A 72,089-nucleotide genomic window follows, 5' to 3' on the forward strand; every position below is an offset into this window, starting at 1 on the left:
TGGTATTTTATGTGTGCAGGTGTTTGAAGTTTAAAAATTAACTATTACAGACACGTTTGATAATTTTTTTTCTATTCTGGTTCCATACTATTATTTTACACAATACGAGAAAGGTAAGTTTTAAAATTTGTTATCGTAAATTAAATATTTTGGTTTACACTGCGTCAACAATAAATTAATTATTCAAATAATTTAGCCTTTTCCCAACCTACTGGCCATACCGACATACTCGATTTTTCCATAACATCGCTACCAAACCATTTACATAATAATATTAAAAACCTTGACGAACTATCAAGCGACCACTCACCAATTCTGCTTCTTCTAGGTGGTAAATCAGAGAATATTAACAACACTCTAGACTCTGAACAGGTTAACTTCAATTTATTTCAAAAAAAAATAGACGAACAAATTTCACTAAAAGTCCGATTAAAATCTCGCGAAGCCATAGACAGCGCTTCGCAGTTCCTTATTACAACTATCCAAGAAACAATAACGGACTCAACCACTACACCAATACCAAATACAAATATACCAATAATACCGCACCAATATACATATCTACCTCAGAATTTAAAAGAATTAATTAATAAAAACGTCAAGTTAGAAAAATTTGGCAACAAACCCATTACCCAGACCACAAACACAAATTTAACAAACTAACAATTAAATTGAAAAAAGAACTAAAAACCTTTAAAGCCAATCAACCTAGCCAAATAACCTAACCTATCATCACTTTCACCAGTCGATAGTGAAACTCTTCTAGTTAATTGGATCAGACTTTTATGATTTCAAGTGTTAATTTTCTTTAACAAATTCTTCTTTCTTTGTGTTTTTCTTTAAGTCCTTAAGTATGTTTTGGATATGATTATGAGTTAAGTGTTGTTCGATATTTCGGTTAGAATGATTAGTCAGTTCCGATAAATGATTTAACATATTATATAATTGACATTTTGTAAAAAATGCATATAAACACTATAAATGCTTACAATAAAAATAATATTCAAATAATAAACTTTATAGACATAATACAAAATTTCTTCAATTTTGTCAGAACACAAAGTACATATTTTAATCAATGTAAGTACTTATAATTCTTGAATGTAAATGTTTTTATAACAATTTATATAAACAATTAATTGAATAGATATGTTTGTATTTTTTTTTTTTTACTGTATGTTATATATTATAAAAAAAAAATGTAACCTACCAAAACAACATCTTTATTTTTCATTTATTACAGATCCTCTAAAGTCTCCAGAAAAATTTTGTTTTGATAAATGTTAGTAAAAAAAATGTATAAATTCAAATTTTAAGAACGTGAAATTTTCTAGTTTGATATTTTATGACGTATGCCTTATGTATGGCACACGTATACCTTGACTAATTTTTATGACACAAATCCAAATTCTACGCCAATTTATAATTTAACTCGTGGAAAAGTTTTAAAAACAATATCAGTTTTAATATGCGTATTTTAAACTATTTTATTTAAATAAAAAAAAAAACAAAATTCATCGTCTTATTTACGGGCGGCTGTGTGTGTGTGTATTGCATAACACGCGGCATGTACGACGTACCACGCGTCGTCCGTTTTCTATTCGCTCCGTGCGCATTGTCGCAATGTCACGTATGCTGTATGACTTAGTCACTCACGGGGTCTCGTTGACCTGCGTAGTGGAAGTTATCACCACCGTCGAGCAGATCGTTGAAAACCACCGCCAATCAACACCGTGGTAACGACATTATCGCGTTTCCAATCCATTTCACGGTCGTAACATTGTTGACTTTTGTCATAATATTATATTTTGTGTTTTTTTTTTTTTTTTATTTATTAACAGAACAGTCCGCCACTGCTAAGGCCATTGAACACAGACATACATTACATTACATAATATAGATATTAATATATAAAGATTAAATGACCGAGCAGTTAATAATGGTTTGGTCGTATAATACAAAATAAAATAAGGGAGTAGCTATATATAAATACACACATCGTTTGTTATAGTATGGTGGTATGTAATGCTCGTTATACTGAGTTGATCAGATGTGTTGCCGAAAAAAATTGGAAAAGCTTGATGATGTTAGACGGTTGAGGACCTTGTGATTCCGCGAGGTGGTCAGATATTTGCAACCTTCTTCTATCCGCGCTGTAAACACCGAATTCTGTGAATATGTGTTTTACGATGGGAGTTCTTCTTTCTTCATAAGATACGAGTGAGTAAAGCGAGTGTGTCCGACTCTAAAGCGGCTTATAGCAGACTCATATTTGCGTGGGGTATTGATGGGGAAAGTCCAAGGGCGTATTGTTCTTTTTATTTCATTAAGTTTGCTGTTCATTTTTTGCCATTTGTTCTCTCATAGGCGAAGTGTATCCATTTTGATGACATTCTTTTTATGTCAAAGTAGGAGAAGAGAGATGAGATACGTGCATCAGAAAAGGAAGTAGGCCATTTTGGTGGCCTTGTCAGCGCGCCCGTTGCCCTCAATGTTACAGTGACCAAGGGTCCACGGATATGATATGGTTTTTACCGGAAGACAGTGCTGTAAAGTGGGCATTCTGGATTTTCCTGGCAATGTCGGTGGGGTTGTAACGATTTTGTAGGCTAGTGAGTATAGATAGAGGATCGCTGTATATTGTGATGTTGATGAGGTTGGTTTCTGATATTGTACATCCAACGGCTTTAACAATAACTAAAGCTTCAATTGTATTTTAAAAAAATGCTACCCCTATCAACGGTGCTCGGATATTCGATATCTGATATCAAATGTAATAAATGTTTGATCTAACAAAATAAACTCAATATTTTTGTCAAATTAAAATTTTGAACACTTATAAATACAATTATGAATTTAATTTAGATACTTTTAAAGCGCAATAAAAATATATTTGAGTGAAAACTTGTTATTTCTTTTAAAATATTATAATTCGTCACATATCATAACATTATATTTAAACTTTCAGATTCAAAGATTGATAGTTGCTTAAAGAATTTACTGACAGGTGTTAATAAATATTTTAAATTATAATCTATTTTTAATATCAACTAGACATTTTCAGGAATTTTATTAATTTATTTTGTGTCAACAAATAATTTATAACAATTATTGATACACACATTCTTCGTAATTATCGGCCTCTATGATTATACTAACAATCGAAGTTCGCATCATCTCTAATCATAACTGTTCAAGCCTCACATCTAATTTTAGCCATCTCGTTATCACCATACTACTAAAATGTTGTTTTTTTCCATTTCCCATTTCAGCCTTATTGTCATTTTCTCATCATTTTAATTATAAAATATTGTATACTCTGTCGCAAATAAAATTTATCTCCGGTTTGGTCAAACCACATCGATTAAATCAATTTTAGTCCTTATACGTAACAACAAAAATCCGACAAAACCGTGACATGCAAAACAACTAGCGATAATCGCATTAACACATTCAAAAACTTATTCAATTGGTGTGGTTTTTAACTAACAAAAACCGATCCATCAATTCCTATTATAAAAAACATAAAGTCGATTTCCAATTTTACAAAATTGTGTTCTTTTTCTTTTTAACTATGTCGAGGCTCCTTTACTTGTGTCCTGAACGTTTATTTTTACAGCATTGAGTTGTTAGTCTATTGAAAAACCCCCAACAACTTTTTAAGGCTATTAGTGGGCTATTGAATTGCATGGTTTAATTGTGTAAAATAGGACATTTTTTTTATGGCGTGTATGCGGCCTCTAGGACCATCCCATCATATATCCAGCCTTCCATCCCTCTCGGTCTGCTGCTCACGCCTTCTAATCACTTCCTCCTCCTAGTTCTTCCACGTCCTTCTTCACTACATCATTCTCGGTCATCCAATGGGTCGTTTCCAATACTGTACGGTGTAATGTGTTTTGGTTTTTCCAGACGTATCCTGCCCATTATGACCTCTTATTTCTTATTGCTTCAACGATGTTTGGTTTTTAGTACAGTTATTTTAATTCCTCGTTTCTCCTTAACCTCCATTCATTAGTGACACTGTCCTGACACGGTCCGAACATTCTTCTCAGAATTTTCTTTTCAAAGGAAAGGAGTCTATTCTCGTCAGTTTTCCGAATTGCTCAAGTCTCTGCTCCATATATAACAACTGATCTTATCAAGGTAGTGTATAATTGTTTCTTTAAGTCTCTTGAAAGTGATCGAGCTCTTAACAGTTTCGCCAACCTGAAAAAGCATTTGTTTTCAGCCTGTATTCTCGCTTCTATTTCTTTTGCTGTATTATTATTTTCTGTTAGTATCGCCCCCAGGTACTTGAACTGCTCTACTCCACCAAAATTATACTGATCTACACTTAGGGAGGTGCTTAATCTTGCATTGTTCTGCCTCCTTACAACCATATATTTTGTCTTATCCTCATTGATACGTAAACCTATTTTTGCTGACAACTTTTCTAGCCGTCTGAATAGCGACTTAAGTTCATTTTGCGATTCTGTTACCAGAACCCGATCATCTGCGTATGCCAAAAGCCCTATTGTGTGACCCTGTAAGTTTACATCTTCATGTTGTCCCATATTCATTGCTCTTATCACTTTTTCCAGTGCAATATTAAATAATATAGGCGATAAAGAGTCTCCTTGCCTTGGACCTGTAATAAGACATTTACATTGCATTTAACCTTAATTAAAAATGTAGATTTATATAGTTATCTAAAATATTTTAACACATTTTCTAAATTTATTTTCAAAAATATACATATTGCCTATTATACATCACTATTAACTTTTAATTGTCATACATTATATAAACACAATTTACTTAAATAAATTAAATAATCATAATACTTTTGTGATTAACATTAACTAAAATAGAACATTTATAAATTTGTAATCAATAATTTAAAATAATTAAATATTTTATCACATTTATATAGATAACTATTTTAAGAGTAAGGCCACATATTTGCTTATTAATTATTATTATCGTCATTAGTAAACCTGTTATTTAATAACTAATACTTAACGATGATAGATGTATAAACAATTATTATTTAATTTAATTAATTAAATAAAAATAATAATAGTTATTATTATTTTATTTTATTAATCAGTTTAACTTTAAAAATATACATTTATTAAAATGTTGGTAATTTTTAAGACAAAGTGGTCTATGACGAATGTTAAATTATAGTCAATGACGAATTTGACTGCTAACATAGCCGCATTCGTGTAATACAAAAAGATCAAAGACATTTTGTTATTATTTTGAATAGTGTGATTTAATTTAAATGATTGCATAAATATGGTGTATACTGTAGAGCTTTACAACTTCATCATACATAAATCAAATAATATTAATATTTTTTACGGATATCATTAAAACGTTAAATTATTTTAAAAATTGTACCATGTCCCGAGAATACTAATAGGTAAAAATATTTTGTAAAAATTCAAGTTTCCAATAATGTTTTTTGAACTTCATAATACGAGTATATCAACCATATCCATTTTACTACCAAAAATCACTATCAAAGTATTTATTCTATTTTTAAAATGTAATTGTTAGTGTATTCATAGACAAAAAAAAATAATACATGGTTGCAAATATGTTAATTGCTCTGCATACAATCTACAAAAAAAATAACACAAACAAACGTGCTACAGATATTTTTTATTTGTTATATAATTTGAATAACTATTAAATATATTATTTTAAATAATTGGATTCATCAAATATTTATGTTTATAATTTACAGGATGGAATAGTAAGTTCAATGATTGTATTACATGTAAAACTGTCGATTATATATTTACCTACTATTAAAAGTAATATCTTTTTATTACAAAAAATGTACTCTTATCGTTATACATTATAATTAAATTTCAAAAATAATATGAGTATTATTGTAGAATGAAATAATACATTATAGTTTATACATTGACAGATTCTTTTACCATTGAAAATAGCATATTATTTATTGTATTGTATTTATAGTGTTGTTTGTATTCACTTGTATTACTTATACACACTTTACAACAACAACCCTTTCCATTCCAAGTGTTCCCACGCAATACTAAAAATCTCAGCATTACTAATATTCCTCAGAAACAGATAGATCTTTCATTATCTCCTTCCTATAGGCTCCAGGTTCCCCTATATATTTTAGTCTCTTTACACAGTACATTTATTCAAAAGCTATGGAAGCTAGAATGGGACAACTTATTATTTAAAAATATCCCTACTCAATCATGTTTTTAATTCCTAAAGATCAGCAGTCGTAATCAAATACACCAGATTACAGCCTACTACCACATCACTCGTTTAAACTTGGACTCAACAGTAGCTCCTATTGTCCCCTAACCAGCTGCGGTGAGGATAACTGTGACTTATAACACCTGATCCTACACTGTCTATATTTCTTCTTCCCACGCCCATAAAAAAAGCTCAGTTAAATGCGATTTTTATCCACTCTCGGCATCAATTTCTCCCTCGTCAACATTCTTTCAGCTAATAATTTAGGTAAGTTTAATTATAAATACATTGAATTGTATACTCCAATCAGGCCTCCAAATTTAGTACTGTAAGCTTTATAATATATATGTTTGTCTTCAAGTGTTATGTCCCCAATAATTTTAGAAATATTATAATTAACATTTTAAAATCTCATTAAATAAAAAAAAAAATACACTACAAATATATTTTTATTCAACCTTTTATAAAATAAATACAGTTATGTATATTATATAATTTAACATACATCAAATGTATATTATTAGCTTAGTATTTTAATAATTAATTACGTTTATACAGATGTGCAAAGTAAGCTCAAAATAGTATCTTCATTATGTTATTTTACATGTAATTAATAAAATATATGTATTTCAAAATAAAAATACATTATTATGTAATTCTGAAATATTAGTTTGATTTATAATTATATAATTTTTTTAGAATGTAAAGGTAAAATATACAATTTGTTTGATTTATTTAGTATTAAATATTTTTTAACTTTATTAACAATGATGGGAAAGTAGTTTTTAGTAATATTTTAAAATTATATTGATAACAATGTTCTTGCTGTCGGTCCAGGTTATTAAGTAATAAATAATACACGATATATCATGAAATATCTTAAATTTAGAATTCACTATTATAATGTCAACGATAGATAAGTAGATACTTTTTGCTCCTATTTTTTCATAAATATTATATAGTAATATATATGTTAATTACTAATTTTGTTAATAAATAATTATAATTTATTATACAGTTCACACAAAATAAAAGCATTCTTTTCCATCATTGCTTACCAATGATGACAATAAGGTATCATAGAGAATTTTAGAATTTAAACATAACTAAACAAATTTTTTAATAGAATCAATAACTCTTGTATATAAGAGTAAGTATAATAAGTAATTTATTGTTTTATATGATACAAATTTCAAGTTAATACAAATAAAATATTTTATACTATTGTATAACATAGCTATAATAACCATATATGGTATCAGACGTTTTATTATTTTTATAATTTTTAATAAAATAAAATTTGTTTTTTTTTTCAAAAATTATATACCGTAGATTTTTGAAACTAAATGTTTATTATATTATCATTTTTTGAACACGATAACATTTTTGAGCTACCTATTTATAAGCGTGATAAATTTTCAATTTTTTTCAGTTTTGTAAAAACAATATCTTTGTATAAACTTTTAAATTAAAATGTTGACAAAATTCATACAAATCAAAAAAAAAGTATTTTAAACATTGATATTTTTAGTTAATTTTAAGATATCGTCGATTTACATTATGAATCTATTATAACTCTTTTACGATAATTTCATTATATTTGAGTTATTTAAATAGATGTCAATAAACAGTATAAATATATATTATAATATAATAATTAAATACTAACAATATAATATATACAACATTTTCTGGAAAGATTATTCTATCCTACCATAATATCAAAATTAAAATAAATGATTTTAATAGCAATGTTACAAAAAAAAATAATATATTATCATGGAAATATTTTTCATCATATAGCCTGATTGATCGTCTCACAATAATTTATAGTATACGATCGTATATCATTGAATTCAAATTGAACACATCCGTGAGTTTATTATGGACCATAATAGAGATTCATTCAAACTCTAATGTACAATTGTACAGCAGAACGGTACTCACTTGCCAACCTATTTTTAAACTGCAGTATATACTGTATCATAGTATAGTATCTACCTACAGTGACGTCTTATAAAGAACTGCAGTAGTAATTGAAAAAATATGAACTATTTCAACCGAAAAAGTAAAAATATTTTAGTTATTATCATGTTATAACTTTTTACTTGGTTAAGTATCCATGCATAATCGATGGTATGAAAAATGTATTGCCTATGTTAAATCATATGTTTAAACAGGAAGGATTTTGTATAAAATGCAGAAATGTTGGGTACCTAAGTATAGCTATACAATAATAATCAGAATAATATTAATGTTTAACATAATATCAAGGGTTAACAAAATGTATGTAGCTGAAACCGAATCTTTTGACTTATATTCAATGAGTTCAAAATCGCCAATTAAAAATTTTTTTAAAAAATCATTGGTAGGTAAAATTCTATTTTCAGCACTAAGAATTGAGAGTGCATTAAGTGTTTTGCAGCTGTTTTAAAAGTTAAGTTTAATAAGCGTGACTTTATTGACTGTTTTTGCTTTAAAACTTCTCGTGGGTGTCACCGGTTTCCGCCAAATTAGAAAAAATATCATTCCTTTTTCCGCCTAAAATCCTATTACAGGATTTCAAAGTTTAGGAATCATTTTTTAGTAAATATTTAATAATATTATTTTTTATAGTAAAGATAATATTATTTTGCTTATTAAAAAATGACCAATACAAAACTTACTATATTATTTTGAACTTATAAAAGAATATTCCAAAATGAGTCTTTTGTAAAAAAAATTGTATTACTCAATAATAATTACTAATTATAATAAATAATAAATATAAAACACGTATTTTACAGTATTTGCATTGTTCAAAAAAAAAAAAAACAGTTGAAAAAAAATTATATTATTTGAGTCATTGTATTTCCTTAAGTGTCACATAATAATTGTACAACTATACTCTGTCCAGCGAGAGAGCTCACCGCTAATCGACCAAAATTATTCCGTGCATTTCGCGCATTCCCCAATGATACCCAGCCATAAGGGAACTTAAAACGAGTTTTAATAGCATGGTGACGAAGGGGGTTGTGCAGGCAGAATCTGCGTGTTCTCTTGCTGGACAGATGACAATATAATTAAATTAAAAGAAAATTGAAAAATTTACTAAACACTATTAAAATTAATTATTTTTATTAAAGTACCTAATCATTAATTTGAATCAAATTTATGGAATCTTTAAAAATGTTCGTTCTTACAATAAAATTGTATCGTCACACTATTAGTTTTCTAACTGATAATAAAATTTTATATTTTATATAACACAATTTTTTTTTTTTTACAAAAGACTCATTTTGGGATATTATTTCATAAATTCATAATTATATAATATAAAAATATCTAAACTATAAAAAAAATATTAAACTTTAAAATCCTATAATTTATAATTGGCAGAAAACGGTAAGGTCATTTTTTGCGGAAACCGGTGACACCACATCTCATTTAAATACCTTATACAACAGCTAAGAATGTTGGAGCCAGCAAAAATATAGGCAACTATTTTCATTTATTAAATCGATTTTAATATTTTAAGGTAAAAAAACATTTTGAGGATGATTAGAACAATAGCGAAAAACATACTATTTTTGGAGACAATTTATCTCGCACTTTATACAAAGTACGGACTGATTTAGCTCACCTAACTAAAAAAAATGTTTGACCATGTCACTTTATTGGTAATTAAATTACACTTGTACGAATTAAAAATGATAGATATATTGTTATAATCTAATATTAAATTTAAACTATAATAGATTGTATTTAACTATTAATTATTATACGATTATTATTAATTATTATGTATTTATTAGACAATTCGTTCGCCAATATCGTGATAAAATTTAATTACCGTAAGAAAATTATTATAGTTTTTTCTAGTATTTACTTAAGTTTATATGACTGTACTTTGAATTTTAAGAATCAAGTATTTAGACAGAACAAAAAAGTTAATAGATTTTATTTTTGTTTAATTTATTAGAGATTCAAAATGATAGAAAAAAAGGTATAATAGCAAAGTAAAATTTTAAGTATAATTTCTGTAAAATTGTATTCTTTACTCGTAATAGAATATCTTGCCTTATCTTTACTACTTTTAGAACTATGATGAATAGATAACTTATATTATGAAAATAATATAGATCTAAGCAGCGCATTTAATAATGTATATTTTCGTTATTTCAGCTAATTTTCAAAAGAAAAAGGATAATTTTAAATGTAATTTTTATTTTAATATAATTTTTTGCGAGATTAAAATTAAAAATAATAATATAATGAATGTATAACTCGGTGAAATATTTATCATTTTTTGATTGAGGTTTATTGATCATATCAGACGTGTTCCATGGTACAAATAATCGGTGTATTACACAAAAATATAAAATGTAAGGTCTTAGTTCGATTCACCCAAAATTAACTAATTAAAACAATATAAAAAAATTCAAAACATACACACAGATATACAAATGCATAAATACTCGTCTATATATACTATGTAGTGTACTTAAGCAATATATAAACGTATATTTTATTGCAGGTATTTACATAATGTTTTATAAAAATAAATAATAATAATATAACTGAATGATAATAATAATATGTTATTTCATTATTCAATAAAGTACCTATCGGAGTGTTGTAGGTAAAATAATTCTTTGTTTTAGTTTATCAAAATGCATACTATGATTATCTCAAACGTTATATGAGTAAAATGAAGGATTGTACGTATTCTTATAAAAAATAATTAAAAATAATATTTATTTGTTTACTGTTAAATAATAGAATAATGGTTCAAAATCTCTTTACCTATTAATATTTTAACTTTAACATTACATTAATATAAACTATAATAAATCTCCGTGAAAATTAATAGTATATAAGTACAAAGTAAAATAGATTAAATTTTATATATCCACGAGATAATAACTATAAGCTAAATAAGCACTGGAAAAATGTTTAAAAATAATGTTTTTCATAATTTAATAGAAAGCTAAAAAATATACTTTATGCTTTTATAAATGGATTTGAATATTATGCCCGACTATAATGAACAAGTAATAATTTATCCATAAATTTTGAAAAATGCAAAGTAATTACATTTTTTATGGTCTGGATTCCACTTTTTTATTCTTACTATATAAATAAGTCTTCATTATCACTTGTCCGTGGTAACAATGATCTTATGTGTAATATTTGATTCCACTCTTTTTTTCAATAAACAATTATAACCAGTAAATCTTTTATGATATTACGGTTCATTATGAGAAAATATAAAGACTTCACGGATCCCATTACTTTAAAAACTTTATTTATCTTCTTAGCTAGACAACCAGTACAATTATGTGGTTTGGTTTTCTTACAAAAAGTAACAAATTCATTGATTAGACAATGTTCAAAATCGTTTCCTTCGTTTTTTAGTCTTCACGTGTAAAATTATCCATGAACCACAACCTCTGTACCAGCCATTAATAAATTTGTTTCACATTGTTGGTTTATCAGACAGAAGAAAAATAAAGGACTTCAAATATTTATTTAAACTTATAAATGGTTATACTGATTGTCCAGAGTCATTCAATGTTCTTAATTTTAATGTCCCTCTGTGTAGAACTAGGTCAACTTATATATTTTTTCACAAAAAACAAACTATAATTTTACTTTACCTATCAATAGAATTCTGTCTTTAAAACTCGCGATAAAAACTGAGTTATTTAACTTTACTTCCTTGGAACCCTTTAATAATTATGTGAATAGATAATTGTATGTTATATAGATAGTGAATGATTTGTGTTATTATCTTTTATTGATTAACTGTGATTATTATTATTACTGTTATTCTTATCGTTTGTATTGTTAATATCATTGACAATATTATACTATTATTATATTATATACTGTACTTGGATATTATGATCCGTAAAATTTAAATAAATAAGATCTAACATTAAGCTAAATAATAAAAACATAAATACTTTAGAAATAAATATATTAGAAACCACAAAATGTAATCTTTTTTTGTATTATGATTTGCAGCCGTACCACATTTGGGTATAGACATATGGTGTGAAGGCAATTCTAACTAGCCTCGAGGTTCTAAAATCATATTATGACGCATGAAAAAAAAATAGTCTCGACAAATAGTTGTATTTTAATTTAATGTAATCAATTACCTTTCATTGTATTTTAAAATATATAACATTAAGAAAAAACGGTGAATTCGCTCCTGATATGTATTAAGTATGCTTCAAGTGTACTAAATGGTTGCCGATAAATTATATATTTATTATGAGTATTTAAATATATATAATATATTTGGAACAGGAATTAATTTGAAATGTATTAATTTATTAGGCAAAAGAGTTCTATTAATTTAAAAAATATATGTACACAGGTATTATAAAATAACTCGTTTTTATAAACTTATAAATAAACGTATAAAAATTAAATCGTTATTATTTATATACCTAATCGTGATTATAAAATGCAGTGCATATATAGAAAATCCTTTACTCAAAAATAAGAATCTCGAAGCCAAATTTCGAGAAACGGATTTGTATTTTGTTATTTTATTTGTACAAGGTTGACATTGATGATTGATTACAGAAAACAAAATAGTTATTACATTTAACGGAATTTAAGACAGAGTAAATCCACTGACATTATTTAATTTATCGTGGGCGACGCAGTGCAATGAGCTATAGTTAACAAATAATATATATAAAATGTTGCTTGATAAAATTGTCCATTTTATAGACTGGATAAGTTTTCATTAAATTGAAACCGTTTTTCCGCTTAGTGAAATTATTAAAAATTTCATATCGTGTAATTTTTTTCACCAAATGAGACCATCCGATTAAAAATTTAAAAGTGATATTTTAAAACGAAAAAATAAGAAAATTTATGTATACTATTACTACTTCAAAACGTCATGACAGATACAAAAATAGAAAAATAAAAAAAAACACATTATTGTAAAATCAATACATTCATGATTCATCACTCCGTTCTGAATCTAAAATATAAACCATAACCTATGTGACTTTGTTTATACGTGAATCAATTATTTTTGTAGTGGTTATGTATACTTAGTTGAATTGTTAATAAAATATATAAACACCATATTTAACATCGTACCTTTTCGGGAAATAATATTCTTTATTTGAAACGCAGTATGTGTGCTTGTTTTTCGTAGTTCTCTCATCAATAACTATGATATCTTATAAAGTTTTAATAATATTATTAGTGACAGTGACCTGTATTATAAACTATAGTGATGCTGGCGATTCAAGTAACAACTAACACTGATTTTATATTTTATATGATTTATTTATTACATTTTATACGTTTAATTCCCCTTATGGCTTATAATCTTCTTATAAAATACAAAGCAATTTATTATATTAACATAAAATCTGTAAAAGATTGTTTAGATACATTATAGATTATGTTCACAAAAGCCATTACAATTACGATTAATTATTGATTATTTTGTTGCAAAATATCTTTGTATTTTATAATAAAAGTATAAGGTCATTTAAAATTTTAAAATATAATAAATAAATAATATGAATATTACTTAATATTTACTTTCAAATATTTATTTAAGTATAAAATTATAAAATCATTGTTATTTTTTACCTGCATCGCCAGCATTACTATTGCTTATAATATTTATCACTGTGAATGACAACGTTATTAAAAATATATAAGAGCTCATGATTAGTTATGAGATAACTACAAAATCCAAGCAAACACGTTTCGTGGCGTAGATAGAATATTATTATTTTTTGAAAAGATACAATGTTAAATTTGGTTTTTATTTATTTTATTAACAACTAAGTTCACATTACAAAAATAATTTAATGAATTATTGTTTATTTTTAAAACCCATATATGTACAAACACGGCACACATTTATGGTTTACATATATTTTTTCGTTTTTCTGTACAATGAGCAATTGAAAAATACTTCAAATTTGAACTTTGATTATAGTTTCTGATAACAAATTAGATCTAGTTGCTACATCTGTGAAGTCAAAAATAATTTTCGAACTATTTCCAAGATTCTTCACATTAATATTGGTACAGCATAATTATTTCTGTATTAAAAAATGTATTATAAATTATAATTATAGAGTGACGTGATTAAAGTATAATATAATTCGTTTTTAAATTGAATATAATATCAGATAATATGGAAAATAACAATTTATACCCCCCTCCCCTCCCCCAAACCATCAAATAGTAATCCATTGTATTTTTATACTAGTTAATCCTACAAAGTATTGCCAAGGATTTATTCCGTCTTAAATTTTGCGAAAATTAAACTGTAATGTTTTTTAATATATTTATTCGTCCCGTTTGAAGCAAATATAAAACACAGTTCTTAAACTATATGCAACCGTGATAAATATTTTATTTTCTGTAACTGATGGTAATTTGATGAAAATAGGTAAAAATGTAGACTTCCATAGAGGTCATCCGTCTTAGTGCTTTGATTTCAAATATATAAACAAAAAGTCGTCGGTCTTTATTATGTTCAATATTTTGCTTAATTATTTCATTTTTGATTTATCCAATTATTAGATTACAAAAATGTCTTATTGGTACTGTTTTTACACTCGTTTGCCTTTTTCTCCAATCAAGCCCCAGAACGTGTCCTAAAAATATTAAATACGTATTAGCACAATCCGTGTGTAGCCTAGCAATGTAAATATCACCTAGTTGCTAAGTTTTAACTACATTTAATTAGAATACTTACCTTTTTTTCATCCAGACTGTAAAATCGGTAAATAACCTAAACCAGTGGTTCCTAGCCTTTTGTTTATTACCTATATTAAGTATGATAACTTACGATTTACAATCTTTATCAAACGGAACATTTTTTTCAAATTTTTTTGTATCATGCTTTTCTCAAACTGTATGATTTTTTGATTTTTTTCACCCTTTTTTTTAATCGTGACACTACTATAAACTTTTTATTTTCAAATGGTAAATTGGTAACCTATATTTAAAATATCATAAAATATTAGGGCTATTTTTTTATGAATTTTAACGTTTAAATTATTATATTTCATTTAACCGTTAACAACCATGCTCAAAAATTTGGGTGGTTTGAGGTTTTTAGTTATTCGTCCTACAAGTTATTACGGCTGTGAGGCGTTTAACTACATGTATAAAGTTCATCACTGCGACGATAGTCGATAACGAGTTTGTTGCATATGAAAATATGTACCTCTTATTATCTATTACCCGTGTGACTACTGGTCTTCAGAAACAAGAAGTATTATAAAAACTGAAAACCACCCAACTTTGAAAAGCTATAATATCTTGCTAAAGAATCAACGAAAAATAATAATTTTAACGTTAAAATCTTTAAAAGAAACAGCCCTATTAGTTTAGTATATTTTAAATGTAGGTTGTTCAACAATAGGGACTACACGGAGTGTTGACGTGTGATACCCGAACAACAAATTACTTATACTTGGCCAATGCCTACACTATCGCCATTTGTCTAGAGGTAGACTATTAATAATGTTTTCCCCTTATATCTGTTGGATAGGCAACTATACGTAACGACGACACCAAGGAACAGGATACGGGACAGGGCTATTTTGGGAATTATGACGGTACAAGTTAATTATGGGGTGAGTGTCTCTGTGGTCGATCCGGGCTTGTGCTATGACCACGGAGCTCGCAAAATAGGGACAATACTTAAATCAACTTAGCAACAATTGATGTCTGGTTATGGCGATGGTCTGCTGAAGAGGTGTACGGACTACTGAAATACTACACGACCTGGGCGGCTTCTCACACAACGGATTAGTTGCTGGCGGACTTACGCGTTAGCACTCTCTCGGTGGTTATGTGGACTCGAGGACAGTGACACGGGTAAATCTAACTATTTCAAAAGTTTCTACACATTCATAGGAATAACATAATTATTTCTGTTAATATAATTAATACATATAATAATATAATTAAATAACAACGTCCATCCTCCCACGACTAGATATCAGAAGGATATTAGTAAAAATGTATTATAATTAGGGTGACATGATTAAAGTATAATTTGTTTTTCAATTGAATACAATCGCAGATAATATGGAAAATTGGTACCTAATATTGGATGTTTGCGATGTTTGAATTGAATTCAAATTTAGACATACTCGTATATTTTTCTCAAACATCAACCGTAATAAAATACAATTTTTTAAATTGAATTATGTATACGTCATATTTTCATCAAAATATAATAATATGAATGTTAATATCACTTTCATATTTTAATTTAAATATAAAATTATAAAATCATAGTTATTTGTTACCTTCGTTACCAGCATCACTATAGTTTATAACATATACCTATCACGGTCACTAACAACGTTATATTTAATCTTTATTGAAATATACAATTACTATCAGTGTGCAAACGTGGTAATTTGTAAGCACACACGGGTGCAAGTGTCATTATTATATAATATCATAGTTGAGCTTTCTATTGTAATGTGATGCATTATACTTATTAATGTCACATACATGCCTAGGTATGACTATACGACGTGTATATTAGGACTCTCGTCTTGTACGAGACTTACTCTCGGACACGGTACGTCATACGACGTGTGTCTAGATCAGTTATTGTATATTAAATTTATATTAGGTATACTGTTATTACAAATTTGTGTTAAATACCTCAATCCTCAAATTCACTCGAGCTTCATTTTCAACAATATTTATAAGAAATTTAGAAATTATAGTTATTGTTGAGAAATGTACAAAAACAAACAGACATACATATAGCGTTACGGAGGTAGAATATTATTATTATTTGAAAAGGTACGAATTGTGGTACGATGTTAAACTTGGTGTTTATTTATTTTATTAACCCGTCGTTGGTGTCGCTAATGTTTTGACACCATTAGTATCGTGTTAACGTTTCGCTCACCTATTAAAATACACGTGTGAACACACAAATATACCATGGTACTGAAAAATGTCAATATTAGACTGCTATAGTATAATAATATAATAAGACAATAATAAAATAACAAGAAAATAAACCGAAAATAAAAATAGTATAATTATAAAATATACGGTAAGACGATCAGTGACGGGCGAGTACAACGCTGACTACACGGTTTTATTACGTATACGGCAACATTGGGCCTCGATAACTGTCAGTTTATTTATAACTTTTAATATTTTTCCATAATCATTTCCGTGAATAACTCAAGGAAGCATATATATAATATTGTCAAAATCTAATAATATTTAAACCAGTTGTTCTTAAATGGCAATTGTGTGAGCGAAGAAATGCTCATAGCGACACCAACGACGGGTTAATAACTTAAAAAAATTGAATTAAATATATAACTTGAAGTAATAATATATAAGATAGAAGACAACTAACAAATTGGAGGAACTGAAGTTTTATTTTTATTTTGATTGTAATAAAAAAAATTTTTTTAAAAATTTGGCTCCAAGGCTACAAATAGATAGAATCCGGGCCTTGCGGTTACTAACAAAACATCTTGAATTCTCACTTCAAGATGTAATAATAAATTAAAAATTATTCCACGCCGTTAAATCAAGAATGCATATTAGGTTTAACGAATCCCACAGACAATAATAAAAAATGCTGTTACTTTTAATATAAGCTACAAGACATTTAATTGGAATGTATAATATAAAATTCATAGAAAATTAAATTATTCTTTAAAAATGGTTAATTTATTAATAAATTATAAAAATTATTAATACTATATGGGTAAAACATTTTATCCAAGGGCCGATTATTATTATTAAAATTAAGTTAATTATAATCAAGATGACAATCCAAAAAGTGCATATTATAATAATACATGGATTATTTATAGTTGTTAAAATTGTGTTCTTAGTAATGGAGGCCTAGGTCCTAACTTATCTGTATTATCGTCATCGTTGTCAAGGGAAGAAGAATCGTCGGTGTTCTCTTCGGACTCTTCCACATCATTGGACTCATAGGATTCTTGAGGATCGCCGGATTCATTGAACTCTTGTGGACCGGTGGATTCGTTGGACTCTTGTGGACCGGTGGATTCGTTGGACTCTTGTGGACCGGTGGATTCGTTGGACTCTTGTGGACCGGTGGATTCGTTGGACTCTTGTGGACCGGTAGATTCGTTGGACTCTTGTGGACCGGTGGATTCGTTGGACTCTTGTGGACCGGTAGATTCGTTGGACTCTTGTGGACCGGTAGATTCGTTGGACTTTTGTGGACCAGTGGATTCGTTGGATTCTTGTGGACCGCTGGATTCGTTAGACTCTTGTGGACCACTGGATTCGTTGGACTCTTGTGGATTATCTTCCTCGGAAGAACCCCGTGGCTCTGGAAGCTCATAGATATGTTCGTCCTCCTGCTCTTGAGAGTTCTTAAGATCGTTCGAGTTTGGCGGGTTTACAGGAACAGCGTCATTCGATTCAAAAGGAACAGAAAGAGTAGTGTCGTCGTTCTCGATCTCTTTCCTTAGGCGCTCTTCTAATTCAGGGTCGAAAGTTCTACGCTGTCGGTGAGACACCATCGGTTCATTTACCGTTATCGTCAGTTTCCGCAACTCTTCTTTTGCGATTAACTTGAAATCGTAAGGTTTGAGATCCACAGCATTCAGCCTGTAAAACACAAACTTCATAAACATCAAAGGTAAACATTAGCTACTTAGTTAAAAACCTAGTTGACAAATATTTTTAGGTAATCCACGTGCACGTACTAATTGAAAAAGTACATTCACTTATTTTTATTGAGTTAAGTTAATATTTATTCCATGTGTACTTAAACTCATCACATTAAATGTATTATATGTCTAAATGTTAACTATTAATTCCTAACTAACGGCCTTACCTTCTTATAACTCAACTTAACCTGAGTTAATTGTCTTCATTATCTCACAGCCCAGATATGATAAATATTACATGCAATAGTGCAAGTATATTATTACAATTTATTTTTTATAAAATATATTTTAAATTAATTATTTTTTATTTTTAAATATTTATTTTATTTATTTATTTATTTTTATATTTTCGTATATTACTGTAGGACTATATTTCAATAAATTCAAAGTGAATTATTTTTTGGATATTCCAAGGTATTGTATTCTAAGTACATAATTTATTTTATATACCTAATATAACGAATACCTCAAAAGTGACCCTTTTATTTTGCATTTTTCCTCCATTTTTAGACTATTTTTAGTTTTTAGCATTTTCAGGTCATTTTATTAATCTTTAGTACACATTATTATACATTGTAAAAGCTTTTGGTGTAAGTTAGGAAATTAAAAATATCAATCAAAAAATATTGTTTTTATAATAGGTATTTGTTTAAATAGATTTTAGAATTTTTCATCCGTATCGAATATAAGTTATTCTATATATAAATGTAATAACGTCTGTATATATGTATTATAATAGCGATTATCGGACGTGGTGTCTACATAGTCTTACTTAAATAAAGAACAACTACCTAATTGGCTAAGGCTAATAGAAATTGCATCGTTTATTTCAAGCATAACCAATGTTTATTTATTGTGAATGCCAAAATTAATTTTGTATTATTGTTAGTTTTTTTAGAAAAAAGAAGTATTAAACACGCCGAAAATTAAACCATCGTTTTCCTCTTACATGCGTGCCTATTAAAAAGAAATAATAAGGGTCATTTTTATTATTACGTCGAAAAGCATTTTAGTTTAATATTTTATAGAGTATGTTTGTCTATTTTTTAAAGCATTTCCTAATAATAAGTAGGGCTAGAATTTATATGCATCAGTATGTTTTTTTACGACTACTGATTATTATTTTTGTGTCCAAGAATCACCTCATAATGAGTTAAATGGTGCTATTTTTATTTTGCATATTTTAGAAAAAATGCATATTATTGCATATTTTGAATAAAATTAATATTATTATATATTCGACTATAAAAATGTGACAAATGCAAGTTTAATGGTATATTTCGGCCAAAACAAAGAATAATTGCTGAATAGGTCAACAAAAAATTTTTAAAAAATGGAGGACTGAAATCATAGGTACATAGATTTCATCGTGCTCGTGTATTAAAGATTTAGTATGTATTTAAATATTTTGTGATTTTGTTTAACAACTTGTTATCACAGTTTTAAAAATTAATAATTGCAATTCCTGTAATCATACACGCATGCAAATATCTTCGTGATTGTATTACAACAACCGTTATTAATGTAATTATTTTAATATTTATATTGATAATTGTTTACTTATTTAAATCAACTAATTATTTTGTTAAACGTATACAACACAATATCATTTTGATACTAACAATATATATATATTAATAATTATTATTCTGGTTAGGTTGCGTTAAATGACAATTATTATTTAAGTTATAATAATTATTATAAACAGTAAGATCAGAATAAAATGTGATAAATCGTATGAGGCAATTTTTAACATATATTGCGCTGTACCTACATTTTAACCTTATAACTTAGTCGTGCATGTGAATGCAAAAGAGTCAATTCTTTATTTGTGAATACTAAAATTGAAAGACTTAAATTTATATTTATAACTAAGTTAATAAAAGTTTCTCTGTGTATAATTTTTTTTTTATTAATATTTTTATGTTTAGTATTAAAGTTATACTAAAAAATAAAATACCTGAAACTAATAATTACCAGTTACCATTACATACCTATAGCTGATATATGTTTATTTTAAATTATTTTGTTATTATACAAGTTATTTTAGTTATATTAAGTAATATATTTGCTTATTAATAATATATTATATTATATTATGGTAATACAATTTATTTGTATTAACAAATTTTATATATATATTATACAAAAGAACTAAGATGTATATAAGAAACAAGACTATGTTATCTATACATGTATTGGTAAAATAAAAAAAATCTGAAGAGTTTTATAATTGTTTAATGAGCACAGCTACAAAATATATAACAGTGTTATACAACAATTATACATTTATACTCGCCAATTTCTTGTCGCTAATAACCCCGTAATTCGTTAATATATAGAATTCATCATCATTTATGTATTATAGTGGCTATCAAAAAACTGATTATTTTTGAACAAGCATATAGTACCCGGTTATTTTTAAGTTATAACAATTGCATGTTTGCATATTTTACTAACCGATCACATTTACATACCATGTGAAGAAATAAATTACCACTTGCCCCACCCTCCTCGCGAACCCCGAAAATATGTAGACAGTAAGGGATATATTCCGGCAAGTTCTATTTTTTTTAACATAAGTTATATATATTTATTCATGTAAATAATATATCTATTAATAAATAATTGCTTATTTTTAGTGGCGTTAATTCGGCTATCCATATATTTATATATATATATATATATATGTGTATAGTCTTTATATTACTTTTCAGAAAATAATTATTGATTGGGTCACGACAAAATTAATTTAAAAATATTTACGTGTTTAAAATGAATGTTGAAATGTTAGTGGGTAGGTAGGTGGTTTCAGTTTTACTCTACATATCGTAAAATATTTGGATCCCACTATAGCAATTAGTATTATTATTGAGCTTTTCATATACATATTATACACATCGCAAGTTTTAGACCAGGTTCGCGATTGACGAAAAAAAAAATCACTTTACTCACCCAACGAGGTTTTCATGTTGTTCGTGTTGTTTATCCGAGTGTTTCTCTATGATCGGACTCTCGTCGATCGTAACCGCAATCGATTCCAGAACCTGTGGAGTAACCCTCGAAGATACTGATGACGTGAGGCATACTACCACAATGCACGACGCAAAGACCTATTATATAACAAAAACTTATAATATAGTTTATAAAACAAATATCGAAGGAACCAAAAAATATCCTAACGTAAGTACATATATCAGATCATCGGAATACAACTCACTTTGAACATAGTCGTTTTCATTTTGGAATCTGTAAATTCAATGACCACTCAAATATTTTCATAAATTAAACACGCATTCGTCGATTAAAATATTTTATTATAATGTTATAATGGTATACTTAATAGTACAGTTCGGAAGAACATCGTTGCACTACAAGTCGTGATGAATCGCCGTAACTGTCTGATGCCTACGGAATTCGAATTGTATGTCCGATTATACGGTTGTGTGCAATGCACACTGATCGCCTTAAATTAATAACTATTACAATTATAATAGCGTAATTTACAATTATTCTTACTCTTATAATATGTATATAAACGCTCGGTAATTAGGTGATTATTATAATTGCAATAAATTATACTGTAGATTCTGAGAAAACTTGGGACACGTACTATACAACTATAGTCATGACTTGTGACATTTACAATATTATTGTTTTAATTACAAAAAATTGTTAATTGATCGATTAACCTATTCCAAAGTTCCCGAGTAAGCCCATAGCTCATATTGAACAACACACTGTCAATAAAACAGTGATGATAGTATTATACACTATAGAGTACATCGTATTATTTCAATTCTTTGTTTTCAAATAAGCGATTATCGGTTATATTACATTTTTTCATCGTTTCTTAGTATACATCTGTCTTACGTTTTAATGATGCTGCAACATGGAAAATTTGTGTTTAAATAGAACCAGTTTTGGAGAAAAAAATATGCTCTTAAAGCTGGATATTTGAACACGGATACAAATATAGGTACAATAGGTACATGGCACATTCATTCAAAAAATATTTAAGAACATGTTATATAAAATTACTTAGCATGTCACTATTATTACCTGTATGTCTGTAGAATTATTTAATTAAATTTACACAATAACTTACATATACCCTCACTTGAAAAACTAGCCCACCAATAAATTTAACAACAAATTTACTCATATCACAAAAATCGTCTTATTTGCCAAATTATTCCATATAATATCAAATATTTATTACTTGTTATATCATATGAGTGATAAATATGTTGCTATCATATAATAGAAATAAAAAAAAATAATGTTATTATCACATTATATTATTCTATATTCATTTTTATAAACGTTGCCACGATAAAATATTATATGGTATAATATCAATCATCAAAACTGAAATATTTTTTAAAACTTGTTATAGTTCTTAAACATATTATTTATTTTTAGATACGAGTGCCCTGTAGAATTAAAAACATCTGGTTATCAAATTAAAACTTCGTTTTCTACTATAAATTATTTAACAGACAATTTTTTTGAAAACGTTGACGTATCGTATTAAAAAATTGAGCGAGAAGTTTTTGAGCTGTTTAATTTTGTATACTAAGGATAATAGATCCTTAATAAAATGGGTTTGGATTATATGAGCATTATAAGGGATATGGTGATTTGAAAATTATGGCATTTATGATTTATAAAAGAATAAATTTAAATAACAATTTTCAAAAAAAAAAAATTTACAGTAAAAATGAGCGATTCTCATTTAGAAAATAAAATTTTGTATCACTAGCTACAAGACACTTTTCAAGAAGTACAAACAATCTAAAAAATAATATAAAACTATGGTCTTTTAGTATATTTAAAAATTCAAAATCGAAATTTGAATTATGAGGATTAGCATGCTTAGTGAATCATCAAGTATATAATTAATAACTACAAAGACTTAAAACGATGTCAAAATTAATTTTTTTTATATATATTTACTAATAGAATAACATCAAATATTTTATGTGTAGGTACTTATAATAATGTTAAATTTATTCATTTATAAGAACAATAATTTTAAAAGTGTACACAAAAAGTTATACATTTGATATTAATCAATAATTATTGTTAATTATTATAGTATAATTTAATTTAAATAGCGTTTAATTTGTTAAACGTATTTATAGATTGTTACGAAGTTGTGTATGTCGAGTGTAATAAAAATGCAGATAAAAAAATATTACATACTATTCATTATGATCTTTAAAACAGAAAACGATAATAATGTTTACTAATTACAAAACTATTTTATTATAACATTCATATGTACGATTTCCCTGTCCATTAAATATAAAATGAAGTACTTATTGTTAAATATCAAGGATAGACAAAAAATGTTTTAATTAAAACGGAAACTGAGACGTCGGTGTAAAAATCAAAACGATTTTTAAATAATTTTTAATAGTTATACAGCTTACTCTGGGTTGTCAATATTGAAAAAAAAAACAAAATTTAATGTCTAGTGCCAGACATTGTTGACGTAGACGAAGTCGTCAACGCAATTGTGGTTGTTGAAGACATCGTCGTCGGCGTCGATGTAGACGTGACGGTAGTCGAATTTGTTGTACTCGTCGTTGTCCTTGTATTCATTGTCGTGGTCATAGTCGAGGATTTTGTCGCCTGGTCATCGTTCGTTGGTACGGAAGGAGTTTCGGTGGTGCTCCTCATCATATTATGCTCTTCCGGCATAGTCCTCACCAAAGCGTCGTTCACAAACGGCTCATCCTTTGGCATATCTATTAAACTAGATAATAAAAATTAATATATCGTACATGATTGTCGCCGGGGCGCCATTTGGGGTATCGCAGGGTATACATTGGTGGCCCTATTTTTTCCTATAACATATTGGCCTGCCTTAATTGTATACTGCGCCGGTACAGCTAAAATGTAATAAATAAACTATTATAATAATTTTCGAAAAATATTTTATAAATGATATATTGTTTTAATCTTTATTTTCTTGACAGTTGTAGGATTATAATCAATGGATCAAAATTAAAAAATATATTTATTTGTCTTATTAGCTTCTTAAGATTGTGATATAAATATAAATTATTAAAAATTTGTAAAAATCAATCTTACGTGATTCATTTTGCTAATTATTTATAAACTCTAAATTTCAAACTTCAAATAATTTAACCATACAAATAACTGTATGCTAATAGCTTACATTGATTTTTTTTATAATATATTGCTTTACAGATTTATTTGAATAGTCAAAAATTGTATTTGAATGATAATAGTCATAATAATTATTCATTATAAATTGAGGTGCTTAAGTAATTTGGCAGCCCTTTTTTAAAACTGAATTGGCGCCCTGTATTGTCGTTTTTTAAATATTTCTTTCGTAATTTGTATGTCTTCGTCACAATTAATGTTCTGGTATTTTTAAAAAAACTTTATATTTTTTTACAATATTGATCTTTATAATTTTTAAGTTTTTAATTTTTTTTATCGAAAAAAATCATGCTTTTAATTTCATATTTTGGAGCTGAATAATATTTGTAATATTATTTTGATATATTATGAAAATAAATTTTCTGATGATTAACTAATCAATTATAGGCAGGGATACCATTTGCGGTATCGCAGGGAATAATACATTAGTGGCTCTGTTCTTTCCTATACCTACCATATTGGCCTGCCTCGATTTTATGCTGCGCCGGTACAGCTAAAATGTACTAAATGTTAGCAATAATGTGAGTTTTGAATATTGAAAATTCACATACACCATTAAGTGTGTAGCCGAAACGATAAAGGCATATAAAAACGTAAAATAAGTCAATTTATTTTATTCTTATAGTGACCACCTGCTGTTGACGGTTTTAAAAAATGTACTAATTATACATCTTTTTAAGAGTGAAAGGTGTTTATTAAACTTCTACGAATATTCTAAAATGTTCATGGAATATTTTTGTCATGTTTTAAACAATAATAGTTTCGAAAATCTAAAAATTAACTACAAAAGGACTCGAAAAACCGTTTTTTTAACTATATTCTATGCATTATCTAACGGAAGAATAAGTTTTGAACTTCGAAACTTCACAATTAGGTGTGTGGCCTTAACAAAATAGTCATATAAAACGTAAAATATGATAATTTATTTTATTCTTGTTTTAGTTATGGTTTAAAAAAAAACTAATTTTAGGTATTTTTAAGAGTGAATGGTGCTTGTTAGACTTTTACGAATATGCCCAACTATATAAAGAAACGTTACCCTATCTATTAAAACAATAATACATTTCACTGTTGTTACTTTAATCTGATAGTAAAAAACTTAGGCCTGCTTAAAAATTCGGCAGCCTTAATTTTAAAACATATATGGTGCTTTTGGTTACAACCAATAGGTAAATTATAAAGTGCAAAAATGTGAATAAGTGGATCAACCCAATGAATAAATTGTGATCCTGTGCCACCCTACTCGCTTTTTAAACTTTATATGTCTATATCTCATACTACTCGTCCAAGATTCAAATTTTATGCCCGAAAAATAAATTCTTCTTTAAAACAAAAAAATTTAAAATAAATTTTATCATAAAAAAAAGAAAAAACTCTAAAATGTACTGTTATAAAAATAGTAAAATTATTTTATAACTTTATAAGTGATGTAAAAAAATATACTCAAAAACTATTTAAAAGTTTTTATATTTGTTCGTCGATAAAATAATCGCACAATATATTTTTTTTTTTTTTAACTTTTATTTATAATACATACAATCTATAAATACATTTTACAATAAGCATGTTTGAGGAAATCGCACAATATGGGCTAAAAATTCAATGTTTGTAAACATATTTAAATCATTATTTTTAGATAGTTTATAAATTGTCAATAATGATTTAATATTAAAGTGATTATATTGTGGTTAAAATACTTTGTTTGTTCTAAATAATATCATATAATTGATTTGGCTTTCTTGGGAATTAATAATTATCTCCCACCGTTATAATTGTGTTTTTATCAAGTATAAATACTAGAGTAAATATTTTTTTATTTTGCATAAATATATTTTTTTTAATTATTATTTAATAATAATAATTAACATGTATATTATTATATATATTTCTATTAAGCTTAACCTGTGTATTAAGTTACAAACATATGTAGGGCATAAATGTATGGATATTGCATAATTTTTAATTTTCCTAAAGGCATAAAAAGTCCAAGAGATAAATATATTATTATTTTTTAATTTATTAGATTTTGTTTATAATTATTTGCTTTTTGTAAATCATAGTAATATGAATAAATAACGATGTAATTCTTATTCATATGGTTTAGAAAATATTTTTATAGAGTTAAATCGACTAATAGGTATTCAAACAGTTAATTTCGATTTAAAATTTGTTGTAAAACGATGAAAACTACTTCTTTCAAAATGAAAAATACATTAATATTATAATTCATAATAATATAATATTATAATAAATTAATAACACGAAAAATTATGCAATACGGCGTAAAGTGTAGATAATATAGGTACATCGCTGTGTTGAAGATCATTTTATTATTTCATAAAATTACGTTTACATAATATTATAATATATATTATTTTTACATAAATATGTAAACAGTTCAAAATCACCATTTCGGAACTATTGTCGATTTACGTGCTTATCTTACACGACCATATATAATAATATTATTATTATTTTGGTTGAAATTTATGTAAACTATCATCATATACATTTCGATATAGTGTAAAGCCACCAAGCCACGCACAATAAATATTACCTATATAGTTTCAAATTTAATGTTCATATGATATCTATTATTTGATTGAGTAATTTATTATATTGAATAATGCAAAATCTGTTCGAACCTTTAAAATGTTTTCGTTTGGGTTAAAAAAGTTCAATTTGGAAGTATAAAAAAATAGCACATTTTCAATTATAACTATAAATGTTCGATAGTATTTGATTTTCAAATATTTTACCAATCGACACTTACAAAAAAAAAAAAAAAAACTAAAAAAAAAATGAAAATGTCAATTGTCTATAAATAGCTTAAATAAAGTCAAAATATTTAAATATTATAAAAATTTTATCAAACATAGGTATAAAATAATAATATAAATATTGGGTTAAAATTTCAAAATTATACAATTATTCATTTTTAAATTATTATAAAATAAAAAAATCAATTTTGTTGAAACTGGTATAACGTACAATTTTTCGTTTTTCCTGATAATTACAAGAAAGTACTTTGAACTGTGAAGTTTTTACTTTTGACTTACAAAGAACCAAATTGTTACAATTTTATATCAAATTCCCCTCTTTCCCAAGTGGAAAATTGGAGCATTTTTATTATCCCAAAAGATGATGACAGACAGAAAAAATATATCATTATAAAACCATAATGCATTCATCGCTCCGCTCAAAATCTAAAATTGTGATTGCAATATCGACAATATCATTACATTGTTTTAATTACTCACTCGTCATTTTCTTGTAAATATTTTATTTCGTCTCTCGGGTAACTGTTGTCCAAATCTACAACGATAGTCATTGGTTCATCACGTTGAGGAAGACCGGCTTTTGTGGTCGACCTAAGTAATATGACTACTATAACCGCGAGAACCTAAAATTAATAGACGATAATAATGATCGATATATTAAAATATTGGACGTTTTCTATAGCGTCGTATTAATAACAAAATAAATATCTCACAAATTTAGCCATTTTTATTTTTGACCTGAAAATTATATTTAAACGCACCGCACAATTTGATATTTCCACTGAATTATTATAACACACTGCAATAGACATGCGTGTAAGACAAATGCTTAATGTATTGTATCTAATGAGCATAATTATTAAAATGTAATTTCTATTGATAATAATTTGGACAATAATAAAAGATCTTTAAAGATTATCGATGTAAAGGTCCAAAGTTTTAAGGCATTATTTTATTGTTATTTAAGCTTTATTACTTATTAGTTATGGATGTTAATAAAAATTAAATAACCAAATACGAAGTCCATCTCATAGTAGACATTAAACATCTAAAAAGTGATATAATGAAAAGTGGAATAATTTTGTCAAAAATAAAATATTAGCCAGTGTTTTTTTTTTTAATAGTCAAATTCTTTAGATAACTACTTCAAACTAAAATATTTATGAATATATTGGGCAGTGGACTGATTATTTATGTGCTAACAATTAAGCAATTCAATAAACATTTGTATGAATAACATCATTCAAATAAATACAAATTAAGTATAATACTTAATGGTCGATGTATAAAATGTAAAACTAAATAAATAAATACTAAGACTGCTGATAAAAATAAGTATAATAACCATTATCTGACAATTGGTATTCATACAAATAAGAATATCTGATGCCCATTGGTTGTTGTAATAACTGTTGTCAACATTTAAGTTTCAATTTTTCAATTTCAGAAATACTAGCACTATTGACACTTGACACATTAGTTTAGATTATAATAATTAATAGATATGAAATATTATAGATAATACAATAATTTCTACTTGAAGTTGCTCAAATTACACATGTATGGCAGTTTTTAATCATCAATTATGTATAATCTGTATCATTAAAATTTTAAGAACATTAGTATAATGAAATACAGAATAATATTGACAATTTTTTCTTCCCAGGAAATTAAAATCAAAATCTCTAAATTAAAATAATTTGTTTAAATTCTAATTTTGTGTCTTTGTGTCATAATACCACAAAATTTAATGTGTTCTATGTTACAAGTGGTAATTTATATCCATAATTTAATTGATTTATTTAAATTACAATTAAAATCATATTTCAATTTTGAATTATTTATTAAAACTACATTTTATAAGTATAATAATGATTTAATTTTGTAAAAATCATTCCCTATAGAATATTATACAAATAGCTTTTTTATGTACATAACTATGAAAAAATGATTTGTAATACAACATAATATACATGCACAATTTAAAAATTTTGTCAAAATATCTATATGACAAATTTTTAGTACATCAAGATTTGAATAATAACATACAAGTACTGATACAACTAATTTGAATATATAACATATTGATCTTTGACCATTTGTAATAAATAAAAAAAAATATACATAAAATAAATTTAAATTGGTACACTATTACCAGATACATACATAAAAATATAAAATGGAAAATATTAAAATATAAATAATAATTCACATCGAAAGTTGTAAAACTAAATTAGTTTAACAATGATTTACTGAAAACACTGAATAGACACTAACCATATAGATTTATTCGCCGAGAAGTAAGGTTTGTATAATCATGTGTCTCTTTTCATTATACACAAAATTGTTATTTTTGAACAATTTACTTTCAAAGAATGGTCTTAAGTCATGTATATCTATCTGTTTTACCTATAAAAATGTATAAAATTAAATTTTAAGCTTATATCGTAAAGGAAAGATTAGTATAAAAAATATTTAATATCTTACTTTGTCTTTGAAATCTTTTTCATGTATTTCAATTGTATTAACTGTGACACCGTGTATACCCCTAATGTAAGCCAACTGATCGGTTGCCATTTGATGCAATATAAAGTACAAAAGCTCGGTGGTGTCTTTTTTGAATGATAAATATTTTTGGAATGTCTATAAATTTTGATAAAGAGTAAAATAATTAGTTTAATTTTATATTATATAAATAAGTATATTATTAAATTCAATTACTTTTCTCATTGTTTTCATGACGCTGTATTTTTGTGTTTCAATAAATGATTCTAACATTATACGTATAGCCATGTTGACATCATCTTCTTGAACATAGTCTCTTAAATGCATTTTAGCATTTGCTTCTGCCATACGAATCATACTTTCAATATGACGGACTGTAATGGGCAAACTTCCAGTCATCTATATTAAATATACATGAATATGAATTAAAATAAATAAAATACACATTTTTCAAGTATAACAGTGCCAAAAATTATTAAAAAAAATTTTATAAGTTAAATTTGTTTATATACTTAAAAACACAAAACATATCATAAGGCAATAAAATACTTATATATAATATATAAAATAATTAGTACAATTAGTGGTATATAGAAAGAAATATTATTTATAGTAATAATAAACAAATTAAAAAAGCTATAGTTAATAAAATATTTTATGTCCGGTAACTTTATAATAATTAGGAAAACACATGCCTACAATTTATAAGACTAAAGTAACTGTAGTTTAAAATATGTCTAATTATAAACAATATTTTTTCAGTTTCTAAACATCCAATTCCAAATACATATTCAAAATTCACCAACCTCATTATAGTTATTATTATTATATATATTAATAAATTTATTCTAATTTTGATTTTATTAATTTTTGGACATTATTAAAAACCATATTTTTTAAAATAATGAATATTCTTATTTCTGATAATTATTAAACAAATTGATTTTTAGAAAAATTATTTTAAAAATAAAACAGAATTTTTACAAGTAATTTTGGTAATTTAACTGTTAAAAAGACTTTAAAATGATGTTAATTATTAGTATTAATCCATTAACATTTTATACTTTTTAAAAATCAACAATATTGTAAAAAATATTAGATTAGTGTTACAACTATTTTATATTTTAAGCAAAAGTAACACTTCTTAACCCTAGATTGCACGCTTCAAAAATATTCACGAGATTCTACGCACACGGTCTTTTTGACTGTATATTGAAATATATCAATTAAAACTTGATAAATTTAAATAATCATTATTTTACTATTCTTAAATAAATAAATAAATTTCAAATGCTTTAATTGATACTTAATATAAACAAATTAAAATTTCATATTAATGTTATTACATACTCGTATAAGGTTATATCACAGTATACCACGTACACAGTCTTTTAGATAATAAATATATAATGAATAGATAATGGACTTTGAATCCTTCTGTAGTAGGTACAGATATAAAATTATACACAATTGGGAGTTGTATATAATTTTAGTTTATCACCTAATTAGAAGGTACCTAGGTTGGGTTAGGTTAATATTTCGTATTTTTGAAGCAATGAACAAAATTCTAAAAGCCATTTCTATTGACCATAAAGCGTGTGCTCTAGAGTTAAAAATCATTATTCTCAGTGCTTAACATTTAAAAACTAAGAAGTTACTTGTTCAAAACACCATTTAGTCACATCAAGATTTACAAAAAAAATCATATACTTAATAAAAGTAGCTGTTATTCATTAAAAAAAAAATAATTGGTTCATGCCACATCTCATTAAATGAAATAAAAAAATCAAAGTATTCAATAATATAGTTTTTAAATATAATGTTTAAAAATCCCAAAAAAATGTAATTGAAATAAATACATTATATTTTAAAGATTAAATGGGGTGAGAAAACTTGAATGAACATCATAGAAATTATATACAGGTGATAGCACTTAGTCGAGTTAAAATTTTAATATTTAGTAATCACTATTCTACTCACCATAGACTCTTGTCTCAGTTGACTATACATTTTAGCTACTTTGTCTTGGTCCATACGATGAAGTTTAGGATGAATGTTTTGCTTAGAATAGACAATATACTTTTTTAATAAATCTTGAGGTATTGGTTCCATATCAGTAGTAGAAAATGGATTTCTTAATTCCAATTCTTTATCTTTGCTTAAAGGATGGTTACGCATGTGAGACTGTACCACAAATGTAGCAAGCCGATTATCTTTAACCTGATCAACTTCATCTCGTACAACACATAAAATGTCAAACCTTGACATAATAGGTTCTGATAAATTAACCTAAAAATAGATTTCAAAATGAAAAACAATTTATTGATTTTGATTTGTTAAATTGAATTCATAAATAAGAATGAGAGGCAGAATGTACAAGTATACAGTTCTAAAGCATACCACTGTCAATTCAAACTTAGCCACTGGTGTTATCTCTCAATTGTCTGTAGAAAGAGGATATTATTACCCTCCCCTTCAAACTGGACATAGTAGAAACTTTAAGAGACGTCATGGTCATTAATACAAGGACTATGGCTTATATTTTGATGGCATTGGTAAAGTGTGTGTGATTTATTGGGTTAATCGTACCTTACTAATTGCTATATCAAATTCTTCTGACATTTTCAAATGCAGTTTAATGTTAATTTAAGTGAATGATAAAAAAAAAGAAAAAGAAAGTATCTTATTTCAAATTTAAGATTGCGAAAATGCATGAGACCAATGAAAATCTATTATCATACCAATTAATTGAATATTTGTATCATTCAATAATCGCAAAAATGTATTCATACATGTTTGTTGAAGTGGTAGTAAGCAATCATAATTTTTTTTAACATATTTCATTTACTTTTACATATATTAATTGTATAATTTTTTTGGACTCAAGGATACCACATTTTTTAATTTAATGTATTAAATAATATTAAAAAATGTTTTTTTTTTAATTTAATTAAATTTTTTTATCAATGCTAATACTATATTACATTATAAAAGAAATAAAAAAAATATATTTGACATTAATGTACCTAATAGATAATTAAAAAAATTGAATTTTAATTATATTTTTTTACCCATGTTTAGTGTTGACCTACATTTTTTTATTTCCCGATAAGTCAAATACAAACCTAAAAGTGCTTAGTAGATTACATGCTTTACCAATATCCTGTTGGTATCTTCAACCAATAACTAATAACTAAACCTTCAAGCATACTAATGCTCCTAACAAAAAAAAATGCACACATACATTTTCAGAAAAAGTCATTGCCGGATCATAACGTCCACCAATTGGATTAGCTGCTGCCATAACAGAACATCTTGCTTGTAATGAGGTCACAATACCAGCTTTAGATATAGAAATACTTTGTTGTTCCATAGCCTCATGAATTGAAGTTCTATCTTGATCATTCATCTTAAAGTAGATAATAATTGTATTATTTAAAGCAAACTGTGATTTAATTTATTTGCTTTCACTTACCTTATCAAATTCATCAATAATACAGACACCTTGATCAGCTAAAACTAAAGCACCTGCTTCTAATGTCCATTCCCTAGACTGATGATCACGTTTAACATAAGCTGTAAGACCGACAGCAGAAGCACCTTGTCCGGTAGTAAAAACAGCACGTGGAGCTATTTTTTCTATGTATTTTAAAAATTGGGATTTTGCTGTTCCAGGATCACCACACAACAGTATATTTATATCTCCACGAAGTTTATGTTTGTCACCTATTTAAAAAAATGAATTTTAATAAATAACTAACATACTAATCATACTATTAATTAATAAGTATAAAGTTGAAATTGAATTATAATTTATATAAACTGAATCACAAACTAGACATTTTTCAGATCTAATATTCCACCTTAACCTTTAACATAAAACAATAAATATTATTAAAATAATATAATATAAATTTTAAGCTTTAAAAGATTTTTAAATATTAGAATTAATAGAATTTGAATGAAAAATATACCACCAGTTAATATTTCATATTTGTGTTTTTAGATAAAACATTTGAACAATTTATATAAATATCAATGAGACTATAAAATAATTTATCTTTAAAAATATTTAAAATTTAATAAAGTAATGCAAAATTGTTTAATTCAAATTAAACAAACCTGGATTTTTTGGTTCTCCGCCAAATAATGCTAATGCCAAACTTTTTTTGATATAATCGTGTCCATAAATTGACGGAGCAATAGATGCAGCAATACGTTCACCAATTTTATGTTCTTTAGACAATTTCAATATTTGTGAAACATCTTCATCAGTAAGAGACTCAACTATATGTTTATTGTCTTTTATAATTAAATAATTTGCCATAATAACAGTAGCGAATACTGGAAATCCATTTCCCGTGTTTAAAGATCCTTCATAACTGTTTGAATATGTTCCAGTTACATCTATTTCATCACCAGGTTTGCATTGATCACATAGATCGGCTAAAAGAATACAATCTTTACTACGTGGTATACGGCCTGGTGGTATACTGCCAGGAGACTCTTGTATAGTAATCTTTTGATAATTACGATATAAAGTTTGTTCCATGTTAACCTAATGCAAAAATAACATAAAATAACCTATAAAAACAATAAACTTAAGACTATATTTTTTATCAACTTACCATAAATGGCCCAGTACTTTGACACTCAGGACATGAACCAGGCTTAATTTCTTGACTTTGAGACTGTGTAAAAGGCCCAAGAACATGACCACATTTAGAACAATCGTATTTAATAATACTAAGTTGAGGAAATACACCTGTAGTTGACGTTACAACACCACGAGTTCTAACCAATTGATTCAAATGAATTTTTCTAAAAAAATACATTTAAAATAAGCAATTGTCTAAAAATTATTTTTTGTTTTTTTTTAATCAATTACTTGAAAGTACGAATTTCTTCAATAAGTGGTAAATCTGTAATCCTTACAAATATTTCACTGGTAACTCTGCCATATTGAGGATACATGGATAAAACTAAGTCTTTGGCTACTTCATTGAATATACTTATCATTTCTGAAGGTGCTTCAGGCAAAAACAGTGCCAGCGTATGTTGTTTATTGGCCAAATTGGTAAATTCTACTTCCAAACTGCATAAATTACTCTCACACATTCTTCTGATTTTATCCTTGTAAAGATAAGCACCATTGGAAGTGACATCATTACGCAAAAAATTTTTGAAACGGTTTGCAATTTCTGTCTTTGGACCTAACATGGCTACCCACTCAGCAACTGTATGTCCTTTAGTGTCTTGTAAATTTTCAATCGATTCAATCATCTATAGAATAAAAACAAAATAAAATAAATAAGAAAAAACAAAAAATTATAAAAAATTCAAACTTCTTCATCTTCTTCATCATCAACAATAAAACCAGTAGCAGCTCTTTCAGCCATACGTCTTTTTTTTCTTGATGCCTCATCATCATCATGTTCATCTTAAATAGAACATAACATTAAACTATGTGAAAAACTATTGTAGTGTTAAGGAAATACAAACCATAAAGTATATCATCAGCATCTCTTCGACCAGTTCCTTCTTCTCGGTCACGTCTTTGTAACTCTCTTTCAGCCGCAGCTCTGGCACCCGGACTCATTGCATCATAATCATCTTCGTCCAATTCACCACCATCATAGCGATCGAGAGCCGGTATCGGGCGATAATCCCTAAACAATAAATTAATTAATTTGAGAAATTAAGCACAAAATCTAAAAATATCGGAACCTTACCGTTCTAAGTTATCGCCAAACAGTTCTTCTCCATCTTCTTCCTCTGGGTCATCAAACTGACTTAAACTCAAAACGTCACCTTCACTCAACACTTCGTCCTCAAAATTACGTACAGGCGATGTGTCATCGGCACCTCCAAGATCCGCATCGTTGAATGGTTCCGGACTGCTGAAATCTCTCTATAAATCGAAATGTAATGATTATTAGGACATAATAATGAAATAGTATTTAAACAATAAATAAATTCTACTCACGTCGGACATTTTACTCCAGCAGTATACACCGAATGCTCGTCACAAAACAACAAACAAGATATGGACAAAATACTTCAGAATGAAAAGCAAAATTTGTAATTACTAATTTATAGCCTTAAAGGTATCCATAAAAAAGCGATAAAGAATTAATAGACGGCAAAACAGAAAACGAATTCGACGTCGTGCCCGCGTAATCGAACGCCTGTTGCGCGACTCGTGTAAATGGATACCGTACCACGATTCGTCCGAGGTAAACAAATAACAATTGAAATGGCGGGAACTGTTAGACTAAATGTTAGATACATAACCTACAAACTATTGACACTATGTTCAATTAGTGGCGTACTATTATCCGGCAAAAGCGTAAAACGGAAAAATCGTTACGTTAAATTAAATTAATATTTAATAACAATTATTTTAAAACAATGAATGTTTCTGTAATTATCGGAAAAGAAATTATTCACAAATATCGTAACTTATATTCTTATCTAAAAATCTAGTCATCACTCATCATATTCGTGAAACTCACTGAAACAGTTTTTCCATAACAGTATAATAATAGTCTACGAGTTATCCCGTTCAAATACTTCTAACTTATTATCTGGTCCTATATAAATAATTATAAATCATCATAAGTTAGTGGTAACGATATTTTGCTTCCATTAAAAGAACATTTGTCACAAATTATAAAACATTTAGCATTTTAACCTGTATTCGATTTGCGAGTGACATAACAATAAAAATGGTTTTGTTAACTTTTCGAAGTTTAATAAGAAAATAATATATACCGAATACACTTTACTCTAATATTAATTAAGACAAACTCACAGCGGCAAACACCTGAATCGTTTGACAGATCTCCGTCAACTGTCGTCTGTCAACAGTATCAACAACGACAACAACTGCCCAAGACCCAACGATTATCGACGGTCAACTGACACGTCCGCGACAGCGTGCCACTTCGTATAATTTGTATTTATAATAATTAATATACTAATATATTATTACGTATAAAACTATAAACTACTAAGTTAGAAATAATATAAATATTAGATACATTATACAAATCGTTATTTAATAATGTTCATTTGGTATTTTCACATAAATAATAATAATAATACCTAGGTGCCTACATAAAGAAAAATAACCTCCTATACATGCTAATAAGGGGCGATTGTAAACCGCCAGATTACCGGTTAAATAAAAAAGTAATGAAAGGATAGAAGACATTTATAACAATTATTAAGTTGAAATAGAACTAAATTAATAATGCGAAAACGCTCAAAACATTGTTATAAAATGAAATGAAAAAATTTAGAATTTTTATAATTATAATATGAAACATTTATAAATATTTATATGTATTTCGTATGCACAATTTATACTATATATCTTATATTTTGTTTATGTTCCTACGATGTTTATCATAGGTATATTTCAAAAATATTTTATATAAGATATAACAGTACCTAGTTTAAATTCGTTATTTAATAAAAAAAAAGAACTATATTTGTTTATAGGTGCTAGGTGTATGTGCATTCAAATTTCAAAGTAACATTTTTAAAATGCGTATTTTGAAAACATTACATTTCATAGTTGATAAAATATAACATATTTATTTTTATTGATATTAAGTATCAACTATTTAAGTAACAAAATATTTGTATATTTGTACCTATTTAAACATTTGTATTCTATAATAACATGACCTTTTTTTTATTGAATCGTATTATTATAAATATAGTTTAATAGACACATAACATAAAATTATATTTTGTAAATTCACGTATAATATGTCGAATAAAATAATTATTGTAATACATTTTTTCAAGAATACATTGTATACTTAATACCTACTTATTTATACAGTGACACAATGTAGATATATACAGTAGCATTGGTTATAGAAGAGACTATTATATAATCAATAATGAGTATTGACAGTATAAGTAGTTGATTTATTATCAATTATTATCATTTATCATCCTTGAAATTTCTTACACATCTATATTTTGTCTTTTTGAATTTTAACATTTCCTCTGCTTTGAGAGTGACGAAGTGTCCCTCAACAATGTTATATTGGTGCAGCATATAAATAATTTGATTCATCGATTATACAATTTTTATAAACTCATGGTCATTATTTGATTGGCGATTAGAGAATTTAATGTGTTCCAAAAATCAAATTTTATTATAAGTTTATTATATCAATTGGTTTGTAGATTGTGTGGTATAGCGTACCACTGGTGATACACATATACCACTTACAAATGCATTAAACATTTTCATAATATTTTACTAATTTATTATTTTTAACGGTTTCGTTTTGAAATTGTTATATAATTACATAATATTATAGTACACGAATAGTTCAGTATATACATAACATATGGGTTATACACAAAATAAAAGATTAAGAACACCTCTGATTGAATGATATTATAATATTTCAGTTCCAGTGTTGGTTTTAAATTGTTAAACATTTAAAATAATTTAATATAAAATCATATTCATGGTCATGGCATTGGAACACATGTTTCAGATTCAGAGTACTCTTTTTCAAACACATCTCTCATTTAAATATTATTTGTATTATTGTCATATGCAGACTACCGCACGTTTCTACATGTCATATTATATAGTATATATCTACCACACATATGCTTATATAGTTCTATACGACATATTATGTGGTTTACCACATATTATGACTTATGAGGTTTACCACATACTTTTTAAACTTAATTAAAATGTGAATACATTTGTAAACGTAGAATAATAGTATATTATTTAATAATATAAAATCATAATAGTAATTCAATAATACATGTGTTCACAACACAATTTAATCCTAAATTAAAAAAAAAATAGATAGGTACGAAGTACTCATATAAAAATAATTATAAAAAAATATATAGTATATTATAATATATGCCAATAATCAATACGTATTAAAAAATACTTTTATTTTTATTATTTATATTTATAAGTACAAAATAATTCAATGTCTCTTAAAACACATTCAAATGTGTTACAACACGAACTAAATTATAACTAATTATCTCATATGTTTCCGACTATAATCTCTATTATTGCTAGACACAGTATTATATTATTAATATAGAAGTAACATCGTTAAGATAAAGCTTAATCATCATCACCGTCAAATCGTTAGAAATGACCATTTAGATGCGTGGTAATTAAACGACAAGTATGCAGTTAGCACACGACAAGAATAGGTATCAAATACTTTAAGTTAAAATTGTTATTTTAAATTTTGAACGGAACAATTGGTTTTACGATGATATGTGTACATGTGTTTTTACTATTTTCCTGTCATCTGCACTTTTTGGTGTAGTAAAAAATTGCTCCAGTCTTCAATTTTGTACCTACTCCGATTATTACTTAGAATTTTATATTTAATTTTATACAATAAAACGATTAAAAAATTAAATTTCTAGGTTTTTAAATACATTTTGGGGTCCAAACATGCATGAAACTTCTGTAGCTATGACTTCTTTTCGTGTTGTAAATATATATTTATATTAGATTACCTTCGTAGTTTTTTTTTTTATAATCGATATTTTACAAGCACGCAATAAATAAATATATATCTATAATATTATATATTTATATAGGTGAGTAGTATTAGGTAGTAGGTTTGATTATAATGTATAGGAATTATTTATTATTTTTAACATAAATCGTGTTTGGTATGCGCAGTGAGGGCGTATACTTAACCATTTTTTGAACGATTGAATGTGGCTGGATCATTGTAGCGTGTGCTGCGTAGAGATTTTTTTGATGATTCAAAAATCTACAGACCTTGAAAATTGTAAAACCTCTGCATTCTGTTACCTATTCCATATATTTCTAAAAAAGACTATACAATTATTAAGTTATTTTGTTCATTAGATATTAATTTGTTTATTATTTATTCATTAATTTATTATTAATACATCGGTATTTTGAAACGACCTTCACTTAATGTTTATATAGATACTAGATACATTCTAAATAAAAACCACAAAAGTAATGTAGGAGCTTAGATAGTTACCTATTAGGTACTTAGAATACAAGACTTGATAACCTAAAAGCTATTTAAAAATATACTAAAAAAAAATTTTTAACAATGACTTAATATAACAACAAAAATAACCATAAAAAAAAATTATTGATATTAATAACAATACCCAACTAACATAATATATAAGAAGTGATCTGACGTAGATATCGTGTCAGTAATAAAATAAGTGTAGGTACCTACCAATAATCGATATAAGTACCAACTGAAAAAAACAAATCTCACAAAAACGTACAGCATTACTTCCATACAGTATAAATAAAAAAACGACTATAATACAACATGCCCTCAAAAATACTGTTTTCTTCGACTTTCATAATATAATAGGTAGGTGTCTTGGCTCTAAAATCACTTGCTGATAATTGATGACTGATCTGCGTGAAATTGTTTTTGCTACAAGTATATAATAGGTAGGTAACATATTATATATATACACACACGACGCACGTAAGCGATGTGTAACTAGTAACCTACACGATACCTATGTTTTATACACACTATAATATTATTAATAATATTATATTGTGATATGTACAGTGGCTGACGAATGGCGTTAAATATTAATAAATCCTCGTAATCATCTTATCCCATAATAGTATCATATATATAGATGTAGATAAACTGTTGAATACTGGCTGAAGATACACCTACACATCGCAAAAACAATTTTCTTGACATTTTGGTGAGAAGTTGATGACCCCTAAGCTATCCTAATTATTCCTGACCATATAATTACGAATGTACGCCTTCCTGTACTCTGCAGAAGGTGCACCGTCGCACCGAGGTGTTGTTTTAAGTGAATATTAAAACAAAAATAAATTAATAACATAGGTAAGTTAGATACCTATTATATTAATACTGTCATAGTGTCATCAATTATAAATACTAATATTACAATAAAACTTAAGAGGACGCCATACCCGCATGTGTTGTCTCTGTCTTACTAACGTACATCATAACAAATTTTCGTTCAGCAGAATACATTTCATGATGTTGGCTTTAATATTAGAGTAAATTTACCTATTATCAAATTTAAAGGTAAGAATATTATCTAGACAATGACATATGCTTTTATTGATATTATTATTTTAAAGTGAATTATAGCTATGTAAAATATTACAACTTTAAAATGTTCATAACTCACTTTAAAATGATAATATCAATAAAAGCATATGTCATTGTCTAGATAATATTCTTACCTTTAAATTCGATAATAGGTAAATTTACTCTAATATTAAAGCCAACATCATGAAATGTATTCTGCTGAACGAAAATTTGTCATGATGTACATTAGTAAGACAGAAACAACACATGCGGGTATGGCGTCCTCTTAATAAAAAAATTAAATTGGGTTTAAGACTTTAAGTAATGAGTTAATAGTTAGCAAGCAAGATATTTAAGTTAATATACGGAGGCAAATAGTAACTAAACATTGTTAAAAAGAAATTGATTACATTTTTTCTAATCATCAGCTAGAGCTTATGGCCTCACTTACTCATTTATGATATTATAGTATTTTTTAGGTTATTTTTTTAAATAAGAACTAAGTATTTTGTTTAAAATGCATCCTATAACTATAACTCTATAAGACTCTTTTATTATACACCAGCTGTAGTGGTTTATTCTGTTAGGCAATCACCTATATATTTTTGTGTTAACTAAATTATTAAATAAATGAAATAGAAATAATTATTATTGTTAATTTTCATTTAAAATAATTTTATACGGCGTTAAAAAATGCGATCTATTCAATATAGGACAAATAGACGAAGCCGTTTGGACGTAAAAAGAAATATATAAATCGATCAATAAAAATATTTGTAGTACAATTTAAAATAATATTATTAAATATATCAGTATCAAAGTATATATACAAAGAAAAATTAATAGTTCTGGTTTATTTATATTTATAAATTGTAAAACCGTTGATATTACGTTTAAATAGTATCGTATTATATAAAACCTTATAGCTTATTATTGAATTTTATCGTTTTGGGCTTTTGGCAATATTATATAAGTACCTATTATAAAAATAACAATATAATATGTAACGTAATTAGTAATTACTAGAAATACAACCGTTTCTATCACACTTTATCGAAACACGGTGATATATACCGTATATACCGTGTATATACTATACACGACAATATACACTTATAATCGTGTTAGTCACTTAGTCGTGTACAAATTGTGTACAAGTGTACACTGTACATGTAAAATAGCGTTAATTAACTCAAATGCGCTAGTAAAGTTTTATTGAATGATGGTTTCATGTATTTAGCGTACCCATTCAAAAAAAATTTGTTTTAGATGTATTTTTATTTTAATATTTTATATAGTATCTAAATTATTTGTAAATTTAAATTTTTTATATTCATTTTTGACGTATTATAATAACTATAAATAATATAAATAACTTATTAATTTTGTTGACTGATATAATATATTATATACATAATTTTTTTTGACGTCCAAACCACCACGACTATTTATCCCTTATATTAATTGTACAAAACGAATTAATTGTAATTACAGTCTACAGTAAAATTATCTGTATAAATATGGTCTTAGATTAACGGATCAATTTTATTTTTCAAATCAACTAGATAAAGTTAAATTGTTACATATTGAAAATGTAAGGGGAATATCTGATTTTTTTATTATTAAATTTTTGAATTGAGTATACCTAAAATTAAAATATGATTTTAAAATGAAACTAAAAATATTTAAAAAAATAAAATTAAAAAAAAAAACGTCAATATAAAGTATACTATAGGTATTACGCTATATTAAATCAGTATAATTTTTCAAATGAATTATATTTTAATCATGCATTTTTTTAGGAAAGAGCTAATATTAGGTGTACTTACTCAATTTCGTTGAACTTTAAACTAGGCGAGTTATTAATAAAAAAATAGATAATTAACTCACTAGTTAAGTTTTAAAGTTACAACAAAGTTAACTTTATAATTAGTTAATGGCCTAACACCCATCTTTGAGTATTAACTATTAGCATTGATTTTATAATATACAGGGTCCGGTAAAAAACTTTCCATTTTTTCAAGAGGTAGTTGCAAGTAAACAAACAAAGAAATAGAAAAAATTCTTTTGTTTTTTACTAATAAATATTATGCTATTTTTAATTATTTATTTTAAGCATTATATCGGTTAAGTGGTGTCCTCCATTGTTAATACATTCACGAAACCTTTCCCGATAGTTTTCCATAACTCTTCGTGTCATTGCTGGTGTAGTGGAAGCCAATGCCTGGTGATTGGTTCCTCAAGTGCTTGTAGGGATGTGGGGCGATGATCGCACACTGTGCCTCATTTAAATATCACCAAAGAACGTAATCACAGGGTGATCACGTTAAAAAATTTAAATTTAGATTTTTTTTTTTAAAATCACGTTTTATTTTCGTTATTTTTTGCTGGTTTTTATTTCGTTTATTTTTTGTTCCTTGCCATTACATATTTACATTTACTGAAAATGGCACGTATACCACTATCCATCGATACCCTCTCCACTGTTGTACCACCACCACAACTCACGCAGCGCTATTTCTAAATAAAGGAGGTTTTTTGCCGGACCCTGTACTATAAAATCAATGGTATTGGTAAAATAATTTAGTACCTAGGTATTTACAATATTATGTTGAATGAAACTATTTGTCGTTGATAGATGGCGTTGTAAATACCATGTACAAGCCAACATCGCGTGAGTAAACACGTTTGACTGGTCCTCTGGGTATTCGTGCCGTTACCTGTTAGAAAATAAATAATATAGTTACGATGTATTATAATTTGAATTCAATTTAGCCGTAACCAATTAATAAAGCAATTACATTAGCTTAATATGGACTATAGAAAACACACTACACACCGCTAATGTAGCGGGTGAGTGAGTGAGAGAGAGCGAGTAAAGGAATGAGAGAGGAATTTTTAATTCCAACCATGTGAATTAAACACATTTCAGCCCACGCACTTTATTACCTGCAACATTTCCGCGACGTTGTAAAAACCGAAAACTCGCATTTTAAACAAAAGTAAATCGTAAATCAAAATATAATATTAATTAAAAAAATTAAATTTATTATTATTATTATTGTTGTTGTAGTATACACTTATTTTTTCATGTCGAAGTACCTAAATTTAATTATTATAATTACAGCGCTGCGAACTGGAACAAAACCAAAATTCAAGTTTCTATTATCGCGGGGAATTATTAATATAACTACTAATAGAAAAACTAGAAAATACTATACTATAAAAGGTACCTATACAAGTATGTATGCCCAAGTAAAGGCTTAATTAATTTTTGTTTTTCTATTCAAATGTCAATTGTATAACAATATCTATAGATGGTCAATTTTAAAATTATTTACTAATTTCTATTTTAAATAGCATTTATTTAATTAAATTGATGAAGCACCTATAGGCTAAGAAATGTAGTTATGTATGTAGGGAAAAATTGGGATGTGTAAATCTTTTGAGCTCCCAATATTTTAGTTATACATACAGCACGACAATATTATGAGTGGCTATGGCGTATATATAAACAAATTACTAGCAGAAAAGATGTTTTTCAAAACTTACTGATTTTGAAAACTGCGAAATATATTATTTTAAAATGTATTGATTAAAATATATTTTGCTAAAAACAATAAAAATCATTCAACATTAATATGGGCCTATAAAATAAAAACTCGAAAAGTATAAAATATGCTCATCGAGTGTTTTGATCTGATTTTATAAATTAATGAAATTTAAATATTTAATAATGAGAGCTTCAATATTTGATACGTCTTCGATGTGGGTTAAAATTAAATTATGCTAATCTGCTACAGGAGGCACGCATAGGTTTATATAGCTATCTTACATATAATTTATGAAAATCGATCGCTGCCCACTGCAGTTTTTAAAATAATAACGGCCCGCTCAACTTTAATTTGATATTTTTAATTTTAGTTAAACAATGCGTTTAAAAGAGAAACGTAAAACTAGTAGGTAAACCTGTACATTGTGTTATGACAGTGACGTACTATTTAGTTACACAGAGTATTTAAAATAGACGGATTGTATTATATAAACGGATTGTGCCCACTGCAAGACGTGTTAACGAAATAAGAAACCGTTACGACGGTTGGTTCTTCGGTTATATTATTCCTATACGGCTATACGCATAAAGGTACTTTACCTTGTAGATATATAATAATAATATTGTGATGAATAAAAGTATATAAATAATTATATTATTATAACGAACGAGCGATTATCCCATAAAAAAAAGTGTCAATAACAAAAGCAGCACTGCTGCAAACATATATTATTATACATCCGGCGATTCCAGTTTATATTGTTCTTATATACGAAAAAAAAAAAATTCTCAAACATATATGGAAATCGTACACGAAACGAAACGAATATAATGTTACAATTACCATTAGAATATAATGGGGGAGACAATATAAAAAAAAAAAATAAAAATAAATAAATAATATATAAAACGAGTATGAAAGATGAAACACGATTCAACGGCAGAAACGCTTCATGAATAATATTATTATTTTATTATGACGAAACAACAATAATATTGTGCACGAAATGGAACGTCTTCGTCAACCCGAACTGAACAGATATTATCTAGAACTGAAATATATTTCAAACACACACACGCTGGCTGCACGATACGATGTTGTATTATGTTATTATTCACTATACCTATACACACACACATATACGTATATACGTAAATACGTAGGTACCCTACCTGCAGCTATACTTATCCAAGGTTTTTTTTTTTTTTTATCGTTTCTCGAGTAAAACCCGCACAAAACTTGAGACTTTTTTTTTGAATTTACGATAAGTGTACGTACGTGCACTTAATTTTAGTGTAGATAATATAATATATATATAGTAAGTTGTATATTATAATAATATATATATATATATATATATAGGCAGTCGTAGTACGGACAACTAGCCGCCGCCGTGCGAGCGAAACAATGTGAAATGATGCCCGGAAATAACGTGTTTTGATCGCGTAAACTGTAATAACGTTATAATGTAACAGCGCCGAATTATATATTATATTATTGTTGTATGGGTATAAGTACCTAGGTGAGTAGGCATACCGATATTCGTCTCGTTTTCGCTCGCGTACCTACACGCTCTTGTTATATAATTGTTACCACGATCGTTAAAGTAATTTTGATTTAATCAGCCATAATTTCGGAATAAAGATACTGCCGTACACTTGTGTATGTGCATACTGCACAGGACGTATCAGCTCTATACTATGACGTATTATGTATAACGTTTTATTTGCTCGTGGAACGCAGACAAACAATAATAGATAACAATAATTGTAAATCGCATAATCGAACAATAGAAGAACCTGACCGAGTTGAACGTCGCGATGTCGCGCGTCGCCAATGCGTGTAATATTGATCAAAAACCTGTCGAAAATAAAAACCGATATCTGTCAAAAACGAATCGACTTACAACATTTCAGTTACTTATAATACGTCTTAATACTTGTTTTATTTAATAAATCGAAAATAAATAAGTACGCACACTACGCACTCTGGCGCACATTGCGTATATGTGAGAGGTTAAATGCAATAAACTGATGAGTTCTGTCCGATATTCGTTTATTTTAAATGTATTGCAATGAAATAGTTTTTATGACATAACCCTCAAAATATTGTCAGTTGGAATAATGTTTGTAAAGGAGATTTTAAAATCTTCGATGTTGTTCATAAAGGATTTTTCCCTATTTCTTAAAGTATACTCCAAATTCCGTTATTGCCTATTTATGTCTGGACGACTGCATTGTAGACGATACGTGTATATTATATTATAGTGGATGTGATTTTCGGGATCTACAAATATTTATTATCTTAATTTTTATGAAAGGTGTCTATTATATGGATAATTAAATGGTTTCCATACTGCGTCATATTTTATATTATATAGAATATTTTAAGTAGTTCATATTCTCCATAGTTAAAGTCGACAACATTATACATTCGAACCGTTCGGTAATTTTCGAAGTTGGGAAAAAATGATATATATATTATATTTTTAGTGGCATATTATACTACATTTGTTTCATTTATAAACATTTTAACCTTTTTATCGTGTAAAAGGTTATACAATAATTAATAATACCTACAAACTATGCCTTATTTTAATATTTAATAAGATAATATTGCTAAAGTAGTATAATCTGTAATTGGAAACTATAAGAACAAAATTATACTAGATTTCCGTGAGTGTATTTACAAAAGGGGTGTATGTATTATGTATAAAGAAGATATGACGATTTTACATTGAAATTTAAAATTATACATTTGAATACGTCAGATCTTCGTGGTAACGTATACACTGCAGACACTGAGTCATTATAATATATTGACACCCCGATAACACCACTTTAAAACTACAAATATTAGTATATTATGTTTAGTAGTAACATATACGATATTAGTAGGTAAGGTAGGTATATAGTATTATCGTAGCTGAGGAGTGAGATTTTCGTTTGGGAGAGGCCTTTCATATCTCGTCAGTCCTCATATATATATATTGTGTATAATTTGTTGTTAGATCTTTATATATATATATATAAATCTATTTACACAGAACGAAGCGTCACTGCAAATATCGATATTTCGTTTGACAAATCGTGTACACAAATAAGAATAGGTACAGCTGAAGTTGGGATCCTTGAGTCGATAGTATATTACTGCAGCAGTGTTGTGATTGTGAATATTATGACACTGCACACTTTGTCAAATTAAATATACCTATTATATCTACACCGACTTTATGCCGCTTTTATCCTAATAATGCATTTATTTAATTTTAATTTTTTTTTTTTTATGAGCTGTTGTCTAAAACAATTAGTTCAATTGATATTTACAATTATTAACATTGTTGATTATACAAGTACTATACAAGAATATAATACATCTAAATAATATACAGTGAAATGATTCATAATTATAAAAGTTATAATTTTTTTTCTTGTTTAAACTAAACCTGATTAAAAAAGAAGAGGATATATGAAATATCTGTAATGAAGGGAGTCCATAATATTATATATAGAACTCCACATAATCTCTAGTTTTCAAGGTCGATTTTATGTCTAGTCCAATCCTGGATTAAGTTATGGTAATTAAAAATCAAATGGGATACCTATACATATGTGACATGTAAAATCCGCGATACATAAGAATGTTTGATTTGGATTGTATGAAATTGTTATTACTTAAGGTTATTTTAAGTATACTTACAGCTGTTGGAGCCCTATATATTTTTTGGTTGTAGACCAAAAGTTGAAAGTAAGTTTATGTACTTACAAATGTTCAATAATATGTATTAATTTATTATTATTCTTTTTATATTTCGAAGAAAAAATGTTAGGACGTTCTACATCTTCTAAATATTTCTGAATGATAATATTCCGTAACAATAATTTTGCATCGAATACATAGAATACTTGGAAATTAAAATATATTCAGTTTAGTGTTTTTTTTACAAGGATCATTCTTAAAAAATATAAAATGTTTATAGCTCGTAATATTAATTAAAAGAATATAGTATTCAAATTATTGCAGGTCCCATAGCTTCCGAGCAATATACTCTATTATCCTTATGCGTTAATGTGTAGGGCACAGGGCACGTGTTAACTCCGCCAAATTTATTCGTACTAATTCCGATGTAAAAACATCAACATCTGGTGAATCAGCAGTTCTCATTTTTCTCCTTCAATCGTGGATATTTTATTTAAATTCTGAATTTTAAAATTTTTAGTATGCCTAAACTGCACTTTGCATAAATAAATTTAGATTAAAATAATTGTACTACTCGAGCGGCGCCGTACAAGCGGTAAAAGTAAGACAGGATCGGTAAGACGGCTGAAAAAGTATTTCCATTAAGAATAATAATGTAATGGACTATATAAATATTATAAAAGACCATATAATATTATTATACTGTCGTCTTTTACCACTATACTAAATCGTATTATACACATTTCAACGAGAAATCATATACATATTTTTTTTTCATTATTATGAGTTCCACACGCATAAAATTTTTATAATATAATATAATAATAAGAGTAGTGGGAGATGTACAATAATTGTATGTTATGCGCACACGCCGCACACGTACAAATAACTCTGCGTCCTAGATCGGAATTAGAGTGCACCAAACATAATTAATTAATTTATACGATATATCATATAAAAGATCGGCGGTCAGGTTCGGTTGGGTTGAATGTTATTGATGCCGTTAGGGCGAGTGAAGTCATGACCCGAGCGCGAAGAGATCTTTAGCTGTAGAAACAGTTCGACGCGCGACGTTCTTCTAAAAGAAAAGCGAACGAAAATACACACGGAAAACCGAATAAAGTTGTTAAGGAGCCATTATTAGTAACCGACTGAGGACTGTTTACGATGAACTTATTTATTCTGATATTAATTTAATTATTGATGATAAATTTATCGGTCTGTGCGAGAAACTCGGAATGTATGCGGAATAGGTGATATTGAATTATTGACCAATTACAATGTATCTAGTAGCTATGGGTTTACAACACCAGAGTGTTTAAAAATTATCAACGACATTATGCGTGATTTTATTTATTAAACTGCTCATTTCGTTAATAGTCGACCGTATATACATATATATATATATGTATAGCACTATATTATACCATACCAATATGGCAATATCTATTAAAAGTTTTTATTGATCATTTATTATGTAATATATCGCGTGATATCAATTGATTTTGAATTATTAATAATATTATCACGCGACTTGATCCGTTCAATTGACAATATTCGCGGATACGGCATACAAATACATTTATTTATTGTTATTACTAAATCCCATATTCATATACTCATTCGATCAGGCGGCGCCTACGCCCAATATACAAAATGAACCGCACGCAAAAAAATTGTACCTTTAATAACATGTTTCATATACGCATTATACAGGAGGGGTGGCCAAGCCGCGGCTCGCGTCATAGACATTTTGGCTCTTCCGTATCCATTAATATATCCGGTGACTCGCGAGTCTCTTCTCGCTGACCACCCCTGTTATGTAACAAGTGTGTACTTGCAGTGATTTCGCCGGGACACGACGCTGCCCACCGCCGCGTGTACGCATCACATCGGGCATAGCCGGGGAAAGGGTAGGGCCCTTTACAATACATGAATTTATGCTTTGGCATATTATACGCATATAATACACGCGCGGCGGCGCGATACGCGTATAAAGCTGCTACGCGCGCGCGCGCGCGCGTGTGTGCGTGACGTACTACACTCGCGGCGGGCGGTCTCGGGCGCGCGCGCGCGCGCGTTCAACGACGACGGCACAAGTACCTACCTACACCGTGAGCCGTATACATCGTGATAATTTGTCGGGGGGCGGCGGCCCGAAGACGCGCTCTGGCCGCGTTCGGTCTGCGCAGCGGCGGCGGCGGAGGGGGGGAAGGGAGGGGTTGCTTCGCGCGCGTGTGCGGCCGACGTACTCGCACACATATAAATATACGTGCCGTCGTGCAGAGGAGAACGCGCATATACACAATAATATATAATGTAATGTTATGTGTGCCGCTCGCCCAGGAGGAGAGGACACGCGAAGCGCGACAGAAACCTAGGGAACCGTGAAGACCACGAACCCGTGGTTCCCCCCTATGAACCAGACCAGAACGCGTGTATCGGCGCAATTAGCGTCACCGTGCAGAAGCACCGGCACCGGTGGATATATTACGGCGATACAACAGCAACGACGACGACGACGACGACGACGCATAACGTCGTTGTACAGGGTGCGATTGGCCGCCAGTTTTCAACCCCGATCCAGCGGGGGGGTTTTCCGCGGGGTCGTTTGAATTATAGAATCTCGGCGGCGCCTATACCGCCATCGCGTGGAGAGCTTTTCGAGTAAACGGATGTACAGATCAATTACGTTACGCAGAGACCGGCATTTTCCCCGCGTGTTCGCGCGCGCACTTCGAGTCGAAAAACGTTTGATACATGTATTCTCTGGCGCGCGTGTCGTAGTCGTACCTGCGACCTACCTATATTTGGAAACAGGCGACAGCTATATAATACTAAACAGTATATTGTTCATTATATTAATGTCATAATATGTTGGCGTTTATTGCGTTGTTTTGACTTTCAACTAAAACTTCTTCGAATCCGTTATATTTTGTAAATAATCCATAATGTTAGACAATTATTCTGTCGGTACCGATTGATTAAAAATATTACGTTTGATATTAAAACATTTAAAACGATTTCACAGTTCATTATTTAGCTCAAGCACAATCGGTTTTTTCTCATATGACATTTTCGAGCTGTATATATATATATTATACATACCCCACGCGTATAAAAAGCTATTATAATCCGTTAGTTGAAATTTGATTTCTTGAAAAACAAACAATGCATTAAACAAATGTAATGTATTTCTAGTTTAAAGTTTAAACTTATGCACGAGAAACATTATACCTATAGGCTATAATATATATAATATGTTTAAAGTAAATATAAGTAAATATTTCAATCTCTAGATTGTTACAAAACAAGAATAATTAATAATTGTAATTTAATCGTACCGTTAAATCATAAAAATTTTGGAACTTGAAGTCCGATAGGTATTGTTTTTATTAGGTACGTAAATATAATAGTAATGTATCTATAATTATTTTCTGTTAATTTTGACAACTACGATTAATCTTGTATCCTCCTAAAGTACCTATTAAATATGTTATTATTTTTTATAATATTGTTCTTTACAGGTGTCACATAATAATTTTTTTTATAATTCCGCCTTTAGTAAATGAACTCATTCGTATTCAAATAAATGTTTATCGGATGAGCTCGAAACTAGTGTTTGTCTAATGTTTATATATTATTGTATATTGTTGTTGCAATAAATATAATTATTAAAATATACGTTTTTGCAGTTGATAATTTGATATAATTTATTAAATTTAGTGCAATCCTGATAAAATACTATAGTTACAGTATTATACTAATATATTATTATAAGGACTTTTATCCTTGTAGTATTTAGATGATTTTTTATAACTCCGGAATTATATAGATACTCGTTGGAAATTTACGTATCGACATTTTCAAAAAAGTTATCTTCTCAACAATTTATACATAGAAAAAGAGCGATTCTCATTTAAAAAAATAACTTTGTACCACCACATAACACTTCTTACCTTTATAACCGAATACAAAAATCTAAGCGATTGAAAACATGGTTCTTGTAAGTACGTTAAATTTGTCATTAAATTAAAAAAAAATAAAACCGAGTCGACATGATCGGGGCGAATCACCCTGTATATCATCATATAGCCTGGCAACGACCGGCGGTCTCTATTCAATATAATTGTATGTAGGTATATTAATACATAGGTGGTTCCGTCCACCTCCACGACCACCACCTGCACCGCCTCTTCGATAAATATTAAATACGGCATGGCGCGCTCGTGTGTGTTCCTTGTGCAGCAGCTTTTCCGTTTTGCTCGGTTGCGCGGCGTGTCTGCCCACTGGAAACTTATAATATCCTCCAGTACGTGTGTGTGTGTGTGTGTGTGTATGTGTCTGCGTTTGTACCGTAAGAGCTGATTCGAATACACGAAACGACGATGGGCCATTATGTAATAACGAAAAGAAATGCATCCCCCTGCAGTCCCCCTACCGAATACTCGGTTACCGGTCGTCCCTTCCATTGCTGCCGCGGTACTGCTGAAATCGTGTATATTATATTAGAAAAATAATAGTTTTATTCACATTATTACATATTATTATGTTTTATTATAAAACTAGGTATATACGTATTTTTATTTTTTTAATTAATAGCACACGATCGTTGTTATGCGTTCTCTACTTAATTAATATATTATAATAATAATTTATAACAGGTGTTTTCGCGAGATTACGCACCGTAACGTCTAGTGTACTTACATCGCTACCTATTCTGCTAAGATTTTGTACACAATAAAAAATTCATTAAATAAATGGCTTGGTCTCAACAGTTAAGAAGTATATTATACATCATAACCAAAGCTGGTTATGATTTAAAATCATACAAATTTTTAAAATCAAATTTTAATTTTTTTTACGATTTTTCCAAATTATGATTACAATATTTTATTACTGTATTAACGTCAATGTCGTCAAGTATTTTTTCGTACCGATATAAATGTAATGCTTTTATTTTAATAATACATTATTGAGTGACGAGTGTTGAACATTATTTATCGAAATGTGTATGTCTACCGCCCTATACAAGAGCAAATTAATATTATTGAAAAACATTAATATAACAATTCAGCGAAGTAGGCCGCAATGTCGCAAACCACCCCGAGTTATAATTCAAAACGACCTAACAACCAACGAATTACCAAATTAGTTAGATGACTACTTTTTCAATAATTGATCTCGCTATTTTTAATAACTTCAAAAAATGAATGAGCTTTTCAAGTTAATTGTCAAATAGTTTCACTTATTGTAATCAAAAGTGGACAATTTAATTAAATAGAGGGGAAAATTAGATAAATGCTTTGTTGCACAGTATGAGCTAATCGAGTTTAATTTGTCATCGAGTAGGTCACTGTAACAGATTAGTTAAATTAGAATTCAATGAGAAATCATTATACACGAAAACAATATCAGAACGAAGACGAACTGACAATTTAGGTTAAGTTAATAAAAACTTGTAAAAACATTGAATTAAACGTTCAAAGTTTTTGACTTTTTAAGTATCTACGGTTATTCATTTTTGAATTATAACAAAACGAGAAAAAATAATAAATATGACGTGGAATACCGTACAGAACAGTATAAATAGGTTTAAGATTTAAAAATAGGTAATATCAAAAAATTAATCTAAATATTTAGAAAATAGCATTACGTGCAATAAAATATACATGATATTATATTAATGACGGTCAACTCCTTGTATTTTCGTTTTACACCATATTCTCGGGTATAGCTAGCATAATATATTCTGAAAAAAAAAAACAACTAAGAAAATTTTAATTCTAATCGAAAGTTTTGAAAAAACATATTTTTAGCCACTTAGTGAATGTGTATTGATTGAAGGGGAAGAATGTCGAGTGAATTTTAAAATTAGGTTTTTAAATTCTTTAATAATCGTGTCTTTTAAATTGTGCTTTAAATTATCAAGTCTTTTAAATTCATGTAAAAATTTTTATTGATAAACAATTAAAAAAAAAACTAAAAAAAATCAAGTTTCTCACTATTTTAAATAATTAAATAGTTTTACATAGTAGGTAGTGACTATAACTTTTAAAAATTGACTTTTGATTTGGCTCAACATTGTTAACTATAGGTTAATGCCTTCTTTGTTCATTATATGATAATAAAGAGTATGATTAAGTTTAATCACGTACCTAATTATGGCATCAGTTGAAGTAGTAGTGTCTGTTCTTCTGTCTCTTAGTGAAAATCTTTGGAACGTATTGCGCACATACGTATACATAGACATACAGTAGAAGGGCTATTTGAAAATCAATTGCATTAGAGAAACGTCAGAAACTATTTTCATGTTATTATTATTTTTCTTAAACCTAAAAGTATTTGAAATGCAAATACTTAATAAAAATGTGTAATATGCCTTGAATATAAACATTTCCCGACTAAAAATTCTAGTATTATATATTGTATAGTAAACAGCATATAGTAGCTGGTACTACAGTATTCTTGGAATACATTTTTAATACACCGGATTCGTTCGTTAGAAGAAATTACCGTTTTCCTCCGACGGACGGGTCGTGACGGTTCTTATTAACACACGCGATTCCGGATTCGGTTTGTATACTTTGTGCCGCTGCAGCAGGTGAGCACCTACATCACAATATAATGTGTACTGTTTATAATAATATTATCTGCGTTTACGGTCGTTCGCGGCGTTTAAAATCGCATGTGCATAATATGTCTGTTCGAACAAATCGTCGGAAAGCTTATAACATTGTTTGCACGAAATGTACATGACGTCAAAGCATAGGTATAGATGCCTACACGCACACACACACACACACACACACATAATATACCATTTACACATGATTGTGTATAGGTATATTAGACGTGTACCTACCTATATACAGGGTGATACATACCAAGCATGATCAATTAGTATTACCATTATTCTTCTATACAGTGCATTGGAATTTAAAAAAATACTTAAAGTAATTAATTTACTCAAAGACCATATTATTTTTAAATGTTTGCAGATGGGTAATTGTTCTTAAAATGTTTAATCATCAGTATCGGAATTCAAACGAGTATTTTTCGATAATATAATGTCCACGATACAATAATTGATACATCTAATATATAGTTTGTAATTTGTAAAAGTGGTTTAAGTATATAATACATGCTATATGCAATGTTAGGTATATTTTATATTTTTATAAATCCATTTTTAAGGACTGTTATCCTATTATCCTTTAAATATGGACATTTCAACAAGACGTTAGGAACTAGTCCATTATAAAAGGAACGAATGAGGGTGTGCATACTTGGTGTACCACCCTGTACATACACTCGGCAGCAGTCATTCCGATTACGAATCGACGCGCATCACCACTAATTACACTTAAAAACGACACACAACACACACACACACATATATGCGTTCGCCCCGCAGGAAACGAGTCGTTAAACGCGTATTTCGTACATTATACGTATTATAATATGAAAGTAGTTCGCCAACGTCAACGTGATGATAATATACGCATACACAGTTACACCTGGAGATGTCTTATCAATATTATATTGTGTACCTTGCATGTATTTACCTATATATCGTACACCCGCGTGCTACGCGCGTGCACTTTCCTAGCTGCTGTATGAGAAACCAAACGTATTATAATATATTATGCTTCTAGTGAATAAAAGTATCCAAGATGTGAAAATGGCTGTTTTCTATATGTCATATGTAATGCTCGGAAATTGTAGTTACGTTTGCGTGCATTTTGTGGGCTATTCGATTTATTGTTCTTTAATAAGCTGGAAATTAGTTTAAGACACTGCGGAAAAATATTTAAAAATATAATATCATGTAGTGTTTATTTTGTGAATTTTTAGTTTTAAAGACATATTTCTAAATTTTACGGTTTTCTAAAGCATATTCGAATAATACTACACTACAATTCAAAAATTCATAAATTAATAAATATACCGAGTGATCTATTCAACGTAGGACATTCATTATTATTAACTGTTTTCATTAAACAAGAATTTTTAATCCTTATTTCAGTGCAGAATATTTTTCGGATTCTTTTTCGATGTACACAAATCGAATTTTAGACTAGTATAGTTTATGAGTTGAAAAGTTAAAAGTATTTAAATTTGAAAGTTTTGATCATTGTAGCGGAATGGTATTTATTCTTTGACCGCTGTTTATACCTTAATTTTAAATAATTATAGCATGTTATAAGTTATAACGTATAACTAATAAACTACTTGTCTAAGATTTTATTTTCATGCATCGAAATACTCTGTATAATATTCTGTTTTGGAGTATTAAATTAAAAATGTATATCGTCATTCAAAACAGCAACAAAATTTTAATAGTGGCTTAAAATTATGTGAAAAAAATATTTTCTAAAAAGTTAGTGTCTTCTAAAATCATAATGAGAGTTTTTAACTGGTATTACACTGATTCGTCATTGGCTAATCAATAAATACTTTTCAATGATGTTTGATGTTTACCGACTCTTTATCGATCAGTATTGTTTGTCAATCGACCAATGTCAAACCAGTGTAATACCTTTATGTTAAATGGATCATCTTATGTAGGTATTCATTAATTTTGAGAGATCTTAGTCAATATTATAGACTCTATAATAAACTATAATATAATTTATCTATCACATTTTTCAAACATGAGTATTGAGTATTTAGTTAGAATAAAAATAAAAATCAACATTAATATATTATAGGTAATACGTGTATGTTAGTATATGTTATTTATTATATTATATTAATTGATAATTAGAAAATGAACTAACTAGTTAAATGGAAAAATTATAAAAAAAATCAAATTTTTAACTACTTACTTTATGCTCAGCTTCATATATTATTTTATTATGTTTCCTGTATTGCTACCAATCAGTAACTCTTTATTCCTGGTTTTACGGGAAAAATAAATAGTTTTCGTTGAAATCAATTAACATCATATTATTATAAATTAACTGACTGTATAACTTTTAATTATACATACATATATATATATATATAATTTTTAATCGTTTAAAATAAGTAATCGGTATATAATGTGAACATAGGTACTTACTCAAAAATAAAATATAATAATTATTAATGAGTAGGAGACTTTATTATTGGTATAGCCGGTATAGGTACGTATAATCATGATTTATGCGTCAGCAAAATTATTGAAAAACAAATAAATTATATGATTATTCATTTTAGAGCAGTCACTCATTTATTTGTTTCACACACACTATTTTAAGTCGTATACTGGTGTTTTGACAATAATTTTGAAATAATAATATAAAAACGCTCTTATTCGTATGTTACTTAAACAAAACGTTCTATAAAATTCCTTCTGAATCTCAGGAATAAATAAAAATAAAAAAATGTACATATTATAAATTCGTATTTCTCTCTGTCAAGAAAAATTGATATTCGATTTTCAAAACTCACTAATAACCAAATAAAAAGTTTATAAAAATATAGATACTTTTTAAAAATTATATAGTTAGGTGTGTGGCATATATTCTATTCATAAAAATACACTTTCAAAACAGTTGATTTTTACTTACATAGAGGGGTATGGGACTTCCGTTGCAGTGAGATGTAGAACTTTTTTTTGGGTGATGCCCAAATATATTTTATACTTAGATACCTACGTATTATAGTTTTTTATACTTATTTGAACTGAAATTACCATATGATTAAATATAGCATTTACTGAATAGTTTTGAAGAGTCGAATAGGTCCACTTTATGGTAACTATATGGGTTATAGTACATAAATTATTTTTCTTTACATATTCTTGTTTTTATACTCTGTTGCTCTCAATCTCTTTCGTTCAGAATACAGAAATAGCTCATAATTTAAATATTTTAAAAATATCGATATTATCATATTTCCAAAAATATTATGCCGTAGATTCTATGGCGTAGAATATTCCAAATGTGAACCAAAGAGGTAATTCCGTGCAAATATTAAGCAATAGTGGAGTATAAGTAAATATAGGCAATTATACCTTTAGACATATTATGCTATAATAACGGTATAATTTCAACAATAACAATAACCATCGTGTACAACTCATAATTGCTTATATCACGGGCCACACTTTTATAGATTTTATTTTAAAAGTTAAATGTAATACCTAATTTATTACTTCAAACTTCATCTTTTTATCTTTCAATCTTCTGCAGTCTTATACATCCGAACGCCCTCTACCCACTCACCAATAGGTTGTGGCACAGCCGCATAGGCCTCAAAAAACAGTAATCGTCTAGCCACTATATGCGGGTACCTATAATAAAAGTTGTAAAACTGTGTAAAACCGCAAAACGAAAAACGGCCGAGATAGCCGCGAGTGGCGAGTGCTGGGCTGCGCTGTAGCTATATGTATTATTACGACTGTCATTCATCATGTCGATCGGGATATGTGCGCATGTATATATATATATATATATAAATCGATGGTATCGTAAATTATCATAAGCCCGTTGCATAACCAATACAAACGTGAATGGTCGACGACACACTACTATAATATTATGTAGGTACGCATACTATCTAGTTGTGTAGTATACTATTATAGGTAATAGGTATACGTGGTGCACATACGACGAGAAATTGAATAAACAGGACGATTTTTCTGTCGGTTTATCATTTTATTTATTTTTTACACAATATTTCAGTCCAAGCAAAGAGATAATAATGCATATGAGTATACTATACTATATATATTTACATATTCTGTCGATGCAATAACGTGGAAAACAACATTTCCTCCTATTTACGAATGCTGCGTGCAAAGAAACTAATATTCTTATTTTCATTACAATGTCAACAAGTACTTATCTATTAGAAAAATACTATTTCAAAATAAATGAAACGTTTTTGCGCTTTACATAATTTTTACATTAACTTAATAACATTTTATCAGTAATATTCCACTGTTTTTTTAGTCCAAACGTGTATGTTTCAAAGAGGCAATGTACTTTTTATAATAGCTAAGAGCCATTTTTTTCAAGGGGATTAATGTTTCCTGTAGATGGCTATTTACTTTTTGACAAACAGTGCAATTTTATGTTTAATGATCATACAACGTCAAACCGTATTACGAGATTCAAAAAGTAATTCATTTATTGGGTATTGTGGCTTTGGTAATTTATATCAAAAGATTATATAAATAACACGGAAGCTCTAGTTTTTTTTTTACGGTGATATTTGTAATGATAAATATAGAAGGTACATAGAGTATACAGTATAGTTTACAAAATAATACAGAAGTTCAATTAGCATATTAAATCTGCATCTGCAATTTATTTAACCGTCACGCAGTTGACTTAAAAGTCTGTGGTGTGACTTGTGATAGTTGTGCAACTAACATTGAAAAAAAAAAAAATGAAAATATTAGGTTCTAGAATAGGTGCAAATAACTATGGTTTATGATGATATCATTGATATTTAATGCAGCTTTTTTTCATCAGGTTTTAAATGACAAATAGTATATTTTTACCAGACGATAGTCATAACAATGTGTTAAAGCTAGTTAAAAAAGTACTTAATGAGAAATGAAGACACAATAAAATTAGATAAAGTGACAATATTGTGGTATTAAATTGAAAATTTACATTTCTTACAAAATCAGACTTGAAAAATAAAATCAAGTAACTGCAGCGTTCAAAATTCAAATACACGTGGACGACGTGAAAACGATATAAATACCTAGCCTATTTAAAACGTGGTTTAACGTATCCGGCCTTGATATACATATGCAGGTAAGTTATAAATACGTGTATATGATAAAACAATAGGTACCTATTGCAAGTTAAGCTACGTATACTAAATTAAGTAGGTACTGAATTTTAATTAATAAACTTAAAATAATATATTTTAATTAGGTAGTATTTTTTTATTCTTATTAATTATTAATTATTATGAAATGATTATGTAGTATGTTAGGGTTTTTGTTTCGACCATTATGTCTGTACTATAAATACTTTAAAATGCATTTTTAAATATTTATTTAATTTTATTTTCCAAAAAAATTATTTACATTATATAAATTACCCGTATTATTTGTGTAATGAGCTAAAAATCTAATATAATATACAGTTATTGGACGATTTAATTAGTGTTCATTAACGCTGAATAACTCAATTACTTTGTACATTAAATTAAAATTTTATTTATATTGCTAGGTAGTGAATACTTTTAGAAATACTTCTAAATATTTTTTGTTTCTGTAATTATTTTTGTATCAAATTTAATTATACGTGTTATAAATTGTTTTTTATTTTAGTTTCATATATTACACATTAACAAATGTGTACCAATAAATACTTGAAAATACATAACTTTTACAGAAAAAAAATGTATACATTTTTTCAAAAAATACATTTGAAATTACATTTCAAAAAATGTATACATTTTTTTTTATATTAACAGTAAGAGTAGTAAGACGCAATATGTGCATAAAATATAATATCTATTTACCTATTATGATGAAAAAAAGTGCTTTGCGATAAAAAAAAAACAATTGACCTGCTTAAGTTTTGGCACTTTATTTGAAAAAATTCAATGCACTACTGATTACAATACAAATAAATACCTGTGAATCACTAATATAAATGGCCACTTCTGCTGAAGCCCGAAGGTATCTAAAAAAAAAAAAATAATAATAATAATAAATAGTATACATTATTTATTAATACATGGATTAGACTTCAGCAGGATCTGACATTGTTAGGTCTACCTGTATGTGGATCTCGCATATGTTTTGATAAATGAACATCACCCGGTTTCTCTGAATTCTGTTGTTTTTACTTTTTATAAATACGAGTATACTTATTAAACCTATTCGTTTAAAAAATATCCGAGTGCTCTTATATATACATAATACGTTAATAGTTACCAGGTACACAACTATTAGTCGACCTCCGTGGAAACTGAAGACGAAAAATGTGCATACAAATCTATATCTGCAGATCCCTGTAATAGCACACTATGAGAAAAAAATAGTTAATAACCTTTTTACACGTTGTACCATACGTGATCACTAATACAAATATACATGTTGAATATTTCCACAAAATTTGTTGTATTGTTGTTTTTAATAATAATTTTATATTATATTATATTATTCAATATTCACGTACAATACATAGTATTTAATAATGCATGGGTATATAATAGATAGTACGTTCCTATGTATTTAACTATGTATCTACCTACTCCAAATTCATTTTTCACGTAGGTACATATAATCTAAACTGTATAGACTTAAATTCCTTATAATGTTTATAATAAATAAAATGTGTGGAGTATTTGACATACAATAAATACGTCTATTTTATATCTATTATGCGAACGAGTAGCTGAAAATATACATAATATTTAATAAGTATCTGTGGTAAAAATTAATATTTTATATGTTAAGGCATGGTCATATTTAATATTAACATAAATATTTTGAGATGAATACAACAGTATTTATTTTTCGGACGGATTTTTTTCTGACATACAGTTGCCATGACAAACAAATCAATGATATAGCCTGTCAGAAATACTCTACTAAAAAACATAATTTTGAATTTCGTTATTTTTTTCAATCATTTGAATTGGGTTTAATTTCAAAAATTTATAAAAATAGAATTCTAAACTTTAATATTTTATTTAACTACTTAAGTATGTGGACTCTGCTGGTAAATGCGACTGTTTTGAGGTGATATTTGCAAATAAAACTAAAAAAAGAAAAATTAATAAACATATAAAATATAAAATATTTATAATGGTTCATATTCAACGTCTTACCAGTTTTGATTCTATGTGGAGGGATTATTTTTCTGTACTAGCAATAAGACTTATTATTTTTATTATTATTTACATAGCATTTCTTTAAATACTTGCGGCCTGTTTAATATACATCTGCATGTATCGTGATTATTTTAACGAGAATTTTTAGGCCGAAAGTTTATATTATGTAAACTCATTGCATCTCGATATATCTTGTTCATCAGTCGTTGCTGACAAGCACTGCTGGTCTGGTCTACACGAATATTCAGCGATTGCCGGTTGCCCATGGATATTTTTCAATGTCGGGGGCTCATAGTTAAATGGGAACATGCATATTTAAATAAATTATGAGTCTTGAGTGAGACATTCTTTTTAAACTACGACCAAAGACGTTACCAGGCCTAAATTTTAGGTGGTGCCAAAATATTGTAAACAGCTTTCAAATATAGCCGATTGATATACCCATAAAACCAATTAATCCTAATTCTAAACTTTTTAAAAAAAATATTTGAATTAGATATGAAATTAAGTGACTGTTATTTATTTTAATAAAGTATTTAATTGTTGGTATATTTTTCTCTTTACGTTTATAAATATTAAATAACAATAATAAGTAAAAACAAACGCATTTTATTTTTTTTAAATGTTCCAATATGTATTATTTCAAACTATTTTTTTTTTTTTTTTTGACAGTGTTTTGTTATTTGTATTATCTCGTTAAGTATTTAAAAAAAAGGTATATTATTAAACCATTATTGTAACATATACTTACTGTTTGAAGAAAATCAAATAAATTACATAATTTATTTAACTTGTTCATGTACAAATGCAACTTTTGTCGTACTTAGAAATCGTTATATGACTGGACCGATTGAAGTGTGTCATGAATATTTAAGATCTACCAATAAAAGTATTAGAATCACGGGACATTTTTTTTTAAATCATAACTTATAACAAACGGGATATCTTGAAATAGTGTCTGCCAGCGCTCTGCATATACTATATATATATATATATATATATACATATACATTGTGTTAAAAATCTAAGAAACCCGGGTTTTTTGTCTCGTAAATAAAATGAAACGCGTCAGAGCCGGATACTACTCAGACCAGGATGAAGTAATTATATATAAAAAAAAAAAAAAATCAAAAAAATGCCTCTCTTTCCCTCCCACCCAAATCGGTATAACGTGGCGTTTCGAACGCGTACCTAATCTGTGATTTATCTCATTATTATTAGGTCTGGTGGTTTATTTTCGTCCGTTTTTCTAGGCTGTGGGTTTGGAAAACACGAAAAAAGAATTCAAGTAAAAAGCTTTCGAGCGCACGCGGTTCGACGCAAACGAGACATTCGGTGCGTATCGGCGAAGAACTATATTACGATCGTATATATATATATTATAATGCGTGCATATAAAATATACGTATTATTATTATTATTATTATTATTATACAGCGGTGGTTCCGATCAATTAGGCTTGTCGCGCACGGGGCACGTGGCTCCCGGGCCGATACGCCGGCAACACCTGCCGACGCGTCGTCGTTTTTCCCGGTTTCGGTGGCGTTCCGTGCAGCTGCTCCAGTGCGGTACATTTATGTATACAGGGTGATCCGCTGCCAGCCGCGAGATGTTCACTCTGTCACCGTTCGTTTGTCTCAAACGACGGATTTACTGGGATTCTTAAATATACGCTCGGGCGTCATGCGATATTTTCGATTGTTTAGAATTTTCTTTTATACAGCAAATTTGTGGCGGTTACAAACATTTTTTTAAATATTATTTTCGTTCCGAACCGACCTTTTTTTACAGTAAGCTGTTGGGCAGGTTGTTTTTTTTTTTTTTTTTAATTTCGATAAATCTATACTAAAATTTGAACGAGTCATTTTTGAATTTTTTTAATAATTAATATAGTAAATAATAATAACCGTTAAAGACCATCTTACAAAACTATAAAATATAATAAATAATATTATAATTATTGGATCCATTGTACTTATCGTGGTCTCGAACAGTTAAAATTATCATAATATAGGCTACATGATATCTTCCAAGCAATCCAAATCTTTTATTATAGATGTGTTATCCATAAAGTATTACTCAAAGTTCAATAATTCAAAATCCGCTCGTTAAAGTTTCGTGATAGATGTATTAACATTTTCAATATATTCATCTATCGATTTGTGTAAGAAAAAAGTTGATATTTTTCGTTTAGAAAAAAATTAGTTGATACTAAAATATTACTTGAATGGTACCTATTATAGAAAATCCAAGTATTTGGAAACATGATACTTAAGCAGCGTTACGGACTTATAAATTCCAAAAATCAGCATTTGACCGAATTCCGTATACTATAGAGAGAAAAATGGAAGCGAGGACACGTTCGGTGAATCACCCTGTACAATATTATTATTATTATATACGTGCGCCAGCACCATCGGCACTACCGCTGCTGTTGACGCTGCTGACGAGTGACGACCGTACATTATTCCTTCGTGTCGATACATACATTACGCCGATCAACCATCATAATATGCACCGCCGGTCTCGTCCCTTCAGCAGCGCTTTACCGGCCAGCGATCGGCTTTCGTATACGTATAATACGTATTGTCTTTATACGGTAATGGTATTATGTCATATATTGTCCGCTGCCACTGAATATTATTGTACACGTATAATGTATTAATATATTATGTACGTTTGTAAGTCGTAAAACACACGCGTCCACATACAAATACTAAAAATATATAGCCACAGAATTATATCATATACACTTTTGCAAAGGCTGGGGGGGTGGTATTGACTAGTTTTTATATTTTTTTTTTACCTAAATTGTTTGTAAATTTTTAATGAAATTAAGAACTTGACAAGTTTAATTAGCTGTTGAAATAATTTCTTAACTTTTTTTAGTTGAATTAAATATAATCCATTGATAAGTTAAAATTAATCGTTTTTGAAATTGTTGGTTTTTTTTTTTATATATAGTGTAATTACTGTTATGTTACCGTTTAAGTATGAAATGGCGCTATTTATATAAATATATAAATTTATATATGTATAAATAGGTACTATATTAAGGTATAGTAGGTACCTATACTAAGCATTAATAATTTTTATTTATTTTGATAACATATAATGATTCCCGAACATTCATACCAAGTTATAACGTATACGTTCCGAGAATGATTACACACATTTTCCTTTTAACAAAGAATTTTTTTAAATTCCAAAAACTAGAACTAAAATAGCTTTATTAAATGATTAAATGTGGAGAACGTGCTTGGCGAATCATTCTGTATATGTTTATGTCTATGCACGTAATATTAAAGTATATTATAAGCGTGTACATATACACGCTACGGGGCACAGTTAAAAATGTCGTGTAATAAAAACGATGTGGATTACGCGTTGAGTTCTTAATGTTCTTAAATAAAATAGGTAGGTACGCGTTATAATGCAATCCTCCCCAATTTTGAAACGTAAAATTTGAAATACCCGCTGTATACATAATATATTATGTATTGTTGTAAGCGCAGTTGTGCTTGCCCGTAGGCGCGAAAATAACCTTAGTCGTGATGAACATATAGAGGGGCAACTCTGCAGGGTGAAATTTATCTTTGGGGGTCGCCAGCCCCTAGCTAGGCTTTGGTGAAATACGGGAAGATTATCGTCCGCTTGATAAACATATAATCAACACGTCATGCACATGATATAATTCAATAAAATATTACGTGACGACAATACTCTGCAGATCTACACTCAAATTTAATAAAAAATGTTATAACAATTTCGTTTTCTATTGTTTGCTATGTTTTCTAATATGCTTATCTAAGCGTAATCATAGAATAAATTGTGTTAAAAAGGTATACTTCCGTACAGTTTATCTATAAATGACTGATTTGTAGTCTATTATTTATTGCAATTTCGTAGCTATAGGATCATTTTGTGGAGGTTGATATGTATATTTCATGTTTGTCACAATTTACGAGGATTAAAAAGCAAACATTTATATCTCATACAATTTATATTATTTTTTTATAATACTACCGTCATACTTTATCATATTATATTATTAAATTTCACCGAATTATCCTTAATAGAAAAATCGATATATGAAAATCTTTATCGCAGTATACATAATGTGTTTACCTATAATAGAAAACACGCAGTTTAAAGTTTTTTAGGTCATGTCTTAATACATTTATAATTTATATATTGAAATTAAAAATATTATAAACTAAAAACAAGTTGACACAGTAAAGAAAAATTCGGGAGGGGGATGATATATCACCCAAATCACCCCCTTGTAGTTATGCCACAGTAGTATGGGTATTATAATACCACACGAACAATTCATGACAACTATGGGTCTTTTAAAAGAAAAATCCCCTTTATATCCCCTCAATTTTTAAGCTACACGATATTTAAATCCCAATAATAACTATAGGAAAAAAAAGTGTAATCTGATTATTGATTAATATTTATTATTTTAAGGTGTATCAATCATATTATATTATCGTCGACAGTTATATTGACGATTATATACCTATACTCAAAAAAATACTGAGACACGACTAGTTGTCATCCAATTTTTATACTTTCTATAAAGTGTATAATTACTATAATTATATAATTTCTTGTACGTATAAGCCCTAGTTCTCTACATTAATATAAGTACCCTAATATACATTAATATACATATAATATGCATTCAATAAATTGGCAATTTACAATAATATTATATAGATTTTATAATACTTCAAATTATAGTTGATTAAATATTATATTAAATTTAAACAAATTTGAAATTGCTGTGCTCGGTGTGCTCTAAATTTATTTAGACATTTTTCTTCATCACTAGTTGTACTAATGATCACATATATAATTTAATATATACCAGCCCGACCGGGCGATAAAAAAAATACACGACATCGACAAAATATAAGATGAAATAAAGTACTGAAAAATGTCAAGCACCACGTTTTTTTTGCGTCCTCCAACGATTACTTGCTTCTGCATACCATGCAACTACAACAGATGAAAACGATAAATAATAATAATAATAATAATAAAAGGAAGACAACTAACTCATCGTAGCCAAACGACGACGACGACGACGATGACGACAAACAGCATTTTGCAGTTGTTTTTGCCGTAAGTGTACTCGAATATCTATCTAAACATTTTAAACTATAATAATATATTATATAGGACGCGTAGGTAGAATATTATAATATTATGTGTGTCGTCGATGTGGGTATTTTCACAAACCTCGTGTTCGCTGCCGGCTTGGGCACCTGCTCGATGCGGGTGCGTGTGCGCTTGCAGGATATCGTATATAACATTCGTATGGGTCTGCGACGGCGGCGGCGTGCGTCCTTTTACCATATTATTTTCGGGCGCGTGTCGAGGCGATCGTATTTATAATAATAATAATAATAATATCGTACACAATATAATATTATGTATGGTTTGACAAAAAGGAAAAAAATAATAATAATAATAAACCGTCATCATCTACCGGCGGGGGGCCTAGCTGTAACGACAACGACGAATGCTCGTACTCCGAAAAATTCGGCGATTACAAAACGGTGCACTACGCGGTGCACAGCAGGATTTTTGAACTGTTCAACTGCACTCCTGTCTCCTGCACCATACTAAACCAATAGTTTGAATTGCACTCGGGTTAAAATTACAGCAGGTAATGCGGTCGAATCGCATACTCTTTATCCGATCATTTCATACGCCTAATGAATGTACATTCGTTTTATTTGACGTAGTCAATTATTGTCACGTGTGTATCGACTGTCGATTCATTTAAAGTAATATTAAAATGAAGTTATGATATATTATTATTATTATTGTATTAATTATAAATAATAATTTTATAATTTTACACTTTTTAACTATGGACATATTTTGATATAAATAGAAAAACGATGGAAACGGATTCAACGAACGCTTAAAAGCTAATGTATAAATACAATATTCATTGATATTCATTTTTTTTTTATGTGTTTACGTTAATTTATTGTTTTTATAAGTATTTTTTTTTAAGATTTATTTTATTTCAATATGTTTATATTCCATATTACTACTAATTATAATAGTTTAATAATATGTAACTAATTGTGATCATGTAAATAATGAAAAAATATTTAATTTTCGTAAACCAAAACTAAAGTCATGTGTCGTGTGTGAGCCACCCTTTGACAATCTGTATAGGAGGTCAAAAAATCAACTTTATATACCTCCTGAGTCTCAAGACATTTATTAATATAAGTTTTATTAAAAACTAACCATTAGTTTTTAAGCTATAAATGACAGACAAAGATGCATTAATCTTTATAAAATTGTACAAAACATTTAAATTATACTCATACATTATATGTTATTAATAAGGTACAGATTTAATGTCCTAAAAAATAAGAAAAATATAATTTAATGCCCTGAGAAAATGTCACGATATAAAAAAAAGGTTTAAAATGTATTTAAATTCAACAAAACAAACAATTCTAAGCACTTTTGTATATTATTTAAAAATTAATTGTAAAAATGTACTTATTAAATACATTGGAACGAGTGCAATTCAACAAAAATAAGTGCGATTCGACTTTACCCATGCAGTGTGCACAGCTGTCCTCTCGCCGTCCGTTTGCTGGCATAATACGGTGTAATACTTGTTTGGTATACGTGGTATAAACCGACTTGTATATACTCACTATTTATACATAGGTATAGCTAAGTACAAATAATTACAACGTGTACAATGTACACGCGTGCGGCGTATCGTGTATACGTGCGCACACGTTGTGTTAATAATTTATACGCCGAAAACGACGCAATGCTCAACATACGTAAAGTGCCTATATTATATATTATATTGTTATACAGAGTGATTCTTAAAGCATAAACACCCGCTTTTTTCACTTTAATATTACGTTGTTAAGATTCTGATTTTTGGAATTTTTAAGTTCGTTGAAATTCCATATTTTCGATTACTTGAATTTTAGATGCATCAAAATTGAAATTCAAACGAGGTGCTAATATTATTATAGTTCATGATAATAGGTTTAGTTTAATTTTATATATATATATATATGGGAGCTTGTCGAACTTGATATGCAAATAATTGTAGCAGTTAATATTATAATATATTATAAAACACATTTTATAATTAGTAAGAATTGTCTGAGTAAAGTATCTATAAGCACTATATTATACTCGTATCTACTTTATCTTTTAATAAAACTGTTTTTAAGGGCTATTATTATCTTTGATATAAACATTTTAAAACAGTTTATTGTAGTACCCCATTTATTCTGATTTGAAAAACACAGAACAAGTACAGAAGTTTGTACCGCCACAGCACAGGACTCACCTCTAACTATTTACACTTAGAAATCCCAAAAATCAGAACGCAGAATTTGAATAAATGCATTATTATTTATTAAAGTAAAATTGGAGGGTGAGCACTATGCATAGTGAGCATGATGTATATCACTCTGTATATCCGAGTACTTCTTGCAGCAGGTCGTAGTACGCTGAGCAGCCAACACTGTATTTACATAAAATATAATATATAATAATAATAATATTTATATACGACGACGAACGGGTACGGCTTACCGAAAAACTGAGTACGATGACGCCGGCGCGTGTAATCTGTATCATACTACGTTGGTATAATATTATTATTTTATAGTTATATGCGCACGTACGTGCATGCGGTCTGCGCGTCCTCTGCTCCGATCTACGCCCCCACTCGGAAAACATATTTTTCGACGTCTCTGTGTATAGTCATTGTTATTATGTTTTTAAAATGTACTTCGTGCTTTATTGAATGGAAATTAGAAATTATATTTTTTAGTGCTTACGCGTGTCACTCGTTCTTATACACCGCATATATATTACGAAAAATGACAGTATTTGTTATATTCATCAAATTATGTATTCAACTGCAATAGGTAAATAAGTTTAAAACAATTACAATATTTTACCAGCATGGTATAGACAATTTAAGTATCTATATTGTAATATAACTAATAAATTTCACAAATTAATCATTTAATTGTAAACTGCAGGGTAATATAATAATTCTATGATAATTAAATGTCATTCATTATACACATCACCCCCATCTTTTCCACCTATCGTGCATAATGAGAACCAGTAATTTTTATTGTAATAAGTGAAACAACTTAATTTTTTGAAATATTTTACTTATTGATATAATAATATCTGATTTGAATAGGTAGTCTTAAAGAATAATAGTCTAAGAATATGCCCATAATGATAGATTTAGAAAGTATGGAAGCTTGTGATGGTTTGAAAATTATAAGAATTAATATAAATATATTATAATTTTATAATTTGTAAAAAATGTAGGAGTAAAATAAGTGGTACACTAAACATTACATAACATAAATTTTATATTTTAAGTGAAACCATTTTAATGAGGACATATCTTAGGACATGTTATCTGCAGAGGTTTATTATCCTTAGTGGATACAATTTAATAAATTAAAAATTATACTCATTAGCATTTAGATTTAAATACTTAAATCAAACTTTTAAAAAAAAATAATGGCTTCACAAATTAGTAATTACAATAAGAAAGGATGGTGTTCATTTGAAAATAAAATAAGTTTTGTGATAACAATAGGAACTTAAATGGCTTGAAAAATCGAATTATTTGACCATATTATCATTATGCGTTTAATTGTTTAATGTATACTTAAAAATTTCAAAAATCAGAATTTTAATTAACTCATTATTAAAGCAAAAAATAATGTGAACAGGCTTGATGAATCATTCTGTTTTCAATTACTATATTTAAAGGCGTAACGGTAGATATATAGACTTTTGAGTATATAAGACGGGGAATTATTATATAGTATATAAAATTTGGTTCCCCCTAATTACTTGACAAAACGAGAAGTTGAATTTAATTAATTTTCGGAGGGTGTTAAATTATTATTATTATTATAGAGGGTGTTATAATGACCAAAAACCACAAAATGAGGGAGGCAATTACTGGGCCATTGTTTTCGTTTACATGGTAAACTAAAGTATAATTTAATAGCATCCTTTTTTTATGATTATTCAATAATATATTAATATCTCTATTTAATATTATTAACCTTGGCACATAAATTTTATTTTCGATGACTGTTAAATGTGTGCTAAAAAAACTAAGTCGATCGAAAAATATAAATGCCGTATATTTATAGAATATATTCTGCGGGATGAACATCTGTGTTACCTAGTTTTCCCGCATCAAGTCAAACACACGCAGCAGGAGAACAGAAAAACACGATAAACTCGCCTTGACATATTAATTATTATAATATAATATTGTACCGAACAAATTAATTGGAAAATAATAATTTTTTATACAATATAATACTGTTTTTAGCAGCGTAAATTAAAAACTCGATGTAACACGACACTGATAATACTATGCATATTATTATGATATTATTTAATACGCGTGTTATATGATGCACGATTTTGGAAGTCGTTAAATGTCTGCCGGTA

The 72,089-nt window shown here is 28.0% G+C and overlaps 3 protein-coding genes and 1 long non-coding RNA gene across 4 annotated transcripts; all 4 read right to left on the minus strand.

The window, feature by feature from the left end:
• Window positions 1-17,626: 17,626 nt before the first annotated feature.
• On the minus strand, window positions 17,627-22,359 carry LOC113552706 (sporozoite surface protein 2). Its single transcript, XM_026955556.1, has 3 exons — window positions 22,144-22,359; window positions 21,879-22,036; window positions 17,627-18,861 (listed from the first exon to the last, which is right to left on the minus strand). The coding sequence occupies exons 1-3, from the start codon at window positions 22,162-22,164 to the stop codon at window positions 18,093-18,095; spliced, it is 948 nt and encodes a 315-aa protein (XP_026811357.1). The 5' UTR covers window positions 22,165-22,359; the 3' UTR covers window positions 17,627-18,092.
• A 2,036-nt stretch (window positions 22,360-24,395) lies between these two features.
• LOC113552604 (cell wall protein DAN4-like) lies at window positions 24,396-28,626 on the minus strand. Its single transcript, XM_026955457.1, has 3 exons — window positions 28,615-28,626; window positions 28,382-28,524; window positions 24,396-24,687 (listed from the first exon to the last, which is right to left on the minus strand). Exons 1-3 carry the CDS (start codon window positions 28,624-28,626, stop codon window positions 24,396-24,398), a joined length of 447 nt encoding a protein of 148 aa, XP_026811258.1.
• Window positions 28,627-30,010: 1,384 nt separating this feature from the next.
• Window positions 30,011-36,737, minus strand: LOC113553753 (DNA replication licensing factor Mcm2). Its single transcript, XM_026957255.1, has 13 exons — window positions 36,393-36,737; window positions 36,139-36,317; window positions 35,909-36,075; window positions 35,752-35,846; window positions 35,295-35,689; window positions 35,035-35,227; window positions 34,529-34,964; window positions 33,882-34,132; window positions 33,651-33,815; window positions 32,387-32,695; window positions 30,623-30,805; window positions 30,389-30,544; window positions 30,011-30,310 (listed from the first exon to the last, which is right to left on the minus strand). Exons 1-13 carry the CDS (start codon window positions 36,399-36,401, stop codon window positions 30,188-30,190), a joined length of 2,661 nt encoding a protein of 886 aa, XP_026813056.1. The 5' UTR covers window positions 36,402-36,737; the 3' UTR covers window positions 30,011-30,187.
• Window positions 36,738-43,349: 6,612 nt separating this feature from the next.
• Window positions 43,350-55,442, minus strand: LOC113554514. Its single transcript, XR_003405271.1, has 3 exons — window positions 55,134-55,442; window positions 54,932-55,038; window positions 43,350-44,240 (listed from the first exon to the last, which is right to left on the minus strand). It is a non-coding gene; the product is annotated as an uncharacterized LOC113554514 (long non-coding RNA).
• Window positions 55,443-72,089: the final 16,647 nt, after the last annotated feature.

This window comes from Rhopalosiphum maidis, chromosome 2, assembly GCF_003676215.2.
Source record: "Rhopalosiphum maidis isolate BTI-1 chromosome 2, ASM367621v3, whole genome shotgun sequence".
NCBI classification, from domain to species: Eukaryota; Metazoa; Arthropoda; class Insecta; order Hemiptera; family Aphididae; genus Rhopalosiphum; species Rhopalosiphum maidis.

What these genes read in the sequence shown, in the direction of transcription:
- LOC113552604 (XM_026955457.1), bottom strand. An exon ending in TATTTACAAGAAAATGACGA is followed by an intron (nt 24,688 to 28,381) that starts GTGAGTAATTAA and finishes TTTATTATCTAG; the next exon opens with TTTAATAGATATGCCAAAGG.
- LOC113552706 (XM_026955556.1), bottom strand. Translation starts at nt 22,164, where the DNA reads ATGAAAACGACTATGTTCAAA. An exon ending in TGAAAACGACTATGTTCAAA is followed by an intron (nt 22,037 to 22,143) that starts GTGAGTTGTATT and finishes GTTATATAATAG; the next exon opens with GTCTTTGCGTCGTGCATTGT. An exon ending in CAACATGAAAACCTCGTTGG is followed by an intron (nt 18,862 to 21,878) that starts GTGAGTAAAGTG and finishes TGTGTTTTACAG; the next exon opens with GCTGAATGCTGTGGATCTCA.
- LOC113553753 (XM_026957255.1), bottom strand. An exon ending in GAAGAAATTCGTACTTTCAA is followed by an intron (nt 35,228 to 35,294) that starts GTAATTGATTAA and finishes GTATTTTTTTAG; the next exon opens with AAAAATTCATTTGAATCAAT. An exon ending in CGGAGAACCAAAAAATCCAG is followed by an intron (nt 34,133 to 34,528) that starts GTTTGTTTAATT and finishes TTTTTTAAATAG; the next exon opens with GTGACAAACATAAACTTCGT.